At 41.3% G+C, this 72089-nt stretch overlaps 2 long non-coding RNA genes across 2 annotated transcripts; one reads left to right on the top strand and one right to left on the bottom strand.

Moving 5' to 3' along the window:
* Positions 1 to 33668: 33668 nt before the first annotated feature.
* Positions 33669 to 45261, bottom strand: LOC149870157 (uncharacterized). Its single transcript, XR_016440426.1, has 5 exons — positions 45160 to 45261; positions 44031 to 44134; positions 43577 to 43658; positions 34813 to 34880; positions 33669 to 33773 (listed from the first exon to the last, which is right to left on the bottom strand). It is a non-coding gene; the product is annotated as an uncharacterized LOC149870157 (long non-coding RNA).
* LOC149870156 (uncharacterized) lies at positions 33682 to 52280 on the top strand. Its single transcript, XR_016440427.1, has 3 exons — positions 33682 to 34022; positions 36048 to 36192; positions 51769 to 52280. It is a non-coding gene; the product is annotated as an uncharacterized LOC149870156 (long non-coding RNA).
* Positions 52281 to 72089: the final 19809 nt, after the last annotated feature.

Below are 72089 nucleotides of genomic sequence, written 5' to 3'. Positions count from 1 at the left end.
GGCCCCAGCCAGCCCTGTCAGCCTCTACACACGTGTTGCTGCAGAATAAAGAACTCCACAATAGGATAGTACTTGTATTTACAAGCACTAACCTGCTTCAGAGTTAATTAGTTTAATCCATTCTAATAGCACTGTACATGTAGATGCTGAGACATTTACTGCTGAGCTAATTAGGTAAATCCACAGTAAACATCTCCTGTAAACATGCTCTGTGTCTCTTAAAATGTGACTCTTTAGCACCTTTTTAGTGCCACAATCCCAGAATGAAATCCAGAATCCAATCTTAGGCCTGTACAGGGCATGGGAGGAAGTGGGCACCCAAGGATGGAATCCAAAATGCCACTGTAATACCAACATGCCCACAATGCAGCTGCCTAGAGCTACCAAACAGGGTGAACTTTAAATTCATCCCCTTGGGGATGCAAGCAGACATGTCCCGGGATCTACAGCCCTGAAACATCTCCTTTATGTAGGCAAACTATGCCTTTCTCTCTGAAGAAATGAGGACACATTTTGGAGGTCGTATCCTCTATTTGTTTAATAGTTAGAACACTTGGCCAGGAAGTGGGAGACCTAGTATCTAGGGCTTCTGCAGCCCAAAGGGATTCAGACCCACAATTCCCACCTCCCAGTAGAATGTCCTAGCCTCCAGTCTACAGATTATTTTAGACCATCTCGCCACTCCTGTTGAAGCTGTACTAGCAAAAAACGATTGGGCAAAAAAAAAAAAAACAGAGCAAAAGAGGGAGTATGATTCTGTAGTCTGGTGCTTAAGACACTCACCTGGATTTTAAATCCTTCATCAAGGGGTATTAAAATGTAAAATGTACCAATTTTGATGGGGACTGATTGGAACTGCTTCTTATATAAGAGCTGGGCATTCCATTACTCAGGCCAGGGGCAGTTTGAGGCATGTGCAGACATGTAACTCTAGGTACCTAGGAAATTCCAAGGCAAAACAAAAAGTAAAAAAAGAAATAGTTATATAGAGAGTTTGGGCATATTGAGAGTCAGAGTGCAGCTCTGATGAGATTTTCAGGATTGTAATCCAGCCTACAAAGGCAGGACATTGGTAGCAGGGTGCGGGTGCAACAGGGGCAATTGGTGGTACTTTCGTGGTAGGGCTAGAAACAGTAGCCTGCCTTTGAAGCCAGCTGTGCTAATTTGTCCCACTGCCCCTCAAGGGAGCGATCCTCAATGCACAAGCTAATTCAATTCCATCTCAGAGGAAAGGCAGCAAGAGGGCACAGCAGTCGCCCTGGCTCTCCAGGGATCTAGTAGACCTCCTGAGGCTAAAAAAGAAAGGCCTACAAAGGATGGAGGATGGGATTCACCTCCAAGGAGGATTATTCTGCACTGGTCCGGTCCTGCAGGGAGCAAACCAGGAAAGCCAAGGCTGCAACTGAACTCTAACTAGCTTCGAGCATCAAGTACAATAAAAAGTCCTTTTTCAGATATGTGGGGAGCCGGAGGAAAAGCAAGGACAACGTTGGACCTCTGCTGAACCAGATGGGGCAACTGACAACTGATGCCCAGGAAAAAGCCAACCTACTAAATGGGTACTTTACATCGGTCTTTCATCAGTCCCATGGGACACCCATGCCCACCGTGGGACAGGCAGGTATGGGTGAGGGAGATCCCCTGCCCTCCATCAATGCTGACCTCATAAAGGAACACCTTGAGAGGTTGGATACCTTCAAGTCAGCTGGCCCTGACAATCTACACCCCAGGGTACTCAAGGAGCTGGCAAGCATCATAGCCCAGCCTCTGGCATGGATCTTTGAGACCTTCTGGTGCTCTGGTGTCATGCCCAAAAACTAGAAGGCGGCCGATGTGGTGCCTATCTTCAAGAAAGGGAGGAAAGTGGATCTGGCTAACTATAGGCCCATCAGCCTGACCTCTATCTCGGAGAAGAACTTGGAAAAGTTTATTAAAGAGGCCATCCTTAATGGACTGGCCTACACCAACATCCTGAGGGATAGCCGGCACAGGTTTGTTGTAGGTAGGTCTTGCTTGACCAATCTCATTTCCTTCTATGACCAGGTGACCTATTACCTGGACAAGGGAGAAGAGATTGATGTCATACATCTTGACTTCAAAAAAGCCTTTGATCTGGTATCCCATGATCACCTCTTGGAAAAACTGGCCAGTTGTGGCCTTGGATGCACCATGATCTGCTGGCTGGGAAATTGGCTCTGTGGTCGGACCCAGAGGGTGGTAATTGATGGAAGTCAATCATCATGGTGTCCTGTGACCAGTGGGGTCCCCCAAGGCTCTGTTCTTGGACCCATATTGTTCAACATCTTCATTAATGATGTGGACATTGGAGTCAGGAGTGGACTGGTCAAGTTCACCGATGACACCAGACTTTGGAGCAAAGCATCCACACCTGAAGACAGGAGGGCAATCCAGGCTGACCTGGACAGGCTCAGCAAATGGGCAGATGAAAACCTGATGGTGTTTAACACCAAAAAATGCAAGGTTCTCCACCTTGGGAGGAAAAACCCGAGCATAGGCTCGGCAGTGCTACACTGGCTAGCACTATGGAAGAAAGAGACTTGGGGGTCATCATTGACCACAAGATGAACATGAGCCTGCAATGCGATGCCGTGGCTAGTAAAGCTACCAAAACATTGGCTTGCATCCATAGATGCTTCTCAAGCAAATCCCGGGACGTCATTCTCCCCTCGTACTCAGCCTTGGTGAGGCCGCAGCTGGAGTACTGCATCCAGTTTTGGGCTCCACAATTCAAAAAGGATGCGGAGAAGCTTGAGAGAGTCCAGAGGAGAGCCACGCGCCTGATCAGAGGTCAGGAAAGCAGACCTTACGACGACAGACTGAGAGCCATGGGGGTCTTTAGCTCAGAAAAGCGTAGGCTCAGGGGTGATCTGATGGCCACCTATAAGTTTATCAGGGGTGACCACCAGTATCTGGGGGAACGTTTGTTCACCAGAGCACCCTAAGGGATGATGAGGTCTAACAGTTATAAACTACTGCAAGTCTGTTTCAGGCTGGACATAAGGAAGAATTTCTTTACTGTCCGAGCCCCCAAGGTCTGGAACAGTCTGCCAGCGGAGGTTGTTCAAGCACCTACATTGAACACCTTCAAGAGTAAATTGGATGCTTATCTTGCTGGGATCCTATGACCCCAGCTGACTTCCTGCCCTTCGGGCGGGGGCTGGACTCAATGATCTTCCAAGGTCCCTTCCAGTCCTAAGAAATAAATGAATGAATAAATAAATAAAAGGTTGGTGACCCTATCTGCAGCAGAAGGGGATTCTAAGCTAAATACTCTCATTATGGAGAGAGCTCTCATCTCCCAAATTGATGTGGGGACATTCTTTAGCTCTCCTGTTGAAACCTGAAACCAAAGAAGGAAAAGTCAAGAAACCGGAAGAAGAGCATGCAAGAGACAGTCTGACTGTAGCCAGATGAGAATGTTCTGGAGAGTAGGAGATCTGGGTTTTGTCCCTGCTGTCAGAACTATTTACGTATTTCATATTTCACTGGTTAAAAAGCCTGCCAAGAAGGACAAGAACCTTAGGGTGCCTATACATGCAGTCAGTGGGAGCGGGTGCAGGACATTTTAATTACAGGGATTCCTGGAGAGCCACTCTGAATCCAAACAGAAGTGTAGCTCCCAGCTATAATGATTTTTGCAAAGCGTTCTGAGTTACAACATTACCCTGGACAGGATGCTTTAACTATAGCTCATTCAACAAGATTTCTTCCTGCCCCAGGTTCCCAGCGGAGTGGAGAGCTGCATGGGTCCAAGCCACAGCTCCTGTCCACAGCTGTCAGCAGTAGCAGCTGGGTGATGGCAGTTGGTGAGTGGAGCCTCCAGCTGTGTGGCCCCAGCTGAAAGCTAACACCGCAGTGGGAAAAGGGGGGTGCTTGTAGCAGGGGCCTCCATTCTGTCCCCTACAACTGCCTGACAGCTGCAGACAGGAGTCACAGCTTAGACTCACACACTTTCTGCTGCACCAGAAGCCAGGGGCATAGGGGGAAGAGTAGAGCCCCCCCACAACCATGCAGATCTGGTCTGGGCCCTCCCCAGACCCAAGCCAGGAAGCTGGCAGGAGCTGTGTGGTGGGGGCTCTGCTTCTCCCCCTGCCCCCAGTTCCTGGTCCACTGGACAGCCACATGGCCCCAACCCCAGCCCACCCAGACCCTGGGATAGCTGGGTGGGGGACAGAGATCATGTAGTGGGGGGCTCTGTTCCAGGTCCCCTCCCCACCCCAGCTGTGCCAACAGGTGGTGGAGTGGGGGCTGGACCTGTGCTGGCCAATTGAGGGTAGCCAGCTGCTTGCCTGGGCTTGGCCCTGGCCAGCACAGGCTGCCTCTGTACCTTGCTCCTCCCCCACCCCCCGCCCACCCAATCAAACAGCAAACATGAGCTCTTTTTGCTCCTGCACTGATCTAGGGCATTTAGAAAAAGTTAGTGTGAATCTGCTTTGGACTTTCTGAACAACTATACTTAGACTTAGGTGCAAGAATTGTGCTTTGCACAATATGAGATACCGATAGAAAGCAGTTCCTGATTCAGAAAGTAAACACCAGTTTATTTGTAATGTGATTTGTTATTTGTGAAGTTCTCAGATATGAAGATGAGGGGGACCCTGTTAATACCAATACTGAAGTATCTGGAATACCTTGCACATCCCAGAGGTCTGCCCTTGATGGTTCTGTGTAATTATCTCTTGGCTTATGGGAGCATGCATTGTCTTTCATAATCCTAGAGACTCTATCAGGGATATATATGTGGAATTTAGACAAAGGAGCTGATAAGGTGAATTAAACTTCAAACTGCCAAAGTGGTAAATTTCAAAGTCTTAGCACATTTTTACAAATTTTGGCAGACGGACATCATTAATGTTTCAAAAGATCTTTTGATCTCCCTTCATTGCTTTTTGGCAGTAGTTCTCTCCCTGTAGCTTTCCAACATAACATGTCTTATTACTGGGCAGAAGATGTGATTTCTTGTTGGATGGGAATCTTTTTTTCTCTAATGAGTTACAAAATAAAACAGAAAACAGTGTTGTAAACAAGACTTACAACATGGACACCATGTTAGTGCAACAATCAATCCTTTCCTGTAAACATCTAGCCCTCTTGAGAATTATCATATTTATAAACTTCTGCCTTGTTAACCGAGTACTTGGTACTCTATTGCTCTAAGTGCAAGTTAAATATTATACCTTTCTAGAGTCTTTCAGGCAGGAAGATCTAGGTTATGGCAATATGTTAGAGTCCTGTAGTCAGTAAATTAAATTAATTGATTTAATTTCTGAGGGCTTGGCATCTCACTCTATGTTGGTATTCCTTGCACTTGAGCACATATCTTACAGGAATCTCAATATTTAAATCTGATTTATCATTATAAAATATTTTTATTATTGTTGTGTTATTATTTTTTATTGTATTGTTATCAATTCTTTAAGTTGATTTTACCTACAAGTACTCTGCTCTGGAAAGGTGTGTCGCAAGACATCAGACTTAATTTAAGAAAAATAAAGGGGATATATATTCTCATTCATAAGTAGACCCTCCCATAGCCCTGTTAGAGATGTCGTCTGCTCTGGGCACTTGTATCCTGTAGCTTCTTGCCCCTTCTCCTGAAGTATCTGACATTTATTACTAAACATATTTTAGTAACAGTTTGTTATTTTCCCTGAAAAATAAATATTGTAGGCAACTAAAACAAGGGGGAAAGTCAGCATGTAAAATTCACAGTACAGTGTTGGCAATATGAAAGAAAAAAAAATGTAAATTTAACATTTTTAAAGTAAATGTTTCAATTATTAATTATAAAATGCAAGCAAAAGAAACCTTCATTGGCTAAAAAAAATCTAAAAGATGAAAATCACGTGAAAGATTTCATTTAACCTGAAATCAAAATCATTTTGCTTTTTCATGCGAGTGAGAGCCTAAAACCTGTTGGGATGACCTGGAATATTTTTTTTTTCATTATAATTATTTTGTTTGGCATTTGCACAGCTGCACTGATTACTGTCAGAGAAATGGTACTGGCTTAGATTATCTGACACGCTAAGGAAATTCCAAAAATACAGATTTCCAAACCCTCCAACTCCCAAATACTTCATAGTATTAACAATAACAACAGCACTTATTTAAATACCTCTTTTATTAGAGGCATTTGCATGCAGGAAGTTAAAATGTTAGGGATCTTACTTTCTGTAAAACATTCTGTCTCTTTATGTAATGGGCTAAAATTTGCATAGCCAGACAAGGAGCACCCTGCTTTCAGTTTAATGAAACAGGATACAATGATTGCAGATTAGTTCACTGATTATTCCCAAGACAGATCAGATTTGTTAAAGCAAAAATAAGGAGTAATCTATTCCCACATTAAGACTTGGCAGTTCCTTTGTAATTGAGACCTAAATATCTTAAAAATCAACTTGTGAGAAATAAGCCTTGGTATTACAGATGACTGGGTCAGCCTGCATGTTAAGTCAGTAGGCATTAAGGACCAAATCCTCCACCTTTTCCCCTTAAACTAATTCCTTTGCTTTCCATGGCATTATTCATGTAAGATTTACCCATGAGTAAAATTATGCAATTGGGACTTGTGTTATATAGTGGATCAGTGGGTCACGTTTCCAGCTGGTCTAAATTGATACAAATGGACCTACATCCATTTACTCCAGCATTTTTACAATGGATAGTTTTAGATTAACCTGATGAATATATAATGTAGGAAATATGAAAATGTGATTCTATTTAGATAAAAAGACTTCATGTTAACATATGGGTAACTACCAGCAGGTTGATCCTGCATGCACTGTTCGCTTGGAACCATCATTAGCATCAGTTGGAATTCCTTGTGCAGGGCACAGTCAGCCTTATCGGAGCACTTGAAAAATCAAGCTTTTAAGGCCAAATGCTGACAACCTGAAAGACTGCGTAATGATGTGCTAGATCAGTGACTGAAGAAATGACATAATGGTTCCTTTACTATATGAGTTCAATGAAGGAGCAGGAGATCATATACCACAGTATATCAAGTCAAGAAATATTTAAATACATTTTCGTTTATAGATCAATGGTCTGATAAACCATAATGGAGCTTGCTGAGCCATTATGATCTAATAGGGATAATGCAAGTTCTGTTCATCTATTAGAGTACAAGAGCTGCAGTGGAGCTGCAGTGGTCTACTGTGTCAAGGCCTATATAGAGCATTTTTAATTAACAGCTTCACTCGTTAGTCTAGATTAATTCAGAGGATCCATTAAGATCCAGTGAGTCAAAAAGGGTGTCATGTCATGAGCCCATAAAGCTTTAAGAAGTTACTACCCAGTCACGACGCCATATTATAGACTTAAGTGTCAGCAAAATTGCACCCATTAAGACAAAACTAGCTCTGAGTATTGGAAGTGCAAGAAAATACCTTACATCTTACAGCCATTATGTTTCCAGTAATATAATTAAACAGATAGGGCCTAAACTAAAAAATTTACTCCAAATCTTCTAAACAGACCATGTCTGTTAATTTTCACTGTATAATCACATTATAATGTTTTGTCAGCACTGACCTAGAAAGACTATTTGTAAGAATTAAGTATTGTAGGAGCCAATCTTCTTGTTAATCCCAGATCTAGCAAATTGTCACAATACAATTTTCAAATGCAATAGGAATGAAAAGAAAAATCTCCAAAGCATTTAGAAATCTTAAAATATTTTTAAAAATGGGATGGCTGTGAAAAGATTTATATTTCCTCTCTAAGAGCTTAATAGGAGACTAAGACTTATATATGTCTAAATACCTTCAATTGATTTGTTAACTACTATCAAGCTCCAGAAAATGCATCCTTTTATGCTGAGATTACTCATGTGAGTAAATCAGCTGTATTTGGTCCTTAAATGTACACAATAGCTTAAGCAGCAAACTTGCTCAAGGGTTACATATTTCTGTATAAGAAAGGTGTACCATATTTAGCAGTGAGACAGGGACTATGTACTGTATATGAATGCATAAGTACTTTTATGGAGTGTATCTCCTTCCTGAGTGTCTTCAGGGAACTTAAAACCACATTTCCCTATCTTATGGTTCTGGATATTTCACATAAAATGTAGCACATATAATAATTTTCTTAAAAGAAGGATCTACTCATGCATCTGAACTGATGTTCTTCTTGCAAGAAAAAGGCAGTACCTTGAAAAAAATTGGTTAAGAGCTCTCTACAGTAATGTATGATGTACATATAAAACAGAGAGCCTGAGAAGACAGTACATTTTCTCTTTCTATTGATGGGGGTTTTGTTTGTTTGTTTGTTTTGCTTTGCTTTTGTTTTTCTGTATTTTGGCACAAATAAGAAAAAAAATCACTTAGCATTCTGCAAAATAGATTTGCATATTAAATGAAATGAGCAAGCCCTGGATGCTCATCTGTCTTACAGAAAGAGACATTTTATTACTATGGCTCAGATTTTTGCCAAAGGTGAAAAATTAATTTATACATCACAGACAATGGCAAAGGAAGAAAGAGATAGAAGTCAAAATTGAAGCTTCACTGGCAGCAGTGTATTTTCATGACTTATTCTTTACCTAAGTGATCAACAGTACTCACTCACCGGACCACCTCCAAAGCCCAGTAAAGTATTTCCCTTGACTTCACGGACTTTGGATCAGGTCCATACTTAGTAGATTGGAAATCAGAGTGCATTTGAGCATTGAAAGAGTTTGTACACTGTTCCTGAAGAAAAAAAAAAAAGTACCTGGCAGGGAGTGAAAGTCACCTTGTTTCACTATGGCCTCTATTCATATTTATCTTCCTTCACGTAGAGAGGAGAGGGATGGGGGCAGTTGTTGTTAGTTATTAAATGCTGTACCAAGGCTTTCCATTACCTTATTCAGTGAAGCAGAGATAAAAATACATGTGTAAATGCAATAAGATATGTTATATATTAATACATTGCATTAAAATGGCATTCAAGTTAATATTACATGTATTTACATATATATTCTGGATATGCAGCATATATTTTGTAGTACATATAGATAATATTTTATAGAAGAAAGTGATGATTTAGGATGTATGGTAAGTCTTTACAGTCTTTTAACCCCAGTAAGAGATATTCTAATGATCCCAAGTCTCTGAATATGCTCAGTCTTCATATTATGGAGGGGAACCCTCTCCTGCTCACCACCAAAAACCCTGCAAAAAAACCCATCCCTACAGATACATTTCTCTCTTTTCCCCCAATAGAATACATGGAAATCCCCAATGGTCTCAGCAAATGGACACAAATGTATTTGGAGCAGTTTCAAAAGAGGAATGATTCAAAAGGGCAGCAGCTGTTACATTCTAATTACTACATGTGGACAAGCCTGGAATGATACAAATGTAGCAAAACTGCTCCAACCTTAACCTTGGCTGAAGCTATATTAAAGTTGAATCAGTTTTTCTACATTTGTATAGTTTAGAATGCAACATCTACTTCCCTTTTAAAGGGATCCCCCGTTTGAAAAGGCTCCAAATACATCGTGTCCAAATACCTAAGATACAATGTCCTATTTAGGACCAGTGTCACAGCTGAGAGCCAAGTGTATTATGGTTCCATAATTCTTTCATTTTGTATGCTTGATTTCACCTGCTCTTTTTACTTTCATTAATGGTATGTTTAACTAAAGATAAGTTTAACTGTAAGAACAATAGAACAAGCTGCCTTGTGGAGGCATTGTGGAATCTCCTGCAATCGTTGTTTTCAAGTAGAGGCTAGATGGGCACCTGTATGAAACAGATTAGGAGCAGGGCATCCTCAGAGTGCAGGGGCTTCAACACAAAGACACTTGAGATCTCTCCCAACAGTACAATTCAATAAATACAACCTCACCTGATATGCAAGCTAATTTAATAATATTTCTAAGATCTCCATTTATTTTTTATTTAAACTTGAAAAAAAAAATGTGAGTTTTAAGCCAAATGAAAACTATGATTAGCCATGAATAACTATAAAATATGACTAATAACAGGAAATAAATTAATGCATGGCAAACTAAGAATACATGAACAGAAGAAACTGATTAAAAAGCATTTAATCTATATTTTGATTTTTTGCTTCACAGGAAAGACACTTTTGAAGAACCTATGCAATATTCATCTACCTAAGATTTCAATCTCTTGACACCTTTGCATCTATGTAGTTTTCCTGAAATCTGTGCAATGCAGCAGGGGTACAGATATTTATATTTATGGATCCTGATACAGGATTGTGCTGAAAGGTTCTCAAAGGCCAATTGTTTTTCCATTGTTTTCAGTGGTTAAATCTGATTATAAGACCTCAGGCTTGTTAAAGTGCAAAATGTGCCAATTGCCCCTCTTGAAAACTTCGTTAGGAATTCAATGCGCTTGGCATGTCACAGAAAACACACACACTTCAGTTCTTCAAAAACTTAAATGAGTAACATAGGCTAGGTCTTCACCATAGGATTTACTACAATCTGCTAAAACATCTTAAAACCTCTGTGTGGGACCAGCTGCAAACCCAAGTGAATTACTTAATCTTTCTGTATATCAGCTCTAAAGGGATATTAATACTTTTCTTCTCCCATCCAATATTTATTTTTATATTCATACTGAAAATGTATTTTAGTAGGAACCCCCTCTCATCATGTGTTTGTAAAGACTGACTACAGTTACCTCTCAGTATTACTGGAATGTTAACAACAATGATTTTCAGTAGTGTAAACTAAGGCTAAAAACAGGAGTTGGGTTTAATTTGGGGCTGATTTGACTCCTGTTAAAACAGGCATTGGACATCATTGACACATACAGCTTGAATGGTAATTAACTCAAATTAGCCAAAGTATTAATGTGACTACTTCATGGGTACTTAACATGGGAGAATTGGGTTCTCCTGTAGGATCCCAGGAGAAATGGCTTTGTCCAGGGAGAAATCCAACATCTATTTTCAGCGTAAGACTAAACACAAAGTAAGTGATTTATACAAGTTTAACTTAAAGCAGAGTCTGGCTGTTTTTAATACCTCCTCCTGAAACACAGACCAAAATGGGCCACTGGAAAAAATGTTGCTAAAGTGGTGGGTGCATGCATTTATGACAGAGTAGAAAGTAGACAATATTAAGCTCAGCGATGACATCCTAACATCAGAGGACATCTATATGAGAGCATGGAGGAGGCTCCAATGCACTGGAATTACTGTGTTCCAGCAGTCTCCTGCATCTTGTATATCAACATGCGGTTATTTGACCCCAGCAGTCTTTCCTGCCCAGTTCTTACAAGGTCTTTTCTAACCCTAAACTTCCATGAATCTGTGTGAATCCCTGCACTTAAAAATGGTGGCAGGAGTTCTTGAACTAAAGCTCATTGAGTGAGATTTAGTTCAAGTGCCCCCACTGCCATTTTTATGTGTGGGGATGCTGATACAGGAGCCATGGCAGCACTTTAATTAGGGAAAGCTCTTGGAGCTGCTCTAATTAAAGCACCACCTCCCACACTGCTGGAGCACATGTAAAAATGCCCAGGAACAGTAGAAGGAAGCAAAGATCATAGGAAGGTAGGGATGGTAGGAAACTCACAAGGTCATCTAGTCCAGTCCCTTGCTCAAGGCACGATTATTTTCAACTAAAACATCATAGCCAGTGCCTGTCTAACCTGCTCTTGATAATTTCCAAGGATCAAAATTTCACAATTTCTCTATGTAGCCTGTTTCAATGCTTGGTCAACCTCAGTCAGAAAGTTTCTCCTAATCACCAACCCAAACTTTCTCTGTTGCGTCTTGAGGGCGTTGCTCCTAGTCCTGCTGCTCCATCCCTTCTAAAATTGTGCTTCATGTATTTGAAGACCTTTATCAAATCCCCCCAGTCTTCTCTTCTTCATACTAAATAACCCTACATCTTTCAGCCTTTCTTTATAAGCCTTGCTTCCCAAGCCACTAACCTTTTTTTATAACTCTGTGCTGGACTCTTTCCAGTCCTGCCACATCCTTCTCGAAGTGTGAGGCCCAGAACTGGACACAGTGTTCCCATGTTCCCACCAGTGCTGAACAGAGTGGAAAAATCACTTTCCTTTGTAAGTCACATGCTGTTGATACAATGCAGGATGCTGTTGGCCTTTTAAAAAAAATTTTGTAACACAAGCATGCTGTTGGCTCATATTTAGCTTATTGTCTATGTAACAGGGGGCTGATCTACTAATGCCCCACCCACCTGTTTCTGGGCCAACTGCCCACCTTTTCACCTGTCATGCCTTGATGATAATTAATTAAGATGTTAATTAGGTGGTCACCTGCCCAAGCAATGCCAGGGGGTGCTATCTGTGGCTCCATTCCAAACTAAGAGGTCTCCAAAAGATGATTATGATCAAGCAAAAATATGTGAATACCCACACTTACAATCCAAAGGTGTCTGCACCTCCATTCAAAAATGTTTAGGGGTCCACAAATGAAAAAAGTTTGAAAACCACTAGTCTAGTGTAACACCTAGGTCCTTCTCTGCAGTACTGTAGCCTAGCCAATCATTCCCCAATCTGTATTTGTGCATGAGAGATGAAGACTTTGCACTTGCCTTTGTTGAATCTCATTTGATTGATTATTGACCATTTTCTCCAGTCTATCCAGATTATTCTGTATCCTAACCCTGCCCTCCAATGTGTCTGTAACTCCATCCAACTGGTATCATCTGCAAATTTGCTAAGGGTGCAAACAATCCCATCATCCTTATTTTTATGGATATTTTATGTCCCTAATAGAAGATTCCAAAGCACTCAGCTCATTGATGAGGGGGTGAGACTCCAACAAACAGTCTGAGTGTTTCACACACAAAACTGCCTCACTACTAAAACTATGAGAGGCAAGAGAAATTTTCTTGAAGGGAGAAGAAAAAGCTAGAGGTTTATTCTACTCATCAAAGGGAAGGAAGAAGCAAATGAATCAGAAATCAAAGATTGAATATCATCAGTCTTGCTGACAAAGCAATCAGCAATCCCCTCACAGCAAGTTCAGGGGTTTGTTGAACAAAGCAAAGGGATTTAAAAGTCTTGAATAAAAATAGGGTCTTTCCATTTATAAACTTAGACACATAACTTTAGAACAACGTTTTGATTTAGCAGCTGTAAAGAATCACTGCATTAAAAATATATAGATCCCAATTTTGCGATGTACAATTATTAATGGCTTTCTCTAAAGCAGCTCCCAGCCCCCTCTGTAATTCTCTTAGGAGAGCATTAGATGAGGGCATTTTCACTTTAGCTGAAAATCAATGACACTTCAATGAAGCATGCATCTCCAAAATATTATGCAATTGAGAACCATGCCGTTCTGCAACCAAGTCAGGATTCCAACATATGACAAGTAGCAGTGCTGAGTTAGCAGCAGAGATTGAAAGAACCCAGACCAACAGCCTCAAAAACATAGGGTCCAATCCTACTCTATCTGAAGTCATAGAACTAATCCTTCAATTTCCTTATGCCATAAGCAGCTTGAAACATCAGACTGGAAAAAAAGTGATACCTGACAACAAGCAGCTAAACAGCATCATTTTCTAGTTCCTTTTTAAAGTGTATTTTGCAGGCTTATCAATTCTCCCTCATTATCCTAGCTACTGTATGTATAATACTGTATGTATAATAATGAAGTGGCAGAGTTTAGGTTTTGGATTAGTATTAGCAGTCAGGAGACCAGGATTTTATTATTGGCCCTACTACCACTGACTTACTTTCTGCTCACAGAGTCCCTTCATCATTCTTTGTCCCCCCCTACGATTCCCCCCCACCCTTGTCTGCCTCGTTTATTTGACTATAGCCTATTAGTTCTCTTATGTATCTGTACAGAGCACCTTCAGGCTCTGATCTTTGCTGGGGTCTACTGTGAGATAAATAATTAATAATAGTAAGCACATAACAATATTGAAGATGACAGGTCTGAAGAGGGAAGAAAAGCAAGAATGCAAATATTTGAATCAGTAGGCAAAGAACTCATTTCCATGAGAGGGCAGGGAAACAATGCAAAGTTTGCACTCCTGGAAATAGAAATTATAAAATTTGTGTTCTGTAATGTTAAGGACTCAAAATAACAACAGTAAATTGCCAAGAAAAATAAACAAACGAATGCAGCAGTGGAAACAAGAAAAATCCAGACTTTATTCTATTGAAACATATGAGCAAATGTGGTTATTCTTACTTCCCTACTCCTTGAATTTTGGCTGCAGTAATGGAGAAAGACAAGAAATCAGCTGAGACTGCTTTCAGGAAATGGCAAATTATCTGCTGGCTAAAGCCAAGTTTCTGTTAAATATCTCATGTTATCCTAGGTACCAGTCATATAAACTCTTATCAGCAAAACCTTTTCTTTTTTATAATAAGGAACATGTATTAAAAAGGCCAAAAAGGAATTTCTAATGAGAAAGGATGTGCCTGCTTTTTGGGAAATTAACTGCTCCAGTGAATTGCAAAGATAAAGCAGAGGAAATTATCCTCATAATTTGACTGTTGTGATTTGATTAGAGATGGGCTTGAGCTCTTCAATTCACAGCCAGATTCAAAACTCCCCTAGATTGGGGGCATTTGGACCTTGAGTTTTGATTTGGGCTCATCTCTTTGTAATCAGGCTAATGTGAAGACCAGATACAAGTTAAAACTCCAGGGATCTATTCATCTGCATCTATTTATTTGCCACAGGACATATGCAACTGCCACTGACTTAGTAGAAGTTACTCAAATTCTTACCCATCATGCTTGTGCCTGCCCACCCACCCCCTGCCCCCTTATCTTCTGCTCTGGCTGTGGTCCCTCTAGCCGTGATCTGGCCTGGCCAGGAGTTTCACAGTTTCTCCCTGGCTGGGCTGGGCTGGGCTGAGACACCACTGCTACTAACTGCCCAGTGCCCAAAACTGAGCTGCAGCAGAAGGTAAGGTGGGAGCCAAGAGGGGAGCAGGCATGGGGGACAGGAGGCTGACACAGATGGGGGCGGAAAAAGGTGTGGGGGCAGGTTGCAGGGGGAACAGGTTGTGAGAGAGGGAGTAGGGGGCAGGCCCAGGGGGCATCGGGTAGGGGGCAGGCTGCAGTGGGGAGCAAGGGGATAGGCGGCAGGGAGTTGGGGGCAGGCACAGGCATCGGTACAAGGATCAGGGGGCAGGCACAATCATGGAGTGGCAGGTGGCAGGGGGGCACATAGAGGGGGCAGGCATGGTTGGGATAGGTACAGGCAGGGGAGGAATGAGGGGTGGGGGGTAGGGGTCCAGCCCCTTACCCTCTGCCATTGCTTTCCATGTCACAGCAGTGGAGGGAAAGGGGTGTATTTCAGACAAAACTTTCACTAATTAGATGCTATACAAGGAAAATTATAACAAATTGTGCATAGAATCTAATTTTGGGTGTGTCATCTTAAATTCAAAGTTGTCTTGGATTTAGGTAAATACAATTATTAATTGTACCCTGGGGAGGGAGAATAAGGGAGGCTCATTACAAAGGACACTTAGTATGTGTTCTCTCTATGGGATGTTATGTGGTACAGGCAGTCCTCAACTTACAGTGTTTCGAGTTGCAATGTTTTGCACTTACAGCGTTTATAAATTGACACCCTGTTTCAACTTTACAATGCCAGTTTTGACTTACAAAGCTTGATCCAATGCAATCCCATGCCAGTGAACAACTTTGCTGTGTCACTCATGTCTCTGGGGAACATCTGTCCAAACTTCCTTGGACACTTACTGTAAGAAAGCAGACAAGACTCCAGAAAAACCTGCAGCCAAGACTCCTGAGAAGATTCCAGTCAAGAACCCCCCAAAAAGTCCAACCAAGAGCCTTTCAAAAAGTCCAGCAAAATCACCTCAAGGAAGTCCTTCCATATCAATATGATTGCTCTTTACAATATAAATACATTAATGTAGCTATATTACTCATGTATAATTGATCGAGTACAAAATTCTGGGGCATTTTTGGTGAAAATAGGGTGTCAGGCCTTGATTCAGGAACCAATCCCCCATTTATAACATTGTTTCTTATGAGAGAATTGGTTCTGAGTGACAACGTTATGACTTACAATCAGTTCCTGAAAACTGCATCTTATTGTAAGTCCGAGGAATGCCTCTATTAACATTAGAACATGTTCTAAGCAGTCGCATGGTAATGTTTGCTACAAACCCTACATACACAGCTGGCACTCCACCTCTGGAGGCCTGGTGAACAAGCCTCTTGGCATGCCATGCTAGAGCAACTTTTTTTCCATGTTTCTGACAGCAGCCAAAACAGCAGAACACAAAGGAAAGTGCAGATTAACTGAGGTGAGGTTAAGATGCAGTTCTTCCAATCTCTCCTTGACTGATCATTCCATCATTGACTGACATTGGATATCCAGGGGCTTCCTAGAGATGAAGTGGCAGAAACCAGCAAATTAAGCCAGCTTTCTAATGGCAGAAACATGAGGAGAGAATATAGCTGCCCTGACCTGACCATAGACACTCTGTGCTCCAGGCCCTAGTGACACACTACTTTGAGGGCCATGATGCTGTCATGGGTATCACACTGGCACACTTGAAGGAGGCACAGCACAACACCACACAAGCTGGGGTGCTGAGGGCCCAGTATCAGGTGCCGCCTCCTTGATGCTATGCACTACCAGTGAGCTCAGACTAGTGAAAGCAGCTTGTGTTTTGACTATGGGATGATGAATAGGAGTGAGAAAACTTTAGGATGTCCTGTGGCACATTCATGGGCCTGTGCACCAAGCTACCCCCCTGCTCCAGATCCAGGACATTGGGCTTTGGTGCCCCGTATTTTGAGAGATGCATGGTCCTGGTGATTTAGAAGTTGGTGAATACGGACAGCCTCTGTTCCATCACCATCTACTTCACCATGGGGTGGGAAATAATGAAAATGGCCATATTTGAGGAGCTGGGCCATGGTTCATCCACTTTTGGGACCTGGAAGAGGTCACTGCTAGTTTGAACAGACTGGCTTTCCCTAATGTGTGTGGCTACTAATAGCAACCACATACTCATACTGTGCCCTCCTTCACTATGCCTTGGATTACATACATCGTAAATGGTTTTTTCAGTTATAATCTATGGATTTGTGGACCACCATGAGTGCTTCTCTAACATCAGTGTTGGGTGTTGGACGGAGTACAACACGCACATGTATTTAGGAACTCCAGCTTCCCAGAGATGATGGCGTAGGGGGTATTTGCCTTTGGTGCTCCCAGCATTGATTTGGGTGGGCTAAGCATTCCTCCTTTGATCTTTGGGGAACCAGCCTAGCTGCTACTCCTCTGGCTCATGAAGCCATATGCTAGATGGCTGGACCCCAGGAAGGTGTTTTTCAATTTCCAGATGAGCAGCTGCCAGATTATGGCAGAGTACCTTTGGGTGCCTATAGATGCAATGGAGGTCCCTGGGGGTCTTCCTTGAACTGAGGAACATTCCCAACTTTGTGGCCACTATCTGTGTTCTCCATAACATATGTGAGAAGAGGGGGGAAGCCTTCTTGAGAACCAGGCTGGCTCTGGACAGACCCATGGTGAGGGAAACCTGTGGCACTTTTGATGGTGCCTGGGCTGAAGCAACACTCCCAGTCAAGCATCCTGGATAGAACAATCCATCCTGGAAGCACTGGATGATCACTTTTTGGGGACAATGTTTTGCCAGATGAGAGGGAATACAGGAGACCTGTGAGCGAGTGTGAACCCTTCATTTCCTGGATTATGCCTTTAATGGGCTTCTCCAAAACATCAGTAAAGATCTTTTATGCTACCTGTTGGGCTTAACCCACTCCTCTGTGGAATAGGAATGCTGGAAGACATGTAGGAGTTTGTGAGGGATGGCTGGAAGGGAGAAACTGAGGCATGGGGTCCTGCATTTGCAATCTGTGAGAGCTGGCTGGCTGGCTGGCTTGCTAATCTTTCCCTCCTCTCCCATGTGGGGCTGTCTGTCTGCCCCTTTCTCAAGACACTGCTTCTTTGGCTGATATCTCCCTGGCAAGAGTGTCCTGGCAACACAGAGTGGAGCTCATGGAGCTTGCACACAGTGACCCTACAAGACATGCCCTATTGCTTCTGTGAGCTCTTCTGTCAGCACTGGCTCTAGAGTCATGGAAGAGAATAGCCCATTATGATGCTCACTGGAAAAGGTAGCGATTTTATGGAACATACATGAGGCTTTGGAAACCTTCCTATGCTTGTGTTACAGCTTCATAGCTCTGCCAGACATAGCAATGAAAGCTAGGAATGATCACATCCTGAACTAGGATTGTCTCGCCCTCCCTACTGCAAGCTTTCCTCTGAAGATAATGTATCATCCTGTGCCCTGCCAGAATGCTCTGAGCCTGCTGTCACCAAGACCCTGAGTTGTGAGGGGGACCTGGAAGCCCCCAAAATGACAGCTTTCACTGTCACTCAAAATGGCTGCACCCAGTATCCCCGGGGTGACAGAGGTGGCTACCATGCGGGGATCTAAAGGATGGCAGTGTTCCCTAGTGCTGAACCTGTCTGTGCCTCTCCCTCACAGAGGAGCATGTGGGACTGCCACTAGCTGAACAGCAATACTTTTGGGAGGCAGGGATGCAGAGCAGTGTGGGGTACAGTCTGTTCTATACTTTTCTCTCTTCTGCTTTATTCCCTCTGCTCATGCTCAGATACACCTTAATAAAAGCTTTTGATTATATGTTTGTGTGTTGGTTTCCCCAAAAGTTGTATATCCTGAGGTGCTGGAGGAGCACAAATCAATTGTGTTTGCTCCATGGAGCAGGCTGATGGTAGCAGAACATGTATTAATATAATATGGATATACTCTTTGCCTGAAAAATCCTAAATTTGCTAAGACATGAGCACACTTAGCTGTTTTATTCTTTGAAAGTGTGAATACTTCCATTATAAGTGCTTTTAGCACTCACTAAATGTCTCATGTGAAATGGCTTTAAAAACAATGTTTTTCAAAACTAGGAGTGAGAGATGCAGAGAAAGCATGGCTATAAGCAAATCAACTTTGAGAGATTTATCACAAGCCCAAAGGGAGGTAATCCCAATATGGATCAAAGGGGGCAGGAGGGCGCAAAAGCCCCCATGGCTCACCAAAAGCATCCGGGAATATCTCCTAGCTAAAAGGGAGGCGCACACCCAATGGAAGGGGGGGCCATCACCAGGGAGGACTATACTGCAGTTACTCAGGGATGAAGGGGGGCAGTCAGGAAGTCCAAGGCGGAGATGGAACTGGGACTAGCTTCCCAGATCAAGGACAACAAGAAGTCCTTTTTTAAATACACAGGGGGCAAAAAGAAGAGTCTGGGTAATGTGGGGCCCCTGCAAGACACGCTAGGAATTTGGTCATCACACCAGATGACAAAGGTAACCTATTTAATGACTTCTATGCCTCTATTTTCCTGAGCAGGGACCAGAACAGCCCCCCTACTGGGCCCCCCTTAGGCCCCAGGCCAAGGGTTAGTGAGGATCTAGTCAGGGAACTTCTGGAGGGACTGGATGTATTCAAATCAGCTGGTCCAGACGATCTCCACCCCTGAGTGCTGAGGGAATTAGCTGAGGTCATTGCGGGACCCCTGGCATGGCTTTATGAGCACTCGTGGTGCTCTGATGTGGTGCCAGAGGACTGGAAGAGGGCCAATGTGGTTCCCATCTTCACGAAGGGGAGGAAGGAGGACCCAGGGAACTATAGGGCAGTTAGTCTTACCTCAATCCTGGGTAAGCTTTTTGAGAGTTATTCTGGCCCATGTCCACGAGGGGCCAGCAGGAGAGATTATGCTTAGGGGCAACCAACATGGGTTCATTAGCAGCAGATCCTATCAGACCAACCTGGTGGCCTTCTACAACCAGATCACCAAATCCTTAGATGCAGGGGTAGCAGTGGACATAGTCTTCCTGGACTTTTGGAAGGCCTTCGACACTGTCTCTCACCCCATTCTCATTAAGAAACTGGGGGACTGTGGTGTTGACACCTACACAGTCAAATGGGTCACCAACTGGCTGGAGGGCCGCACCCAGAGAGTCATGGTGGATGGGTCATTTTTGGCCTGGAGGGATGTGGGCAGTGGGGTTCCGCAGGGCTCGGTCCTTGGGCCCGCACTGTTCAACATCTTCATTAGTGACTTAGATGAGGGGGTAAAAAGCACCGTGTTCAAATTTGCTGATTACACTAAGATGTGGGGGGATGTGGGCACGCTAGAAGGAAGGAATAGGCTACAATCAGCCCTACACGGGTTACAGCGGTGGGTGGATGAGAATAGGATGGGATTCAACACTGACAAGTGCAAGGTGATGCACCTGAGGAGGAAGAACCAGCACCATACCTGCAGGCTGGGAAACTCCCTTCTCGTCAGTGCAGAGGCAGAAAAGGATCTTGGAGTCATCATTGATACCAAGATGAACATGGGCCGGCAGTGTGGGGATGCAGTCAGGAGGGCCAACCGTACCTTGTCATGCATCCACAGATGCATCTCAAGCAGGTCCAAGGAGGTGATCCTCCCCCTCTATGCAGCACTGGTCAGGCCACAGCTGGAGTACTGCGTCCAGTTCTGGGTGCTGCACTTCAGGAGGGATGTGGGCAACATGGAGAAGGTCCAGAGGAGGGCCACTCGCATGATTGGGGGCAGCAGGGCAGGCCCTACAAGGAGAGGCTACGGAACCTGAACCTGTTCAGTCTCCACAAGAGAAGGCTAAGGGAGGATCTAGTGGCCTGTTACAAACTAGTCAGAGGGGACCAGCAGGCATTGGGGGCGTCCCTGTTCCCCTGACCACTACCAGGAGTGACCAGGAATAACAGTCACAAGCTGGCAGAGGGTAGATTCAGGCTAGATATCAGGAGGCGCTACTTCACTGTCAGGGAGGCTAGGATCTGGAACCAACTTTCAAGTGAAGTTGTGCAGGCTCCTACCCTGGGGGTCTTTAAAAGGAGGTTAGATGTACACCTCACCAGGGTCGTTTGACCCCAGTACTCTTTCCTGCCTTGGCAGGGGGTTGGACTTGATGATCTGCTCAGGTCCCTTCCAACCCTACTAACTATGAAACTATGAAACTCTTGTAAACAGTGTGCCACATGATAGCAATCAAATGAGAAGTCCTCAGAGAGTTACAAGAGGTTAAAGGAGTGTGCCACAGTAGCAAAGTCAAAATTATGGGGATTAAATAATATATTTTGAGACCAGAAAGGACTACTATGATTTATTCTGACCTCCTGTATAACCTGCTATAGAAAATCATCCACTGGGTCCTGCGTCAAGCCTGTACTTGTGATTGAATTAAAGCCTATCTTTTAGATATGGCAGTCTAAACCATTAAAGATACTGGGGCCAAGAAGATATTAATTGCAAATAATCCACTGGCTGAGCAGAAAGTAGTAGCAAAGCAGATGAACTGATCAGGAAAGTGAGAGGGTGAGGTGGAGCAGGAGAAAGGAATAGACAGTAACCCCTACAGGGAATTTCAAGTTAATATATCTGATGTAAGAACAGTTTTATTTCACTCTATCAAAAAAAGCCACCCTGAGAGACATGGACTACAAACAGGACAGTAATCGACAGGTAAAAAAAACACCAGTCCAGCAGCACCAACAAATTAATGCTAACCTCCTGCCACCATCATCAAAACAGCTGCCCCAAGCCAGTTCCAAACAAACAACAGAAGGGAAAATTGCATCGCTAATTCTAGTTCCCACAAGTTCAAAAAGAGTGAATAAAGCACACTATAAACATAAATGTATTCCTGCTAATTAAGTAAAAACTAAAGCAAAAAACCAAAACAATTATCGAGCAAATAAAGGAAGCTAAAATCAGCCCAAACCCTATAAAATCTGGAGAGAAAAAGCAGCTAAAAACATGACTATACCAGACCTCAAAGCACAGCAGCCATCTGTGCCAGTCAGGATCTTGTAATAATGTGACTCTTAATAGCAAAATGGATAATAAAAGTAAAAATCTCATGAGCTGCCATGGTTATGTAGTTACGATAATAAATTTTTCTGTGGTCTGTGATCTTTGCTTATGGATCATTATAACTCCGCTTAACACTTGAAGGGAGACAAAATCTCTCCTTTTAAAAGTAACACCCCTGCATGTATACGTATCTCAGGCCAATTTCTGCTTTGTGAGTCCTGTTTTGAGGATTTTCTGGAAGAACTCTTCTCCCCTCCAGCTGTGGAGGCAAAACTTCCATAGTTGCTATTTGGAAAATTTGGATCAGTATAGCTACCAATCAAGGGGATAATGTAAAAAGGCAACAGAGGTAGAAGGCAGGGTAGAGTTGCACCTACTAAAATAAAAAGTGCAGCTTTTTTCCTTCTCTACTGAGGAAAAAGTAACGGATCATTTCTCCCTTCTTTGGATTCCCGGCTCCTCCAAAGCTCTGCCTTTTCTTGCTTGGTGAATTGAACATTCATGAGGTAGGGGGAATCTGGAAGAGAAACAGCAGGGGGAACAAGTGCCTGGCTGGAAAGTTTGTATGGTGTCGGCTATCCTGACAGAGGATGGGGCAGAAGCAGAAGAGAAAAAGCTGTCTCAGTCAGAAGTCTCTTCAAGTGCTCATACTTCAAAAGTGCTGAAAAACCGTAAGAGGTTTCAGAAGAGAGAAACAAAACTGTTTCATGATCTAAAATACACATCACGCAGTGAAAAGATTAAGGCACTCAATATATCTAGGTTACCAAAAAGAAAGTTAGAGGGGATCAAATTGCCTCTAAAACAAGGAGAAGCTGTCTGATACCTGAAGGCCTCATTAATCGAAAAAGGAAACGGTATAAGAGCAAATGGTTGGGAGTTAAGGTAGATACATTCAAACTGGAAATATATGTTTTTAACAATAAGGATAATTAATCAGTAGATCAAGTTACCTGAGAAAGCCAAAATCTTGGATAACTTTTAAAATATACACTTAATCTCAAAATGTGGGTTATTGGGTTTGAAGCAGGAAACACCTCAGGAAGTGCTATCATCTCGGTTAACTATGAATCAGATTAGATTATTATAAAGTTAGCTTTGGCCTTAAAGTCCAGGAATCAAAAATTTACCTCCTTTCCTCCCCAGTAGAAAGATCTACTCCCCATGCCCCCTCCCCGCATGTGGTCCCTCTTTGTTTTCTGTGAGGTAAAAAGAAATAAAAAAATCTTCACAAGAAAAATTGAGGGCCAGGACGGTTGGGCAGAATGGAGAAATGGAGGTATGAAAGAATGATTCAAATGGGGGAAGGTGGAAACAAAAATGAGTTATAAGGGACACATGTATATAGGAATAGGGGGCTGAAAGTCTTCATTTCAAATAGTGATTAAGAACAAAATCTTATATTCTGTCTTGGCAGGCTCTAATTTTGAAAACTACTCTGGCTGTTGGCATGCATTTATTCATTTTGATGAGTATGTTTGATGGGTATGTTCAGGGCACAGTAGGTTTGGTGCAATGATAACTCCTGGAGAATTCAATCAAGGGAGATGAAACAGTTTGCATCTATGGCAGAAATCTCAGATTTCTCCCTTCCACTGGCAGATTTATGAGATTCCTGCTAGTGGAAGGGAGCCTTAATTTGTGAGCAAAGCTCCAGCCAAGCCTCCCCGGAAATGTACAGATGTAGGCATCCCTTGTGCCCATACTAGGTCTGTTCTTGGTTAGAGGGATTTCCAATAAGGAGATGGTTGCAGACTTACTATATTGCCACAGTTCCTCTTTGGGGTGTATTTTCTGCCACCATGTAAACTTTGTCCCCTGTATGACACTGAAATGTGCACAATCAAGTCATCTAAAAGGCTTAGAGAAACATTTAGTCTCCTAAAAGAGGGCTGCCGTTCCAGCAATATTGCCCCCATATATTACTGAGGCTATCAAGGAAGTTCGGGGATATCAATTTCTAATTTTGTCTATTCAAATTAGACCGTTAGCAGTATTGTCAAACTCATCCACTGAGCAACCAGGAATCAGGCTCCCTCAAAATGAGAAGTTCTTATAAACACTAATGGCCAGATCTTTTTCTTGACTGCCTGATCTGTAAACCATTAGAAGTCACATTTTCAAGCTTTTCTCTGCAACCATAATGTTTAAAAAGTCTTTTTCCAAATCAAGGCGGAGATTTTCCTGTCATCACATGACTTGGGAAGCTAGGGTTTCCAGAGAAAGAGCAAACGGAAAAACTCTCAACATAAAATTACAACTTGGACAAAGCTAATTTGTGGTTTTCCGAATGTTTATGCTCAGAAAGAGCAAACGGAAAAACTCTCAACATAAAATTACAACTTGGACAAAGCTAATTTGTGGTTTTCCGAATGTTTATGCTCAGAGGTGCTATATACACTTATTAGAAGTTGGAAGAGGATCCCTTGCTTCAATTACATTGTTATCCTTCAGTCAGGCACACTTAGTCTGAACCAGATGCTGGGTAGACCCTCCCTGATATCAGTGGGACCTGCAAGCAGACATAAAGGCTAACCACCCAGATCTGGCTGCAGTGTCAGGGTTTATGTTTATAATCATTAGTGATTTTTTTGTGTGTAGATTCAAGTCAGGGGATGAAATTAGGGTTTATAACTTGGGAAGGTTGTTCATTTTGTGGGAGGCATGTTAAAGCAATCCTACAGAAAATTATGTTAAGGCAGTGAGTCCCTGTAATTTGTATACAAGCCCAAGTAAGAGCACTGAATCAAGAAAACTTAATTTTGACAGCCCTGATATATAGTCTATTTTGGTTAACCAAAAGGAACACATACATTTTCTACATTAGAGAAATTTCCATTATTTTTCTCTCAGCCATGAAAATCGATTTTGATGTGATTACACTCAGAGGCCGCTTGATGTGCTTCTGACAGTACAAAATGGATAGAAACGGTGGGTGGTGTTGAATTGAGGATACTGTGGTTAGCTGAACTCTGTCACAAACTGAAAATGGTAAGATTAAAGCACACACCATTAGTGTATTGTGCAGTAAAGTGAGCCTTAAGAAAAATGGTGATTACAATATTTTGATGTTGAAGATTGCGAATGATTCAGAAGGCTTTCATCATCTTCTGTTTACTGTAAACACTGCTATTTGTGGAAGTGGGAGTAGGTCGCCAACACTCATCAGATAAAAGTGGCTCTTAACAGTAAACAGTGAGCTATGTGTAAACATTGAGGGGCACGTGTAAACAGAGGAAGTCATGTAGTGATCAACACTGTATATACTAAAGACCAAATTTTCTTCGTATTTACTGGGCATGTCTACATGTGTCTCTGACTGTGCAGTACCCGCCGGTTTCAACCCTACTGCACAGTAGCACCATAGCATCTTGCATAGACTCACGCACAGTGGAGAAACTCTATTGACTTCAGTGTAACAACTTCGGTTTCCGAGAGTAGAATTTGCCCTTTATTTACATATGTCACCAAGTTAAATAATTTCTTATGAAATGTCTACTCTTAGCCCATCACAAAAAAGATTCTCTCCCATCCTGAGAATCTGCCTTGCTGAAAAACACTAACTTCTTCAACAACTTTTAAGTACTGCAATTATGAAGAAAATCAATTTTAGGTAAATCATACAAGTTTTGAAGGCTTGATTCAGTGCTAAGCTATAAGCCTGTGCTTTAAGTCCTGTTGACGTCAAAGTTTAGCACACTCTTAAGAGCTTTGCTGAATCTGTTTCTAATCTCTCTCGACCTGAGTTTCTTGTAAACAAAAGCAGGTAAAATTTAGATAATAAGAATACCTCTCAACTTTACAAAATGAGTAGAAATACATTAAAGTTTGGCAGGTGCTCATTTACTGTAGAAGTCAGAGAAATAATAATATCAACTAAAACAAATGTTATCTACTTTCTTTAATGTAGAGTCCTTTTTCTTTTTTCATTTTTGTCTTGACTCAGCTCCCAGTGAAGTCAATGGAAGCCTTTCTAGTGACCATAGTGGGATGTCGTTCAGGCTCATTGACATAACCACAATTCTAATAAATGTGGTGTGTTTCTTGACCATGCCACAAGGACAATAGGTCCTTGTAAACAAGACACCTGGCTTCTGGCCACATAAGTATGGGGTGGGGTGTTAGATCCCTAGCCTAATTGGCTACCTGGGCAGTGCTTTTTTTAAAATTAATTGGCTAAGAGAGAAAAACTGAAGGCCTGGAAAACCCTGATTGGAAAAGCTTGGGTGATTTCACCCCAGGTGTATAGAAACTTCTTAACTGGGACTCAGGGCTCTTTTTTCTGGGGCTGCTAAGATCTGAAAAGCTGAGAAACTGCTCCCTATGGTGGGCCAGGGGTGTCTCCCTCTCTGGAGAAGCAAGCTAAAGCTAAGTGAAGAGAAAGCCTCAGGTACAGGAAAAGAAAGTCTGTTTTAGGGCTTGAGACCCCTATTCTCTCCCTCTTCTTTCCCTTTTGTTTTTCTGGGTTTTGAGTGGGATAATACTGTGGGGGTAATAACCCCTAGAGCAGCAGTTCCCAGACTCTGAAAGATTGTGCGCCACCAATTTAAAACAATACAACCTTAAGTACCACCAGAAAATTTTATAGTTCAACCTTAAGTACCATCATCACATTTTTGTCATATAATTATGATAAATCTATAACCATGTACCACTGACATGTTGTCTGTATACCACTGGTGGTACCCATACCACAGTTTGGGAACTGCTAGACGGTGCTGACCAGGGTTGGAGCCTGGCAGTTTTGGTGGTGTGCTTTGTGCCAGGATGAGACCTGGCATGCTTTGAGTCAGGGCTGAGAGCCTTGCATGTTTTAGTTGCTGTTGCAACCTAGCTGTGAGGCCGAACTCCAGCTGTACATCTTGCTGGCAGTTTTGGCCAAAATTTAAAAACTAGCAAATGTGAGCGAGACCTTAAGGCCTTGGGGGGAAGGGGGAAATATTAACCCCTTGCAACAAACCGATCAGAAATGAAGTCCTGGTAGTTATTGGTCAGGATAGGCCTCCGCCTGCTTTGTTGTTTTAACAGATGCTTTGTCTTAGCCTAGTTTGTGTGGCTGAAGACCCTCCTCCCACCCACTGTATTCCAGGTCCTCAGTACAGACTCAGCCTGGGTCCCTTTTGTTGCTTGGCTGAGGCCTTATTGCGGGGTTGGCTTGGCCCTTCTTTCTCTTGCCGTTTTCTGCCCCAGGAGAGCAGGCTGGGGATTGGGACTAGGAATTTTGGGGGTGCAGTATGATGACTAAGCTGCAAGTGACCCACTTAAAGCCACCATACAAAAGTGAAGATCAGCTCCCTACAGCTTCCCAAGGAGCAGCAAGAACCTTGTGTACTACAGAAGGACCTACACTCATTCTCAGCTCTCTGAGATGCAGCGAAGCCCAAGGAGCAACTGATAGGACTCCCCTGCTGAGTAGCAGGTATAGGGGTGCAGGCCCTTGGCACTATCACTTGTGTAAGCCACCATGTCTCAAGACTGCCTGGGCATGGGTGAAGTCTCCCAAAACAGGTGCAAACTAGAGACTGCACTTTGTAGTTGGTAGTGTCTTAAATTGCTTTTCATGTTTTCCTTTGTTTTCTGTAATAAACCTGTCCTTTGTGTTTACAGTGCTTGTGAGGAAGGGGTTTTGCTTATGTGGAATGCCCCAGCCAAATCAGATCAACACTTGGGATCTCAATATCATGCTGTTAGGTAGGAGGGCGTGCACAAAAAGATACACAAACAAACTGCACATACGACAAACACTATGGGTCCACAGACCTACACATATATACACACACAAACATGCACTTCAGTGTGTATTAATACTAGGAGGCAAATGGGAGTAATTCTTAATATTTGTTAATTCTTAATAAAGTGCTTAAAAAGTAAAATGTATCTGTATAACAACCTAAAATATAAACTCAGCTGCATGCTGTTGAGATGCTATATTGCATCAGCAGCGGGTCTTGGAAAGGACAGGACCGAGCATGTCCTGCTCACTTTAGTTTGCTCCTTTGCTGTGCTCCAGAGCTGGAAGTTTGCCTATGATACTGTTCTGGGTTTGTCCCTACCACCTGCTCTCAAACCCTTTGTGTCTGGTGCAGTGGGTTTTAGGGATGAGTCTGGATGAACCTCATTAACAAACACATAGCTTCAGCTGATACCAATGTGTAGGGAGTTCTCAGTCCCAAGACAGTAGCAACTACCCCTTAGTGGCATAGCCTATCTGTAATGGTACTCACAGTACTCTCATTATCATTTAGGCTCATAATATGTGTGTGTATCAAGAGGAAAATAATCTCTTGATTATAGGGTTACATTTTAAAACTGGATTTGCAAATCCTAGTATTAGAGTAAATCTAGAAGTCATTACTATTTTTCCCCAGTCATCACTCAATCAGAAAGGGCAGATTTTGCTGTTCAGAATTCGTTTCATGATTAGTGTGACTTGCATGTCTATTTTTCCTTTTATGTAAATGTATCCCTTTAATATAAAGTTTTATTTGCATTACAATTTACACTGTTTGGTGCTAACTGACTGCTTAGGGGTTTTTTAGGTTTATTTTGTTTTGCTCTTTTGTTTGCTCTCTCTGTTTTGGAGACATAAATATGCTATCTTACTATGCAATGTTTCCCTTTGGCTTGGTAATAACTGTAATCCAGTGATTTCCCTTTTTTTTTTTTTTTTTTCCTGGAAAACTTCCTTGGGCTGTAAAGATGGGATGAACTAATTTGGGAACTATACATAATTCTGTGCCTTGTATTTTAGGCATTTTATTTTAGATTTTTTTTTAATGTCTTTATGCATCCTCCCTTTTGTTAATTTTTCATTTACATGAATACCTTCCTAATAGGGGTGTGCAAAATGGGCCATATTCAATTCAGATTTGGCCCAAATCAGGGACAATGGTTTGATTCATTGATTTAGATCACTACCCCAGATTTGATTCGGCTGAATCCGAATCTGAAAATTTGATGCTTATTCAGAGAATCAGTGAATTGGCCTTAGACATACCTTTAAATGTTTTTTCTACATACCTCGGGGTGTGATATTATTTCTCCTGCTGCCTCCTGACTGGTGAATGGGCTCCACCAATGAAAATGACAGGATCTCAAGACTGGAACTCAACCCAAGCTCTGAAAGGTGAGCCTGTTACATTATCAAGAATCCTTTGAATGTTAATCCTACCTCAGTTTTATGTTTATGTGTATTATAACTTAATAAATTGTATCTAGTTAAGAACTTTGGGCTTGAGTTAACTCTACAGAGGAAAGAGGGATCTGCTTGAAATTCTAGCACCCCCCTCACAGCACCCCCTCCTGCCTACCCATCCCATTCAATTGAGAATAGGGCACCCCCTTGAGTGTACCCAGGTTACAATAAACTGGAGAACTGAACTACAGAAAATAAAATGAAATTCAGCAAAACAAGTACAAAGTACATTAAGTAGGAAAGAGAAACCAAATGCAAAACTACAAAATGGAGAAGCCTGGATGGGCAGCAGGATAGCCAAAAAGAGCAAGAGAAGGGATCTGACTGGTGCCAAACTCAACGTAATTGAAAAATTAACAAAAGAGAGGAGACATAAAGACTATCTGCCTGACTTCATTTCCTCAGTGTTCTGCCACTGATCTAAACTGTTCTAACAGCTCATGAATGCTGAAATGGTGGGGTGGACGGAGTGCCCCACAGGAGCGCAGGGGGCTCCCCAGTGCGCTCAGCAGCGGACCTGGAAATGGACCAGAAGCACGTCCTCTGGAAGTGTTCTGAGGACCCCCTCCACACCTCAGCAACCATTGCCTCCTGGGTGTGGGGGCACACCCAGGGTCCCCCTGTGGTCCATCGCTGAGCCGGGAGGTAGCAGGGGGGCCCCCCAGCACACGCAATGGCAGACCCAGAAATGGACTGGAAGTATTTCAGTCAGAGCTCCCAGAATCACAGCATTAATGAGCTGTGCCTGGTACCTTGAGGTATGTGGAAAAAACATTTAAAGGTGTGTCTAAGGCCAATTCACTGATTCTCTGAATGAGCATCAAATTTTCAGATTCGGATTCAGCCGAATCAAATCTGGGGTAGTGATCTAAATCAATGAATCAAACCATTGTCCCTGATTTGGGCCAAATCTGAATTGAATATGGCCCATTTTGCACACCCCTATTAGGAAGGTATTCATGTAAATGAAAAATTAACAAAAGGGAGGATGCATAAAGACATTAAAAAAAAATCTAAAATAAAATGCCTAAAATACAAGGCACAGAATTATGTATAGTTCCCAAATTAGTTCATCCCATCTTTACAGCCCAAGGAAGTTTTCCAGGAGAAAAAAAAGGGAAGTCACTGGATTACAGTTATTACCAAGCCAAAGGGAAACATTGCATAGTAAGATAGCATATTTATGTCTCCAAAACAGAGAGAGCAAACAAAAGAGCAAAACAAAATAAACCTAAAAAACCCCTAAGCAGTCAGTTAGCACCAAACAGTGTAAATTGTAATGCAAATAAAACTTTATATTAAAGGGATACATTTACATAAAAGGAAAAATAGACATGCAAGTCACACTAATCATGAAACGAATTCTGAACAGCAAAATCTGCCCTTTCTGATTGAGTGATGACTGGGGAAAAATAGTAATGACTTCTAGATTTACTCTAATACTAGGATTTGCAAATCCAGTTTTAAAATGTAACCCTATAATCAAGAGATTATTTTCCTCTTGATACACACACATATTATGAGCCTAAATGATAATGAGAGTACTGTGAGTACCATTACAGACAGTAGCAACTACCCCTTAGTGGCATACCCTGTCTTGGGACTGAGAACTCCCTACACATTGGTATCAGCTGAAGCTATGTGTTTGTTAATGAGGTTCATCCAGACTCATCCCTAAAACCCACTGCACCAGACACAAAGGGTTTGAGAGCAGGTGGTAGGGACAAACCCAGAACAGTATCATAGGCAAACTTCCAGCTCTGGAGCACAGCAAAGGAGCAAACTAAAGTGAGCAGGACATGCTCGGTCCTGTCCTTTCCAAGACCCGCTGCTGATGCAATATAGCATCTCAACAGCATGCAGCTGAGTTTATATTTTAGGTTGTTATACAGATACATTTTACTTTTTAAGCACTTTATTAAGAATTAACAAATATTAAGAATTACTCCCATTTGCCTCCTAGTATTAATACACACAGCCACTGAAGTGCATGTTTGTGTGTGTGTATATGTGTAGGTCTGTGGACCCATAGTGTCTGTCGTATGTGCAGTTTGTTTGTGTATCTTTTTGTGCACGCCCTCCTGCATAACAGCATGATATTGAGATCCCAAGCGTTTTGATCTGAAGTGTGTCAAGTCAACAACTGTGCATCTGGGGACACATATTGACACTCTCACTGTATAGGGGACTCAGAAGGCAATACTCCCATTCTGTTTTCCACTGGCCTGCCTTAGCTGGAATTCTCTCATATAGCCTTACGCTCTAAATCTGTGCTCTAGTTACTACAGTAATGCAAATAAATAATAATGAGATTTAAGCATCCTTATCTCTGATATTCTGCACATTCTTGCTTCAATTTACATTTCCTTTCTCATTTTCTCTCTATATATCCTCTTTTTCCTTGCCATCTTGTTACTACTTTCACTATTGCTGTCTCCTTTATTCACTTATTCCTTTGTTGTGTTTTATTCATCTCCCCTCCTGCTCCTTCAGTTTCCTTTCTAAAACTTACTTCTCTTAGCAACCTTTCTTACCTTCTTTCTCCTAGCATTAATCCCCACACCATTTATCTAGTATCTCCTGACACAGGCGGGGTTTGATATAGTATAAAGTCATCAAAGGTGCCCTAGACCCCCCTGACATAGGGATATCTAGAATGGTGAGAGAACATGAGTGCTGGAGGTTTAATTCAAAGTGGCACTGTCATATTTCTTGGGACAAAATATCTCTAGCAGGCCAAAAAGAAGAGGGAGCATAAAGTTGAGGGGCAGCTCTTCTTCCCTCTTCTAGTTCTGTTCTGAATGCAGGTCAGCTAGATGCACTAATCTAGTTCTTTGATCACAACACCAGTGAGATGAGGAAAATGAGGTAGAAACAGTATTTGACCAGTATTTTCGAAGGGGGTCCAAGAGAATTGATGGACAACTTCCAGGGAGCTGGGAATCTAATTCCCTCAGAATCCTTTGAAAATCTCAGTCCACCTTAGTCCAGGTTATGCAGGAACAGAATTCAGACTACAGAACAGAATTCCAGTGCTGTGCCTTATCCACCAGCTGATCTTTCCTTGTCCTTGAAGACGTACTCATTTTAAAACATGCCCTACTTCATGGTGTAAAGCACTGTACATACTTATTTATGAGGGTGTCTTATTTCATCCACATTTTTTCATTATATAATATTAGCTATTTCATAATAGATAATTTCATTAACTAACATTATGGGCATATCTTGAAGTCCTTATTCAACGTTAAAAGTAGGTTTGCCTGAGTAAAAACAAAAAAAAGTGTATCTCTTTGGCGGAATAATATCTTGACTGGTATTCTGACCTTGTTATGTCTAAGATATACAACACTGAAACAGCATCTAGGAGGAGATTTGGTGAGGACACAACTGAAAGCAGATGGCATATATAACAGAGATCATTGAAAAGCAAAAGCCCTGCTGAGAGGGATATGTGACATTCTGAAGAAAATATGCCTTTTGACACATTGTATTATAATTTTAAAAATTTAAGATCTCTTTTATGAGTAGGAGAAACAGGTCCTGCTGATGTTCAAGAATGGTAAAAGGCCATGCATGAGCCATGTGACTAAACTGCATCAGAAATGTGCATTGTCATATATCTTTTACTACATATCACTGGAGGCAAAAATAAGGGAAGATGCATATTTCCTTTCTATCTACCCTGCTCTCCCTCTCTCGAGCTTGGGGCAAAGGTGACCTCAATCTCACTAGAGACCCAGACAGACATAAGCATGAGCTTATCTCTCTTCACCTCTTTAGAGGGATTGACTGGCACTACCGATGCCTGGTGGGGCCCTACTTGGCCTGCATCCCAAGTGATTGCCCTAACTGCTTACCTGTAGAAAAGGCTCTGTCTGGTGGAGCACTATACTGACATGAGTATTCACCAAAAAGAAAATTGCATAGAGCAGCAGGAGGAGCTGATGTCTGGCCAGGCAGTTGATGGTTCTTCATCTTCCTGCCATTAGGTGGAATTGCAGCAGCACCATACAGGCACATGGGTACTCTAAGCAGGACTCTGCTATCTCCGCCACCTCTTTCAAGGGAACCATTATTAACTATTATTTTAATAATACATTCATATTACTTATGTACAAACAAGAAAGAGAAGCATGGCCTAGCCTTTTACAGTCCTAATTTTAATTTGTACTTTAGGCAAAGTCTGGCTTGTGTCTTTTCTGTCTAGAAATGGGAATTCATGTAGTAATGTGGAACGGCATTTTAATCTTGATTTGATAATTATGGCTGGAACCTATGTAAACTAGCATATTTAAGTGATATACAGTATGTGATGCTGTTATTTGTAAGGCATAAATTATATTTATGGATACAGTTCTATAAGCATAAAAAATGCAAAGAGCATTTATAAAATGTTAGTTACTCAAATGTAAATATTAAACCATGATATCTGCATGAACCTAATCAGCCCAAGCGTTCTGTCAAAGCTCACATGACAGGCTCGCTCATCCCTGACAGCCTAATTGACACTATTAATCTTACAAGAAGAACAACTTTCACAATAATGTACAGTACATACAGATGCAAAGAATTTATATACACAGTTTTCTTTTTACTGAGATGTTTCAGAAATAGTGTTTAGCTTGTATAACAACATTTTTCATACTCTTAAATTTTATGCAGAGCCAGAAGCAATGCATGCTGTGCATCCACCCTCTGAGGTGAAGGAAACAGAGGTCCTGTGAAAAAAAGTCACATAATCAAAGACGGTGCCATAATGCATATGCACAAGGAGATTGAATTTTAGGTTGAAGAAACAACATGAAGCTGACATTTCTTAACTTTTGTGTGCTTGACTTTGCAACCTTAACCTTAATCACTGAAGTGCGATTCTACTCCACCTTGCTCGATCCCCCGAAAGACTGCTAATACAAAAGGTGGATGGGTCATCCTCCTCGCTGCTTTTTATGACTCAGTTTTAAGGAAAGGTAAGTTAATGGTTGTTACAAAAGTATATGTATTAATTGATTTTCAGCTACTTGAGCAGAGTGGTATAGAATTACACTTAGGTGCCCAAGTCCATTTACACGCTGAGTAGGTGGAATAGAATCTGGAGCTAAGATCTAATAGTCCAAAGAGAAAGTTCTATATTGCTGTTCAGAGGACTTTTAAACCTCTTTTCCTAAGAATTATTGCTTTGACACTATATTTAACCTATTCTGCTCTCACACTTGCGGTATTCCCATATCTCTTTGTTCTTCTCTACCCTAAGTTCAGAGCTATCATCCATTCCTTAGCTGTTGTCCAGATAAAACTGATGTTAAATACATTGTACTTAATTATCAGAAAAACACAGATTGTCATATTCATCTTTATTATAATCTATAGATAAATAAATCACAGCCAAAGCTTTGAGTCATGCAGAATAAATGAAGGTGTTTTTAATTTTATGTGAAAGTGCGACAACTATAAACTGATCTGAGATGAGGCACTCCTATTATTTTTATTACCTATATCAATTGCTGTATATTAATTCTTGTACTTCTGTGGTACTCAGTAATATTCTTAATATTATGTATATACAGTAGGAAGATAAATGTTTATTGCATTAGTCAGGTTGTCTCCCTCCCCCTGCCCATACGCACATGATGCCGGTGGCATATGCATTTTTTTTTCCACTGCTGATTTTGCCTTCATTTTGTTGAAAAGCCTTTTTCTTTTGAAATTAAAACTTTTTAAAGTGAAAAACTTGTAAATATTAGAAATGCCTCCTCTTACCATAAGTGTCGCCTCATTTCTGCTTCGCATTTCCTCTACATTTGTTGCATGTTGCGCAAGTTGCTTTGCTACATAAAGGATGATATAATATTAGTAACGGCTATGCCTGGATCTCAAGTGGTGATAGAACCACTAATGAATTGAACCTATGAAAATAGGCAGGTATTCCCCTAATGGGGAAACAGAGAGATATAGAGACGTCATTAGTATAAGTTGAACTACCTATGGTCACCAGGGTCTGATTGGGTCAAACTGTATGGCAGAACTGAAAGAAAATACAGAGTTCTTGTTTCTCCATTAATGTGTTTTAACTAGTACATTATACTTCCTTCTTAATTTAACTTTGGGGCATATACTGTTATTCTCCCTAGTAGATGTTTGAGGATCCCAATGCATAAGAAACATTTTCCTCTGTAAAGGTAGAAAGGGGCTTGTTTAGTGACCTGAAATAAGCATGGATCTCTATCCATGTGGAGGTGTGCAGGACTGGATCTATAGGAGTAACAGGAGGAAGCTACAAAAAGTGAGAAACTAGAAGAGATTTTGAGGTGACAGAGGTGGAGAGAAATTATGGCTCTGCCTTAACAGATCTTCAGTAGTTTCAGAAGAATTTGTCTCTGACTTCAAAGCAAGGAAGACATCCCAAAAACATCCCAAAAGTGGCTTGCTAGGCCACTTCTTTTTTAGGGTCTGTTAATACACTGTTTTAAAAGACAGCTCAAAGAGAATTTTCTGGGGTAAAATAAAATGTCTGCTTTTCTCCCTTCCCTCTTTCTTTCTCTCTCTGACACTCGCACACAAATGTGAATTGATTTCACACTGGCTAGAAGAGATCCACTGTTAACCGCAGAACCTTTCACTCAACTTAATGAATCTGTTCTCTCTTTAAAAAAGTACTCAGCTGACTGGTAACCTGCTAAAAATTGAACTTTTTTGTAAAATGAAAAAAGAATCAAAACAAACAGTCTTGATAAATAAATTAAAATTCTAACTAAAAAGCTAATTATAAGGGTATTTGTTTTGTTTGAGGTAAGGCACATCTATTATCATAAAGATAATTAACTCAGTCTGACAGATCTAATAAAAGGACAAGTTTAGCATTGGCTTAGCCAGAAGCCCAAGGCAAGCAATTTTTATAATTACTAGTTATTGTAACTGGGCTCAGAGAAAATGGTCTGTGATATTTAAACAGTAACGTTAATTTGCATTTAGACCTATTTTTTTTTCTTTCCCAGGCAAGATATATTTTAACTGGAATAAGTAAAAGAAACTCGAATAACTAAATACAAAAAATACAATGAAAAAAAAATCAGAATGGCTCTCTCTTCCCCAGAAAATCCTGAAGTGTTTTTATGCCAGGGTAATTAATATCCTTACAAGGTAAGTGCTTTGGTAATCACAAAACAATTAAACAGCTTAACACAATTTTAACATGCAGAAAATGTAGAATTTTCAGCTTGAGCTGATGTGTCTAAACAGCATGTTTTTAGGGCAATTGTATTTACTAATCCACAGATCTGTTATGACTACCTTTACTGTGCATGCCCTCAACCAGGCTCCTGCTGTTAGACAGATGCAGAAAGAGTTAGAGCTGAGGGGGAGGTGGGGAAGAGGTATTCCAACTTCTGTAAGGAAGTGGTGCCCATTCACAAAGAGAAAAGGAATAAAAATAATGTTTAGGAATATATGCATAAGCAGTAAATTGCTCGTGCTGTCATGTTGTGGTAGCCCTGTAACTAGTGCTTACCTCAACATTTCACAGCACATTCTCTGCAAGAAAAACAAATCAACATTTTAAAAGGAGAAGGTTATTTTTAACTGCTTCTGTAATGAAGATTTTAGAAATAAGTAATAACCAGTCAGAAAACACATTAGTGATATACTATGAAAAAGTATGCCATGTCAAGTACTTGGCATTCAAGTATGAATTTTATTATTTAGCACATACAGATAATGCTAACCCGTTGCATTTTGCTAATTCAGGACCAAATCATGGGGAACCCTGTATAGACACGTATAGCCAAGTCCCAAACTGGCTTAAAGCTTTGGGCCAGATCCTCAGCTCCTCTAATTAGACCCATCTCCACAGAAGAAAGTGAGCATAGGCAGGGGAGGAGGAAAGGCAGATCTGTGTCCACCACGTATCTAATGGTCTAAAACACTATGTGCTCATAGGACTAGGATCAGTACACCTTATTGCAGTACACCTTATAGCATCAGCCCAGCCATACAGTCACTTCTGCTTTTTGGGTGGTAGACATAAGTCTAGTATTGCCTTTTCATGTGGAGCTAAATCTTTTTGCTTCAGTTCCCAAGATTTGGCCCATAACCTGCTGGGGTTCTGCCTACATTACTTGTAATGCACTAGGTCTGGGGTTGGCAACCTGCAGCGCATGTGCCAAAGTGGCATAGGAAGCCTCTTTGTTTGGCACAGGGCAGATCAGGAAAGGGGTATGCAGTGCAGTGGCAGACAGGGTGGGGAATAGAAAGCAAAGAAGCAGTTTGGGCAAAGAGGACAGGACAGAAAGCAGAGCTGCAAATCAGACAGAGGAAGGAGATTGGAGTGGCTTTTGGGAAAGGTGCAGGGCTTAATTTGTGGCATGCCTGCCAAAAAGATCAGCCCTCTCTGTACTAGGTATCACTGTATTGGTTTGCTTTTGGGGAGATTGTATCAGGCTACATTTTGGCAGCTGACCATCTCTGCCATGCTCTATTATATATCAGTATACGTAGAGGGAGATATTGCTTAAACTCAGTATCTACCACTGTGTTCTCTGCCCAGAAGTTTTATATTCATGTCAGCTGCCTGACATTCTTATGCAGTCTTCTAAATGGCTTTGATGTGTTTTTTGAATGCTTCAGTCAAGATTTTTTTAAAAAAGGAGAGGCTAATGTTAGAATCTTAAGTTTCTATTTAAACAGTTAGGGTGGCTTGCACTTTATCCTCCACTGTGGTTATTGGTTTTAACTTAGATTTTGTTGTTAAAGTTGGCTCCCTTCCCTTTAAAATGTTTTTTTTTCAATAAACAAAAGATAAAAGAAGGAGTGAGTTCTGGCCTCTGAATAATATTTTCAATATTTTTTTCTGATTCAATTTCTCTCACATTTCATTTGGTGTTTCATAGTTTAAAGGCATCTTAACTAAGGCTCCAGGCCTGAAAAAAGAACATACATAACTTTTTAAGCACATACATTATGGCACTGAATGAAAGGGGCCACTGCCCTACCCACTTGTTTAAGAGTGTAAGTGCCTTGCTGGGTATTAGGGCACCTACACACTTACCCAACCCCCGCTCTGATACGTGCTAATTAGAACGCATTGGAGCAGATGCGATTAATTGAGTCTGCTGGAGCATGCTAACCAGAATGTTGCAGCAGCCTTGGCCTCGTGTATTCAGCATCTGCACACTTCAAAAAAAATCAGTGGGGATGTTTTAATTAAAGCTTGTTAAAGAGCCCCTGCTACCATTTTCTAGTATAGGACACTGAATACACAAGACACTGTGGGTGCTTTAATTAAAACAGCTGCTGAGAGTTGCCCATATTAAAGGAGCACCCTCCCTCCCCCAATTGTGAATGGAGCACATTCAAAGATGCCAATCCTAGGAGGTACTAAGAGTCCAATCCTGCGAGGTACTAAAAACTTTCAGTTCTCACTGACTGCTAATGTGGAAATTGCAAATGGCCAGCAACAATTAGGATCATACCTTAAGAATAGCAGCAAAGCACTGAGCCTGGCTATTTTGGAAGCCAAAAGGGAGTTGGGGGACCTGGTTTTTTCAGTTTGTTTCTGGGAGAGGTTGTGAATGCCTTCAACTTGTATTGACTTCACCTCATTAGATTTCAAGAAAGGTATGTAAGATTATCACTGAGAGACAGAAACAGTTCCTTTTCATTAGGTGTACCTTTGAATCATATTATGTTAGTGTTTCAGTCTAATGAGGTTTAGAAGTGCTGGGGAAGGAAGACAGGCCCCACTCCAAGAATGCTAATGTCGGCTGGGGAGAAGTCCTGCATCCTGCTCTACTCTGAGTTGTTTCACTAATGTAAAGTCACCAGCAGGACTTCTGGATGTGCCTTGTTACCTGCTGAGCTCTGTAGACTTTAAGTACTTCTCAAGGGCCCTAAGAATCCTATTTGTTACATGACTATCAGGTTTTCTATACATGGGCCCTATAAACAATTTGCTCTAGATTATTTTCCAATAATCTGGAGAACATAGGAAGAATTTTACATTACATTTTGAAATTTTTAAATGGGTCATTTTTTGTACCTAAATAGTTTGATGGTGACCCCTTACGTATATGTCAGTTGTCATATGTTATTAATCACCTTGGCACACACAAAATCTAAAGTCTCTTTGCTGAGAAGAGCATGTTTATGAGCCAATCCCAGGATTATTCTTATGGGATTCTCCCCTCCCCCTTACTCTTCCAAAGAAAAAGGGCTTTCAAATACATGTATACTAATCTGTAGGAGGCTCCAGAACTCATTGATTTGTGGGCAACAACTTGGGTTGAAAAACTGAAAGAACAAACAATTAATTAAATAGCCTTGAAGTCATTTTTCAAAATAGCAATCTAGCCAGTGATGGGCAAATGTAAAAAGGTTTAGGGGCTGGTTCAGTTTAGATAAATACTTCATAGACTTATCGTCTGAGGATTATATAGAAAATATAAGCAGTTCTGAATTAATAATTAACTGTCCAGTATAAGGGATGAGAAATTGCTTTGTAACATAAATTCTGTGGTGCAAGAGAGGGCTTAGTTTTGATTTAGGAATTCCAACGTTAGAACAGAATGCCACAGATTTTGATTTTTGGGTGTCTTCTCTTTCAGGAGTTACTTCAGATGAGAACCAGCCTCTGAATGATGACTCAGAGTAATGGTACTCATACTAAATAAATATGTAATAACCATGAATGCATGTTCAATTATTATCTTTTATTGTTTCCAAAATAGTTAAATATTGTAAAACTACTATGGGCAGTCTCAACTCTTAGTTCTTGTCTATTTTACCCATAGCCCTTTTTTGTATCTTTGTCCATGTTGCCCTAAGCATGAAATGCTATCATTGCCTCAAAAATCATGCTTAAGATAATTTTTCCTGAGATATTTACAAGAAGGGATAAGCTGAGGGACAATCTTGTGCATAAGCACAGACATAAGTGTATGTTCAGATATTTATATCTATTTTTTACACAACAATTTTATATATATATATATAGATTGTATCCTTTTCCCTAGCTTTTAACTATTGCTGGTCTTAGATCCAAGGTTCTTGGGAGAGAGGAGAAAGCTGCAAGGACTTGTTGGTGATATATCTTTTACTGAACCAACTGCATCATTGGGATAGATTTAGACAAGCTTTCAAATGCAATGCATTCTTCATCAGATCTGGCAGAAAGTAGAATGTTTTCTTTTATTTGTACCAGCTAGGAAAATGGACCTTGATGCCTCTGGAAGCTATGGTAACACTAATAATAATAATAGTGTGTTATTACATGAATAAATAAATGCATCAAACAACTATCATAATTTAGAGAGTAGCATTTAAAAAAGTATATATACATGCTTCTCTAGTATAGCCTCTGCTGCAGCTTGGCAACATTTTAGCTGCAACATTAACAGATCTTTGTCTGATCTAACAGCCAGATGGTCAGCAGTTGTGAACTACTTACTGAACTGCTCTTGAAGTTACACCAAGATATTTGTATAAGTCAATACTACAGGGTCACAAGAATAAGGTCAGAAGTGATTTGGCTTGTGTATAAGGGGGTGTGCCTTGGCTCAACCAACCATGCAAGGTTGCTAAGCTACAAACAGAGCAGGTAGTGCAAATAATTCATAACAAGTCATTTATTCATTGAAATTACCTCTTCTTGTATTTGCAAATTGTCCATGGACAGACTCTGATTTTCCTGAATGTATTTGTTGTTCAAAGTTATTCGCTGACACAAGCAGCAGAAGCTAGGCTAGCAACACATGGGGAAAGCAATTCTGTTGGGGCCTATTCCATCCTCTCCACACCTAGAACTAAATTATAGTAGCTCTTCAGAGTTGTGAAGTGTTGCGGCGCACAGGGGTGCATGTGCACCTGCTAAGAGAGCTGGTGCACCCCCTATTAGCCAGTGTTCCTGGGTGGGAGGGGGCAGGTGAGAGTGCTGGCACCCTCCTGAGAACACCAGTTGGAGTGTGGGGGCTCTCTCGGAAGTGCCAGCACTCTCCTGGGAGTGCCAGTGGCATGCCTGGAAGTGCCAGCGGCACGCCACTGGCACTTGTGGGTCAGTGGGATCGGCTGTGGGGAGAAGCCCCCCCAGGTCGATGACTGGCCACTGGGGGGAGCAACACCAGGCGCCCTTGGCTCCTTATTTGGGCCTCCAGTCATGTGGGTTGCTAAAGGAAGGGAAGTATCTCCCAGAGAAAGGCCCCAAAATGCTAAGAAGTGGAGAGAAAAAAAGAACTAAACAACTTCAGGGATGGTTGTAGCCTACTAACCTCAGTGGAAAACTGCCTACATTGGATGGATTTGGACAGTTTGTTAATGGGATATTTGTTCTATTGTTCTCTTCCTGGGCTATGGACAGACATTCAAAAAGCCTGAGGCTGAAATGATTCAATATTTGCAGGTTAGTCTAACCTGCAAAGCTTGAACCAATTTGGAGGTAGATAAATATTCCCTTTTCATTCCAGAAATGCAGGCACATGCCTGCAGCGGCTCAGGCTAGAAACTAGGGGGTGCTAGAACAGCCCTCCCTTCCCTTCCACTGTGCTGAGCTATGGGGGGGAGGTGGCCAGGCCCTGGCAGGATGCTCTAACTAGGGATGGGTTTCCCTCTCCCCCAGCAGCCCAGAAGGGAGTTGATAGCACAGTGTTTATCACCCCTAAATTGGTGTTTATTTGCCCATTAACAAAAGTATGTCTCATTAGTTCAAGCTCTTCTTAAACAACTTTTCCCATGGAAGGAATAGAGGGACACTACCAGCTGCCTGTTGATGAGCTCCAAAAAGCCCTAAGCCGACATTGTCCTGTCTGCCTTTGTCGTATCAACCACAGTATGGACTGTAGCCAGCATGTGGTATGCTTTCTAATGCTGAGAGGTGTCTGTATAAGGCAGAAGGGAGGGAGGAATACCTGCTTCAGCAGGGAGTGGTGAGGAGGAGGGAGGTAGCAGGAGGAAGCCAGGCAGACCCTGCTGTATGTCTAGTCTTTGCCAGAGCTGCAGCCAGGAAGCAAAGGGGAAGGTCCAACCCAGGTCTCTGGAGCAGAGAGCACCACCCTATCCAGCCTAGAGGGCATGCTGGGATGCTAGAAGACTCTGATTTAACTTAAACCAGGAAGGGGTCTGGGACTGACATTGCCAGGCACGGCTGTTGAACTCAGACTGGTGGGGTGGTGAAGCATCCCACGGGAGTGGGGGAAGGGTGTGTGTTTACAGTTGGGCCAGGAGTGGGGGGTTTGCAGCCTCCCTACTACTAGCCAGAGTGCATGACTGGCTGCAAACCCCCCTCCCACACCAGCCTGGCTGCAAACTCTCCTTCTCCTGCCCTGTTTCCATTGGATGCTTCACCACCCCACAAGTCTAAGTTCACCAGCTACGCATGGACATTTCATAAACCGGTTTGACTCAAATTAGTTAAACTTGGTTGAATATAGTATTAGACTTATCTCAAAATGGTTTCAGCCATTTTTAAATTGGTTTATGTGCACTGAACATCTGTTCCATTACAGGTTTAAACCAGTTCCTGATCACTCAAATTGGTTTATGTGCAATGTCTGAACCTAGCCTTGATGGCTTCTTTCCAGTTCCCAGAATTCTCTGGCTCACCATTCTTCTTCTCTTCTCTTTTACCCTTCGTCCTATTTCCCCCTATTTCCCTAGTAATTAATTCTCTTTCTGACAAAACCTTATCTTCAAACTTGATCAAGACAAGACCCACATTTTCTCACATACATTGCACATTTTACCCTCAAAATCAGCCCCCTGCCTCCTCAGTTAGGGTATATGCTTTAAGCCAGGAAGGTGTTTTTGTCATGGGAAGAGAAGCAAATCTGGAGACATTGTATATGCCATGCAAATGTTGGCATTGGTGGCTTGATGGCTGCCAAGATGGCAGAGTCCTGTGTTAAGTCTCTTACGGCCATAACTTGTACCTGGAGTGTTCTAATTAGAACCTCAGCATCACATGTGTTCAGCATCCCCCTATCTCAAAATGGTGGCAGGGGCTTTGTCCAAGAACCTCTCTAATTAAAACACTTCCCTCCCCACAGGCCCCAACCCTGGAACATGTGTAAAGATACCCTATGTTTCTAGGAGGACTTACAAGTCTCACAGTTGGCCAAAACTCTGAAAATTTTCCCCCATACAAAGTACGGGGGAAAAACAATGTATTTTCTTTGAGGATATATTGTACACAAGAAAATATAGTTTGTTTGTTTTTAATAAACAAAACACATGTTTTGTTTGTATATACTTTTTGTTTTCTTTTTTTTTAATAAGACGCCTTCCCTCAACCACTTAAGAAAACATTTGGATATTCAGGAAAGTTCAAAATCTTTTATAACCTCATTGTTGAGTTGCCTTGTCCCCTCCCTTCAGTTTCTACCCATTATCATTTTGTATCAAAGTATCACTAAAATGCCTCAAACTGATACTGAGGACATCTTTGCCCTGGGATTTATAATCTAGACCAATAATGTTATTTTTCCTAATTTTTTTCTTTTCATTATGGCAAACTTTTATGTACTTGCAGCTTGATATTTACCGGTAGACTCTATCAGCGGTCTAGAGGCTGATTGTGAATTGCTTCAATGGGACATCTTTTTCCTCACTGGTTGCTCTTGGCCCTGGGAAACATATCATTGGTAATATTTAGGTTTAAAAAACTCACTTTCCATTAATCTTTTGAAACTTTCATTTATTTTTGAAAAGTGAAAATATTTAAAACTTCCACTCATGCCTTGGGATTTTATTTTACTGAAATTATTTTCTGTCCAGCAAACATTGCTGACATTAAATTATTTAGCCCACATAACTGTCCAATGGGAAAATGGAAGGAATGTAAACACAAGAAAATTTTGATTACAAATTGAAAGGAATATTCATAGGAAGCTATTACGGTATTCTGTCAATTTTGTACAAATTTCACTTTCTAGTCCTTCAGCTAACGTGCTAAAGTTCAGACAGCTACAGAATATCAACTGCTATTCTGTACTTACCTTCTTCTCTTAGAGCTGTATAGTGGATTCATGGGTGAAAATGTCTTTCAAAGATGCAGTGTACTCTGGCTTATACATCTGTTGCCTTATACATCTGAAAATTCCTGTAGAAAATTTTAAAAGGGCAGTTAAGATTTCAGCCTGAGAAAGTACAATTACTCTAAGTGGTTCAGTTTCTAAGCTTTGCTAGTTGACAGTGGGCAAGCCTACAAGAGGCGCTACATTGCCATAGCGACGAGCTATGGCAACGTAGTGTCAATAGGCACGAACTGTACAGTGATGCCACTGGTACTGCGCAGTAGTTTGTTGCTACTGCACAGTAGGGTCAGAAACAACCTGTGTAGCATCAGGACTGCGCAAGTACTAAAGCAAGTATTAAATAACTGTGCAGTAACAACTGCACTGTCAGGTGCATGTGTAGATGCACCTAGCATAAAGGCCTTTAATTTCTTGTTCTTTTATACAAGTTCAAGAGCATAAGTTACATGTCCTCTCAGCTGATTGTTAGGTAATATCTTCCCTAGATCTATAGAAATAATAATGCCCCAGATGAATCAGTTGCTTCCTGTGCAGCAGGCGAAAATGACTTCATGAAATCTGTTCAATGGATTCTTCAGTCCACATTGAAGAAAACACATGCCCTTATCCTCTGACCATGACTCCAGATTTGATTCTATTTGGGAGAATCCAAAGCAGTAATATCCCATAGCATTTCAGAAGAGAACGGTACTTGCCTTTAGCAACTCTTTAGTTCCCAAGCTTTTAGATTGCCTGTAATAATTACCATTCTCGACAACAGAGTCTGACTTTTCCCTTAATTACATCTCAACAGTTTCCTTTTCTTTTGGTTCTGCTTGCACATCAGCTGGAAAAAAAATTCTCCTTAATATCTCTGACCACTGCACAATTTTTCAGATTTCTAGACATGCTTTTAGATTTGACACTGAGATTGCTTTGTGGGATGCTTTCCTTTTTTCCTGGCAACACTTCAGCATTGTTGGGAATCTGAAAAAGTGCACAAGAGCAACAGGATATGGATTCTATGCTCCAGGGTGTGTTCAGGGCTAACTGAAGCCAGCATACAGTGGCTGTCTCCCTTTGCTAGTTTGTGCATCTGAAACAGACTTACATGCATCCTCATGCCAGATACAAATGTTCTCTGAAGGCAGAGCTGCTGGAATGAGAAATGCCTCTCTTGCTCCTCAACTTATCTTATCAGCTTCCTCTCCTGATCCCAGGATGCAAGGGAATTGCTAGCATAAACCTTAAGTACTCCCACAAGCTACTGAGTCATCTTAAATACAGAAATTATTAAGCTCCTTAATTTAGTCATTTTATTTCTTAAGCCCGAATCACTCTCCAGAAAGTAAAGGAGAAAAGTCAAACATTTATTAAAACAGTCACTTATCTAACTGAGTACAGCCTCTCTTTAAATAACTTTTCCATGATGTTTGCCCACTTTCCAGTCTCTTTACCTTGGAGAAATTCTCTTAGAATGAGGAGCCTCAGGAACCACAAAATGCAAAAACATGCAAATAGAGGAAAGCCTGATTTCCCAATTACATATATATTACAGAGAGAGAGAAAATGGCCCCAAGATAGTTTCACCTTGGATAACTTCATTGTCCTCACCTTGGATCAAAGATTATAACAATTTACATTACTATAGCTGGCTGGACAGAACAGAACACTTGGAAAAACTTGGAGTAGTATCAGAGGATACACATTTTCTTCCATACTTATTTTTTTGTTTTGTCTTATGACTACTGTAAAAATATTGTGGTGGCATTGGTGTCTGAGAGGTGCAGAGAGAATTTTGATTTGAGATCAATGACAGGAACCAATCATGAGAACAGACAATCATTCTTTATTTATATACACATACACACTGTATACGTGTGTGTGTGTGTGTGTATTGGTGTCTGAGAGGTGGAGGAAGAGGTGGACAGACTATCATTCATATATATATCTGTATAGAGAGAGACGTACATACACCCCCCACATATATATATCTATGTGCGTGTCTAATATATATATAGATATAGATATAGATATAGATATATAAAAAATGACTGTCTGTTCTCATGTTTGGTTCCTATCATTCTATCTCGAATCAAAATTTTCTCTCCACCTCTCAGACACCAATGCCACCATAATATTTTATTTATATGTATGAGAGAGCGAGAACGAGAATGTTTTAAGAAACGACAGTATCACCCCTTAGTATAAGATTTTTCCTTTAGTTCATTTTAGCACATATTTTGTCACAAATTATCAGTCAGGAGACTCTGTGTAGATTCTATAGCACTTGGGCCTGATATGTACATTTTGTTGTTTGTTATATTTTCTTTGACCTTTGCTGATTTCAACTTCTTTCTTGGCCACTTTCACTTCTTCATTTAACTCCTTCCTACTTGGACCTGATCAGGGTTTTATACCACCTGATTTGCATTTTATATGATTGGGGGTGGGACTAAGATCTTGTAATTTGATTACTATCCCATTCTTTGGTACGCCCATCCTGCCACGCCAGCTGGGGTCTGAAAGGGAGGCCTTGGGTATTGATGGCTGACATCTGATTGGGTGGTCATTGGTAGGGCTTTCCTCTGCTCCAAACCCTTATCTTTTACAGGACTTGCTTTATGACTTTCAGATTATGGAAAGTTGGCTTTGTTTAAGCAGGCTTTTAGCTGCATACTAGTTTATTGCTGTTTTGTGTTTTCCTTATGGTCCGTTGTGTCCCTTAGGCCAAGTACATTGTCTGAAGGGCATAGCAACATACAGATTCCTTTGGAGAGTTCCAAGGCCATTTCTGAACCTAATTATCCAATGAAGGATTCTCAGTGAGGCATGGCAGAGGGTAGGGCAGAGTGGCACCTGCGAGAGACTCTAACACACTCTAAGGTCCCACTCTGCCCTACCCTGTGTCTGGCCTCAGACTAACATGACTTACCACCTCTGTTCCCATGGAGGTAGGTGACTATACTCCATTGCAACTGTGCAGAATATCTCCTTCTTAGGTACTTTTACACTTTTGCAAAGTTCTACTTGCCCTTGGTGAACTGCTAGTTTGGAGGAGTAAATAAAATCTCTTAAGCTTCTTCATTACCAGCATTCTGAAAAGCTGTCACAGATTTTGTACCAAGCTCACTAATTTTACAAGGCTGGAAATATGTAAGAAAAAGTAATAGATAAATGAAAGTCAATATAAAATTATAACCAAGCTAAAAAGAGAATAGATTCTCTTCTCTTCCATGCAGTTTTATCCCACGCAGACAGTAATAGAGGCCTGATATACATTTACTAAAATCAAGAGAAAGAACCCCAGTGAACTGCAGCACATAGAGTTACATTAATGTTGAGAACTTCTGAAAATCCCACCCTAGAGTATTAATGAGATTTTTAAAAGTTTGGGACATGGACCAATCATCTATAGAGTTTCTGTGATCTACCAAGCACATTGGCATGAAGTCAAAAAATGTAGCTAGTGAATAACAAAACATTTATTGTGATGTTGCCCCTTAACTGCTATGGGTGATTTTCCAGCTACCACCTGTGTACTTCCTTATGTGTTCTGTGTATGAGTACATTTGGACTCAGGTTCACATTTTCAAGCTGATGTTGTTTTCCCTTTTGGATTGGAATGACTGTTGTTTTTGGTATCTGACACACACATTCATCTTTCCTTGCGCTACAGATAGACGCACAATACTTCCCAGTTTGTGATTTTCTGTGCTTGCTTCACATGGTCCTGAAGGCAAAATAGAGCATAGATACCATGGCTATATGAATGAATGCTGGTGCATAAAACTGATAAATGTAAGGAATATATTCCCTTACAGGATCAGAAGCAAGAGCTACTGCTCTGCCCAAAGGAGAGACACATGACGTAGGCAGAAACTGAACTGTGTGGCTTGACTTGAGGGGTTTCCCAGAAGACTGGCAGAACAAACTGGGAGGCAGGAGCAGTGTATGTAACTGGATGTGCAAGAATATTTCAGCAGAAGTAAACAAAAGAAACAAAACAAAAAAAGGAATGAACCCCAGACACAGTCAGAGAAACTCTGGTAATATGACCCTAAGAAAATGCTAAGTCAAAGAAAACTTTTGGGTAAAGTAATGACTGAAGGAGCATTAGAAGAGTGAACAAATTTGCTACTTCCTTTACTTTTTTATTTGTAGTATCTCCAGGGCAACAGGACTTTGTACATTCACTGTAAATAAATAAAATAACATCAAAGAAGCTCCCACCTCCATTTTCAATGTCTCCTCTTGCTGACAGGACAAGATACCCTGCTAGAATCAATTTACTCACTATTTGGGTGAAAAACTAGTAACATCACACACTTTGTGAACGCTCTGAAGTTTTGTTTAAGAAAAAAAACAAAAAACAAAGCCACAACTCTCGCAGTAATTAAATAAAAACCCCTCAGTTTCCATGTGCTATATATAAAACATTTTACTTCTCTTGGTTCCAAAGAAAGTTTGGGAAGAAAGCTAGCTATTACAGAAACAAACATCTCCATGTCAACGTTTGAACACCTAGTATATCACATCCAGGGCACAGGTTTTCAATGATGGGAGCAAGATTGCCATTAGAAGCCTGGTCCAGAATCAAACCCAAAAACATACCAAGCCTCAGGACTCACAAATCCAAACTGGAAACCAGAGTAGGCAGAAACTCAGGACAAGGCATAAGACATTAGGGCTAGGGACAGTCATTACACATAAACTGGCTTAAGTGATCAGAAATTGGTTTAAATCCCTCAGCAGGGCCAGGCTGGGCTGTGGGGGTGGGGCCACCTGTGGGGGCTGCAGCTCAGTGACAGCCGCTCCCCATGGCCAGGCTGGGCCAGACAGCCCTGCACAGAGCCCTCCCTTCCTACCCTGTGGTGGCAGGGGCAGGAGAGAAATAGGAAGGGGAAGAGTCCCCGTCCAGCACCAAACAGAGCCCCCATCCCCATCCCAAAGCATGGGGGAGGAGCAGGGGGAGAGAGCCCGCCCTTCTGACCTGTGCCATTGCAGGTGGGGGGGTGCAAAGGAGAAAGTGGAAGAGGGTCAGAGCATTCATCCCCACCACCTGGCCATGGGTGAGACGGAGGAGGGGGAAGAGTCCCTCTCAGGGGCCAGGCAGCGCTCTGTCTGGATTGCTCCTGGCAGTAAGGGAGCTGTGGGGTGGGCAAAGCTCTCCCCTTCTCCTACTCATTCTCCATCCCCCATCCACATGGGTCTGGTCACACTCCCTCTTCCCCCACCCTCCAAACACCACAGGCCAAGGCTGGGGTTTAAACACCTCTCTCAGCTCATCTTCCCTGTGAAAGGGAAGAGAGGGTTGCTCTAGCACCCTTGGGCTTCTGGCCTGAGCCATTGCAGGCATGTGCCTGCATTTCTGAAATGAAAAGGGAATGTCTACTCACTTGCAAACTGGTTCAATCTTTGCAGGTTAGACTACCCTGCAAAGATTGAATCAATTCAGACTCCAGCTTTTTGAATGTCTGTCCCTCATCTAGAATCTAAAAAACACAATTCAAAGGCAAAATCAGGCAAGAAGCTACAGAAACAGTGGACGTGTCTACATGAGATGCTATGTCGCTGTAGCAATGACCAAGCAAAAGTACTAAAGCAAGTACTAACTGACCATGCAGTACTAACTGTGCACATGTAGATGTGCCTACTGAATACATTTTCACTAAGCAGCTTACAGATCACTCCTGGAATGGACCATCAGCCCTTTTCAGCCAGTCATCCTAAATGCATGTGAAGATGAATTTGCATATGCTAAGAACTACTTTGTGCTTTCAGTTATGACTTGTTGTTTTTTTAAAATTCAGAATTCAGTATCTAGTTAATTGTTCCATGTTCCTAATACTTAAGGGGGCATTTCTGGTTCAGTGTACAGGGATTTAGCTTTGTGAATCCTATTTAAATTTAATGGAGGTCATGCAGTTAGGTTGTCATACCTCACACTGAATATTTGCCCCCAAATGTCCTTAGCACATGCGTCCTCCCTGTTGGGCTCCAGAGCCTCATGTGGAACATGCTGTCCTGAATTTTGATCTGGTTGAGTTGTGCACAGCAGTTGCGTTCTACTGCACCTTGCACTATGCCATCTGAAAACCTTTTCACTGCCGTGTTGCTGCTTTTAATTGTCACACTAACAGGTGTCTGCCAATAAAAAACAGAAAGATGCAATATCACAGCTAATGCAGTACTAACAGACTAAATGTCCTGTTTTAATATGGGACAGGTAACAGGGAAAAGATGAATAAAAGACATTCCTTCTCCTTTTGTTTGTGTGCACATGCACATATACATACATGCATGCAAAACACAATGAGAAAGGAAAGATCGGACAGTGCATTTTCCCCTAAACACCCATGTGAAGCTAAAAAGAAACATAGTCCTTATCCAAGATTCATTTTTAGCTAAATATAATACATACAAAAGTAAAATACACTATGTAAATCTGACACAAACTTGTTCCAGTTGAAAAAACACAACTGTATGAGAAGTTTATTTCTAAAGGATAAGAAGTTCATTTCAAAATCAGGCAGGGAAAGACTTGCCTTTCCTGGAAGATGAGGGTCCTTTGCATCAGATTCAAAGTCCCAAATACTTACAGTTTTGATACTGCTAATAAGGGACCAGTGTGTTGACCTTATCATTTATGTACTTTTTATTTCTACATGTATATTCTGATTATCAGAAATGAGATTAATTGCACAAATAGTATTTACACTCTGCTTTAAAATAGGCTACACAATATACATTGCATATGTGTAGTTCTGCTATCCAGAATTAAACAGCTATCCTATTATCTCAACAATTTTATTCTGGAAAGGAACAGGAAATCCTAGTATTGTGGTTAAGAATCATCTTCACAGTGGACCCTGAGCTCCTCAGAGGACTTCATTTTCTGATATTTTGAAATCAAAATATTACTGTCCAAAGAATATTAAATGTTTCAAAAGAAACAATTTTGCTGAAAAAGTATGTAGATAGCACTCATAGCATTACCACAGCACTCAAAATATTACTGCAGCCAACATCTTTTCATTGACCAAATATATTTTCCTTCCCAACAAAAAAATGTTAATACTCAAACATTTTAACTGACGCCAATAGATTCCCCCGACCCTAAAATGCATGCCTAAATATTCATATCATTTTTGCTTAAGCAAATATTTTTTCCCCACAGTCAGGCAACATTAAACCTAACCAACATTTATTCAGATCAATACATTTTAATTGAAACTAATGGCAGATAGCTTAAACCAACAGATTTTTCACTGAACTAAGTACATTAAATCAATACATTTCTAAAAATTGCTATATCTTGTATAAAAGGTATTTTTATTGTTAGCTAAATTCATTTTTATTGAAACATGCATGGATACTAACAGTAATCAAAATACTGATACTGAGACACTATGTGATGACATTAATACATTTAGAAAATTATAGGCAGAGGCATACAAATAAGCTGCTTCAAAATAACAAAAGGCTAATGTGTAGAAAAGGTTAAGGGAGCCAGATGATGGCTCTTCAGTAAGCTTATTGTTAACCTCAGGTAGATCACTTAAGGCCAGAGCTCTAAATACACTGGGGCCTATTTTCCAGGATTTCAATGGGAGTTAGTTACTTAAATACTTTTAAAAACCTGTCCCTTAGTCTTTCTATGTCTCCATTTCTCAATTGTGAAACGGGTATACTAGTCTTTGTTTCTCTTGTTTTCTAGGGCTATAATCTACACTGTATCCCAAACATGATCAAGAAGGAATGCCTCTGGGTGAGCCCCACGCACCTTCTCAGCATGGAAGTGAGGCCATAAAGCCACTCTGTAGGTGTCCCACTCTAGTTAGTCTTGAGATTACTATCTGCTGTGTTTGAGGGGAGCCACAGGGATGTTCTGGGAGAGGCTTCGTTGTTTCAATTTTGGGTTTGGTGCATGCCTATGATGAGATCATCCTTCCCTAGACACACTGGAGACATGGTGAAAGCTTCCCTATAGATTTGGGGACAAGAATTGTATAGCACACACAGTGCCAGCGGGCTCCAGCTGAGTTGGGGCTTCCCGGCAGTACAGTAAAGCTAGTGATACTAGCACTTGCTCACAAAGTTCCGCTTGTATTTTAGGAGGCAAATGGATGCCTGAATGATTATTCAATAGTACTTGCATATAAAGTACTTTAATATTGTCAATAGGATGTATTGAAGAACATAGGAACACTTGTATTGGAGCACAAAGACAACTGGGTGGGATGGGGGCTGGCACGTGGTCATCTGTTTAAGTATTCAATTACAATCACAACATAATTAGGCTGCTAATTGCATGTCCAAATTTAGTTGATGAATTTGTAAGTGTAATTATGATTTATTGGAATGCACTGGGTTTGCAGTGCTAGGCTCTCCATTTCCTTCTAACGGAGGGATAGATTTTATTTTTCATCTCTCTTGCATTAAAGTCCTTAACATTAAAAAAAGATGACCACAAACCCTCTTCCCACCACCTGCCAAGGGTAATTGCACCCCTGTGTCTTACAAATAGCCACAGCCTGAATCCCAGCCACTTTTAAAGCTTTCAAATAAGGCCTTAACCTTGCAAGCTGATCTGTGGGGGAGAACTCCTGTCCCAGCATGGAGCTGCATGGACCTCAGTAGAAATATAGGCAAGTATAAGGACGCACCTACATGGACTGAATTGCAGGATTGAAGCCTGGCTGTGCAATAGCTCTGTACTCACTGTCGCTGCTGTAAATGACAAGATGTGTCTTTTTGTGAACTCAGCCTTTCATTAAGAAAGGTACCTTCCAGTGAAAGAAAAGCAAGGATCACCTGGAATTGTCTTCAGTATTTTATACTTTAAACCCCTGGTCTTTTCCCACAACAATAAAGTGAATCGAAGGCACAGATCCTATAACAGCTCTTAAAGCAGAGTAGCACCTTATCTGCAGCTTATTGGGGAATTTTCTCTCCCTTTGCCTCCATTTAGTTCCCCAATACCCAGATGAGATATCTGGGTTGAGCACAGAGGAGAGGATTTGTCCCTTAATAAGAAGCTCAGCGGATGCATTAGACAATATAAAAGCTTTGTTTTTATTTGATAAACCTTCTCAAAGGAAGCTTTTTCAACATCTGAAGTGGTTGCCAGGATTCCCTTTCCCATGAGAAGCTCATGTGGCAGCCACATGACATATGGGCAGGATTTTATGAATCCCGCAAAGAGAAATCTCATAGGGCTGGAAAGTCCGTCACACTTTCAAAGAGATGCCACAGTACTTATAAGACGGCCTTCACCAAGGGAGAATTCATACTGAAGCAAGCAGCCTTTAGATTCTGTGAGGGTTTAATTTAATTAAAATGAGAGATGCTCCTGAATAAAACTTCAGAGCTAGGTACTGCTCACCCTGAACTTTGGGGAAAATCAGAATGTGATGATTTTTGGCTGTTCCCTTTATTCAATCATGAGGCAGAGTGAGCACTTCTATCTGAGCACTTGAAAAATTGGGGAAGCTCAGCCCAGTCTCTAATGAAGATATATAATATCATAGTATGATACACATACAGAGCTGTAACATATACCCAAATGTGACACAATATTTCCTGTGTTGTAAATGCAGGTTCAATATGTTTTATTAAACACAGGATTTCTGGAATGCTTCTCCATAGCCCCTGAGACTGCACCCCTCTGGTGCTGGGGCTCTACACAATAAGGCCTCCTCATCCCCTACTAGCCTCTTTCTGGTCCAATGGTTCAAACAATAACACCCCTGGGTAAGCCCCTGGGCTACAACGTAGCATTAACAATAAAGGCAGCACTCTGTCCCTTTAAGAGAGCCTACTCCCCACCTTAGAATACCAGACCCTTTTATCTCTGGGCGCCTTGTGAGCCCCTAGAGTCTTATTGCATTTGGAGGTAGCAAGGCAGGCAGCCAGTTGCACTGGGCTGGTCTCTTGTGCAGGAGCTCCTTCTCCCGGCAGTTGCCAAAGACAGAGTGACCCCTGGCCAGCCTTAGTCCTGAGGTTGTATGTGCCCTGGGCTCTGACTCCTTCTGGTCAGTTGACTGCCTGCAGGTGCCGGCTAATTACCTTGCTAACCTGTTACTCAGGCAACCTGCAGCTGTGGGGCTCTGTGTAGCCTGCCAGGCTCCTTTGCTCAGCTGTTTCTGCTCTTAAAGGCACAGGTACCCCTTGGTGCCGTGCGACAGCCTACTTCTTGATTTCTATTATATGCTTCTTGACTCTTTTCCTTTCCAAACCATAGAGTCATACATAGTCTTTTCAGTCTCTTCTGGTACAGCACCTGTAAAAGAGATAAAGCGTTGTTTTGAGAAATAAATTCAAAATGTCTATTTCTTTCTTGACTTGCTAAGTACTGTGCAGAATCTCACTAGGCTAGGTTAGGCATCCTACTTTGAAAAGCTAATGGAAGCAGTAATATTACATCCTAAAATCCTTAGTAGTGCCAGAGACATAGCAGGGCAGTTCTGTGCCCTGCACTACAAAAGAGCACAGGGCAGCTCTGGCTGCTGCACTGCCATCAGTGGCAGTGGGCAGTGTTGCAAGCTGCCAGCTGTGGCAGTGGCTATTTTTTGTTGTGCGTTGTCCACCCACAAAAGGAGGCAACTTGGGGTGCTGTCCCAATTATCTACCCTCCTCCTGAGTTAAGTTACTGATTAGTGTTTTGTGTCTCTGTTTTGGATGTTGAAGGAGACAGAAAGGCAGAGGGCAAGAGGGCAATTTCTTTACATTTATCATAAAAAAATTACATCCTTCTTTTTGGAGGGCTTATATAGAAAAGCCTAGTAATATTATATTGACTTATATTAATGTTATTAATAATGCTTACCACTGTGTAGGCACCCTGACTTGTTGAACTCTCTGCGTTCTGTCTCCACTATATATATTTTGTATATATTCCTTCACTCAACCTCACGGCCCCATGAATGCATTGTGCATAGACTACCTGTAGCATGTTTACACAGCAATGCTATAGAAAATTTCTTCAGTATAAGAACATATAGAAAATGCAGACATGCATGTTCAGGCACAGACCCATCACAACTTTTTTTAGCCAAAGTCCAAAATCTAATTACAGAGCTGTGCTCATTCCAACCAAGTCCAGAGAAGATGTCTAAAATAAGGTTTACTTCACAGAAGAAAAAAAAGGAGAAACTGCCACCAGCACTCTCAAGGGTACCTGATTCTGCAGACTTTTATTTGAATATGACTTGGTTCCTCTGACCTACAAGCCACACAGTGTTCTGCAGACAGGAGAAGGTGAGTCTCCTCCTATCCGCAGACTCTGCAATCTAAAGGAGAATGGTAGGAACAAGAAGTTTGTGAGCTCTGCTTTAACATCTGTTGATCTACTATTTATATTAGTGAGCACCTCAGAACCTTTATTATCATCAGGACCTCGTACTGTACTTTAGAAGGCAGTCAAATAATATTACCCATATAACAAACAAGTTAATTGAGATATAGCGCACTGTGTTCTGCTTACATGTTCTGTGAGAAATCAATCAATTCCCCATGACTAGCTCAGCATCGCTACTTTTCAAATCCCTACACGCATGGCTGAAAACTGTGGTTCTTCCAACCAAAACAAGAAAAAAGAATACATACATCATACCGGCTAATTTTCTAACCAAAAGGACCAGTTAAAAAATCCCAAAAGCAAACAATTACACCGTAAAATATTCTCTCTCTCTCTTTTTCGCTCTCTCTCACACACACACAATTTTTCAGGTACTTATTAAATACAGTAGTTAATTATAGCTACATCATAGCTATATAAAAAGGATGTTTGTACAGAGCCTTGAAGATATTTAAGTTGTTCATTGATTATTGCAATTATTACTAATAGTTTGGAAGCCCTTTGATTGAGCTAACTTTTTGTGAAAGTACATTGAGGCAGCCTTCAAAATACAGACTCACCACCTTGCATATTACCCATGTTTCGCTCAGGGGTTGGTCCTAAACAAGGGTTGAAGACAGAAAGTTATTGCTAGCACAAACCATCAGCGTTTTTTAATTACACTATTATGTGGTGTAAGGTAGGCCTGTGAGATGACCTGCAGGAGGAAGTCAGCATTTTTTGAGTGAGCACCAGCGTATTTTTACATTTGCTTCCTTCAGCCTTCTACACGCTTTCAAATGGATCAAGTTCCCTTTCTTTGGATCTTTAGCTTTTGTCCATTAGTACATCCCCAAAGACTATTTTATCAAACAAAGCAAAACACTTTAAAGAAGATTTTAGTTCTTTCGAGAGTTATAGCCAATGCTTTGTGTATGTATAGTGATTATTTACTGAGTTAGCACTCCCCAAAGGAAAATCTGGGTAGATACCAGAAAAATGCTTTAGATAATTGCTACTTGGTTTGATCTCCTGGTATTCTGTGGTATTTTATTCAGTCTTAATGGCATCACCTGAGAATCTCTGGGTACAAAAACATTTTAAACTGTGGTCCCTAATAAATTGTAAAGGACTGATTTTAAAATCCCAGTAGTAACAAGCTAGGCTGAAAGTATTTTGATGTCCAGGTCTCTCTCCTAGATCCTATAAGAGCAAATGGATATATGATTCCTACAGCCATAAGAAATATTGGACAAAGAGATTGTGATCACTGCAAACCTAACTCTGTACAACAGTGAACAAGTGTTTCCATTTATTCCCTTCTTCAGTTACTATATGTTAATGGCTAATAGATTGCTTGGTTTATAATGCTTATCAGTATATTCTTGCTTTACATGCTCATATTATTGCTAATAATTAGTTCTCTCTCCAGATGTTATTACTTTTAGGAATCCAAACAAGATATCCTCAGTTAGTTTCCTTTGACATTGCTGTCTGAAGGATAATTTTGGAAAGAGTATTTGTGGGTACTGCCCACTTCATTAATTTGAGTTTATATGAAGCAATAACACTCCTAAACAATAACACTCCTAACCCCCGCCCCCCAAGTCTGGTGTGCTAGTACCTTGATATAACTCTTTTTGAATAACCCCTGTATAATAAAATATTAAGTTATAAGCTCAAAACTTTAAAATTTCATCCACTTTCCTCTGCTCATTTTGCCAATGACATCCTTTCCCAGGAAGACACTGTCAGCACCTAAAAGATTTGGGAGACAGCCTGAAAGCATTTACAGATCCTTTCAAGCCCAGATAATCAGGAAAATCCTGCTATTCTGTTGAGGTGTTGCAAATAAGAAAAACACTGGGAAAGCATATTAGAGTCATGGAATATTTCAACACACAACTGACGTTAGCAGTAATTTTTCATTGCTTAACATTCTGGGGGCCTCTTTCTGGACCAGTGATGACCACACACTTTGTATATCTCAGTGCCTCAGTTCTGTTCCCTGTTTGTTATTTCCCCTGTCATTTCAATTTTACTCTTCACATACCATATACTGAGAAGAAATAAAAAGTAGACAGACAACTGTTTAAAATACCCTTTACTGTTTAAATTCATCGTTCTAATTAGAGGGGAGTTATTATAAAAGAATTTCTAAAAATAACTATGTATGTTGTACAACATGCAAGTCAGCAACCCAATTTTGCTCTTGTTTATCCACATGCAATCCCACAATAAGTTTCAATGCGTAGAAACAAAATTTGGACCGTCCCATATATTCTCATTAGACAGTGTCAAAATATTAGCTTTTAGCAATCAATAATGTACACGTGGATCATAAGAAATATCCTCTATATTTAGCCATCACACCTTTTACCCTCTCTTTATCTTGTCCTCTACTCCCAGATGCCAGCTGCAAGCACAATATTTGTTCATGTGAAGATCTACCTATGTGTGTTAGCAGGGAGTCTCTCACTGTAGATAGGATCTGGCAAAGAAAGAGCACCACATTATTTTTCCACAAAGACAACTGTCACACCATTTCCCAAGTGGCCAATCACACTGTAGGGGACAGCTTCATCTGTATTGTACCTGCTTAACATACTTCATTAACTCTGTCAATTACCAGCTACTTCAGCACCTTTTGTGGTCACGTTGCACAATTTATTCTTTCCATATCCCAATCAGCACCATTTTAAGAACTTCTTCATAGTATGAGCGACTGGACAGGAACCTTAAATATGTATATGAGGGGCAATTAAACTTGAATTTCTAGGTGGTTTATGACCTGATTTTCAGTGGTGTTCAGATACCATTGTTACCACTGAATTTAATATATATGGTAGGTGCTGAACCCTTTTGAAAACCAGGTGTATGCCTTAACATATTACTAGACTTTTCTTTGACAAGGTATTTCTCAAGAAGTTTTCACACCCAAAGTTTGTTTTATTGTATATTTTAGCCTGCTTTAAAGATAAGGCTGACCCCTCCTGATAAAGCATGCCTTGCATTAATCTCTTGCTTCAATTTATAGAGCTACTGAGGCAAGAGTATTCTATTCTATTCTATTCCTCACCTTCACTCTTGTAAATTATCACAGGCTAAAACCACCACTTTTGAATTCAGAAAGGGGATTTGCACATACTTGTGAGTGATCCCCCTACATAAATGCTGAGACTGAGAAAGTATATACCCCAAAGCCAGATTTAAAATGTGTCAGTAAACTTGTATATGTAAGCCACATACAGTCATTAGGGGCCAAACCAAAAAAGGATTTACGTGCCTAAACTAGGGTTTAGGTGGATTTTAGGAACTTTTGTTCAAACTTGAAATCCAAAATTGCAGTAGCTGCCTAACCCTGGAAATGCCTAAAACATGAGGTATCTCCTTGTTTTACCTGAATTTTTCCCAGGTGCCTGCAGTTCTGCTTCTGCACATGCTCAGAACAGTTCCAGACTGATCAGTTATGTATTGATCTCCTGACTAATTCCCACTGGGATCCAAAATGTGGATGAAGCAGTCTTCTGATGAATGCACTCTGGTTGGTGGGATCAGGCTGTCCAAAATGCAGCTGTAGCTTATTTATTTTTAAGAATGCAGGTGGAGGAAGAGAAGGTGCCCACCTTTATATAATAGCTAGGCACTTACTGAAATCACAGTGGAAGCGGTCTATGTGGCAGCTCCTTTAATTTTTCAGGTTCCCCCATGCATCTCCCCCATGATCTGCTCGTAGCTCTGCTGCTTGCTGCTGGCCAGCTGGGAGGCAAGAATGATGCCATATTTAAAACCATGGTTTTCACCTCCCTACTGATCAGGAGCAATTAGTGAAAGGGACGAGGGGAGGGAAGGGATACAAAGGGGAATCTGCAAGATTAAAGGAGCCATTGTTCAGCCCACTTCTGCTACAAATTTGCTAGGTCCCTAATAATAGCTAAGCAAGCTAAAGCACTCACGCAGGAAGAATATGACCCGGACTGAATGCCTTCTTCAGCTTGAAGAGATTCAAGCCCACATACCCCAGCACCCAGGAGAGTATCCTGAACAGTAAAGGATAAGTTATGAGTGGGGAGAGGTGTAACTATCACGTTTGGCTCCCTGGGAAAAACTTCCCTGGGGAGGAGGTGCTGAGGGTCAGAGAGCAGGTGGAAGGGGAGAGAGAAGGAGAGTCTTATCTGTCCCAGTGACCCAAAGATTCCCCTCTGCTCCTACCATGTCCTCACATCCAGCAGCTATGTCTGGGCAGTGTGAAGCTGCTCCTGCCATGTCTCAGCACCTGGCACTTACAGCAGGGTAGCACAGGACTTTTCCTAATGCAAAGACTTCAGGGCAAGGGTAAGCCAGAATGGTACCCCCTCTACGTGAGTGCCCCTCTTGCTGTGCTTCTGGCTGAGAGGACAGGGGGTGCCTTCCACCACTCATGTTGAAGCTGTACCACTGTGCAGAAAGGAATGTAAGATTAAGGGGGTTGGGGGAGAGCAAATAGGAAGCGTGAGTTGAAGAGTACACGAAAATTTAGAGTACGCACTTAGGAAGCGAGAAGTGTGTGTTCCACTTCCTGCTTCCAGGACTATTTATGTATTTTGTACTATACACTCTGCTTGGCACTGGTTAGGCCTCATCTGGAGTACTGTGTACAATTCTGGGCTCCACATTTTAAAAAGGATGCAGAGAAGTTAGAGAGTGCTCAGGGGAGGGCAACAAAGATGATCAAGGGCTTGGAAAGCAAGTCATATGAGGAAAGGCTGAAGGTGCTAGGCATGTTCAGCTTGCAGAAGAGGGGATATGATAGTATTCTTCACATACTTGAAGGGCTACCATAAAGAAAAGAATAATTGCCTTTTCTGTCTTGCTGCAGAGAGGAAGACACAAACCAATGGCTTGTAGTTGAGGCAAAGTAAGTTTAGCTTGGATAGCTGGAAAAATATCCAAATATATCCTCCTTAAGGGCATTGGATGCTGGCTATGGCCAAAACTGGGACTTTGATTGGAGTATGCCAATACTCCTGCTGAAACCAAAGCCAGAGGTTCCTGGATAGAAGGTCTTTCCCCTGTGCTCAGGGTTAAACAGATCCCCATATTTGGGGTCAGGAAGGAATTTTACCCCATAGCCAAATTAGTATGGACTATGGGTTTTTTTTTTCCTTCCTCTGTAGTGGGGGGCAGGGGTGGCCTCTACCCAGGATCTCTTGAGCATATATTGACAACATTTCATAGAAGCAGGACATTGGCTGTCATGATTCCCCTGCTTTACCTATGGTAGGTTAGGGTGTTAGGTCTGTGTTGTGTCAGTCGATGGTAGTCTTACAGTTTAGATTATGGATGGTATAGGATGGTTTGGGTAGACATGCTCCTGCCTCAAGCAGGGGGTTGGACTGGATGACCTCTGGAGGTCCTTTCCAGCCCCACTTCTCTATGAATCTATGAAACAGTCCTTGGATAAGAACCAGTAATAGGCCTGTAAACAGGGATCAGAACTCAGCTCCTAGGATAGTCCCTTCCCAACAGAGTGCCCTGGTCACTAAGGTACTCAGTTGCACTCCTTGTTTTTTCTCCTGATATCCCTATCCCTGAATACTGGCACAACTTTAACTATGGAGTGGGTATGTACCCCCTGACTTTGTCTATACCCTGGTGTATAGGACATTCTCATGGGAGATTGCAGATATGACTTGAGCCCATTATGGCTGAAGAAGGCATTAAAACCAGGTTTCCCAACTTCCTGAGTGAGTTCTATAGCAACTAGGTGGCTGCAGGTATATAAAACTGGGTGGCAGCATAACCACCACCATCTTTATTTTAAAAGGAAAATAATGGGTCCTGCTGAGTTCTTTGAAAGAACAGCAGTAGATGCCTACCTTCAGGAAAACACCCTGGGGTCTGTACCCTGAGTGGGTGGAAGCAGCTGCCTGCCATCCTGATTTAGGTCCCTTGGTTCTAGGGAAGGCAAGATTTCAGACAATTGTGCACTTAATATTTTTCTTTGCAGCACCTAACTTGCTGGCATGTAAGTCTTTTATATTTCACCTTCTGATTTGCTTATGGAAATCCAAGGTTTTGGGCATCCAAAAATATATATGTGCAAAAAGATTGTAGCAATTCAGAGGACGCCTTTGAAACTAAGAAAATCTGTATTTTCATAAAAAAATTCAAATGTTGTCAATACCAACCTAATGCCTGTTACGTGAGAAACACATGATTAGACAAAACTTAACACACTGGAGCATCAAACCTTCTTAAAGACAATAGCTGAACCAATAAAATGGGTTAAAATTTAAATATCTCCAGATTATTTGGTGTTTTCCTGGTCAATTGCCAAAGGAGGCAAGAGGTATTTAATGTCTAGTGCCACTGTTCCAGTTAGATTAGAAGGGGGATCCTTCAAGCAGGATAGAGGTGATCCATATTCCAACAGTAGAATCTTCTGTACAGTATTCCTTTTTTAAGTGCTTCACGTGATGTTCTCCCAATTCCCTACTCCGCTTTTTCTGTGGTGGCTATATGTGTTTTCCATCCAAATTAGTGGAATTTGTTGGATTTGAGGGCTGCAGAGCCTGCTGCTGGTATTGATCTAATTTTCGATAAATTCAAGCAAGTGACATTACCTGTAATCTTTGCTATGCTATGGAATGATGCAATACAATATGAAGTTTCAGTACTTCAGTTAGCTTTTAAAATACCATAAGCTCATATTGAGAAACAGCTGATACTGTCTTATGCCACATTTGTACCCCTACTATGATTTAGTACACCCTTAGGGGCAATACTGTATTTCCTAGTACAGTTGGAATTTCTATACAGCCTGGATACATGTATAAAGTGTCACCATTTCAGTGTTCATCACCGAATTTCCAATCTTTCAATGCCCTCCTACCTATGTTCTTACATATTTTAGTTCTGTATGGACTGAGATTCTTCTGTTCATTAGTAGGACAATCATCTAAAGAGAAATATCTAATTGGAATAAAAATAAAACCTAGCAATCCTATGATGTGCTCATAACTTCAATATCTGAATTAATCCAGAGGTGATTTGGGAATTCCAATATACAGTGAGGTCTATCTTCATTCCTGAAATAGCTGTTTGTTCATAGTCAGGTGTAGTATGGTTTGGGTTTTTTTTTAAATAAAAATGAACATTGTGCAAACATAGGCTGACTCCTTTTTAATCTGTCAGCACATTCTTTACATCTGTGCATAAACATTATTATCACAAACTCAGTGTGTTACCACAAAAATTATCAGAGTCCTCAAAATGTACTCTCTGCAGCTTCAGTAGGATAAACTTTAATGCATTAATGTGAAGACAAGCAAGCTTTAGGAGGAAAAAATAGGCTTTTCATTTTCACAGAAGATTAGCCAAGGTTTCCTTCACTATCATATGTACATACAGGGTAAATATTTTGTATTTAGTACAATATTGTCTTATGACATATACTTGGCCTTGATAAAATTTTCCAGTGTATTCATATAAAATATTAACTGCTGATGAAAAAACAGTCAGACTAGAAGGAGACAGGGCTATGGCAAGTTATCAGAGATTTTTAAGATTACCTTGTGAGAACTGAACCTCTAAGTACCTTAGCTGCAGAGATGAGTGCCTGTTTGTAGAAAAAAATTACAATAATATTTTTCATGTTTATAGGGATGACCTTTTATGTTATAGTATACAATGCTTTGAAGCACAGTTATTTTTAATTGCTTTATGTGCCTACTGAGGCCATTCTGTGTTTTGCTGTTATACACAGTATCAGTGCACATATGTTTAGTCAATGAATCTTTTGGTGACTTGGTATTTATATGAAGGTCTGAAAAGGAATGGAGGAAATGTTGTGCTTTCTGGGATTCTTTTTTTTTTTACCATCAGTATTGCTGTATACCTAATGAGGTGACAGAAAGAATTAAAAATGACAGATTGTTTTGGCTGCAATGGGGCCATCTGAGATATAGTTTCCTATAATACAGCTCAATAAACCCAGCTTGTGTGAATCCCTCTGTGTATGATTCATTGCTGTAGCAAGGGTACTCATGGAGGCTTCAACGAGAGATGGTCTTGAGCTGGGCAGCAGGGAACTAGAACTGTTGTTAAAAGGCAGTGCTGAGGACTGCCTGCCAGCAGTGCTACAGGACTTTGCAGAGGTTGGACAGGCTACAAAACAGTACATATTATTGCCTAAAACACCTAATTAGAAGTTGCCTGGATAAGCTAACACAATTATACATTTCTGGCCAAACACCCTGAAAAAAATGGGAGCTTCTAATCCAGACTGCTTGCAGCAATGTGCCTATCCCTTCTGTGGTCAGTCTCTCAAGACCTAAAATCAATGGGTTATGCTGGTGTAAAATGAGTGTCAGTCAGATTAGAATTAGATTCTAGGTCTGCAGTAATAAATGTCTTAACATCCATGTGCCATTTTGCTGCCAAATGTCTGGTGGAACAATAAAAGCTATCAGAAGTGATTCTTCAGGACAGAATGGTTAACTACAGGTGTTAGATGATAGCCAGTCTAATTAAGAAAAAAGATCTGTCATTTCATAGTCAGTGCAGAATAAATTCCAGATATCTGTGCTTAATCTTTCAATGTACCTTTATCTCTAGAGCCACTGAGGGTGACCACAGAGTACTCTGAACCCAATTATGTGCTTTCTGATTATCATATTTTTATTTCTCAAGACACAGGGCTAATATGAAAGATCAAAAAATGTTTGAACCAGAGTAATTTCAAATGTCAAGAACTAGTTTTCCTTACAACAAGCTCCCAGGTCTTGACAATGTAAGCTGTTCACTGTTTGGTTTGATTCCTCTTGGGGAGGGGAAATGAGGGACTAGGGGATTTAAAGTGACTTTGTACTGTGGAATCAACATATGCTATTGAGAGCTGCAGTTGACACTGGCTTTGTGAGCTTTTTTTTTTTTTGGAGAGAAATTTGCAGAGGCATTGCAGCCTGTCGCCACCCATGAATTTCTTTTTAAACCTGCAGACCATAAGATTTTAAACAGGTAAAGGTCTGCAGGAAGGAAGAAGGGTATCAAGGGAAGTTAAGAATCTAATAAAATTCATATAATAAATTTATTTCAGGGAAGAAAGCCTTTCTGCTGACAATATTACTTTAAAAGCCTCCTCCAAAGTCCTAGCACATTATTTTAGAAATTGCTGAGAACCCACAGCCTTCACTGGGTGCTCAGCCTCTCTGAAAATCAGAGGCCCCCCTCCACCATGCACCTGATAGATGCAATCCAGTGACTGAGGGTTTTAAAACTCGTTCCATATTTACAAGGATTCAGACATGCATAATAGCACCACTAGGGGAGCCACTTGCTTCTCTAATGTAAATGGTTTGCTCAGTGAACATGAACAAATATAAATCAGGACAAAAAATGGATATCACAGTTGCAAGGGAAAGGTCTCATTTTCCTTCTACTGGCTAATCAATGAAATAGCTTGACAGACTGCATGCTCCATTCTCCCAATCACAGAAAAGTACTGCTATAGGAGTCATCAGCAAAAGGAAGGAGCTAATTAAAAGGGGGAAAAAAGGCTCTTTACTGAAGCACTTCTGTCCCCATATGAAAGCATCAGAACCTTGGCCAGTAAAAAATAAAAAGTGAAAGTAACTTTTCAGGATGTGGTTCACTCCCCTCCCCCGGAAGCTGGTAGTTATTTTGATTATAGCCAACCCAGCAAATCATTAACACACTAGTTTTGCAAAGTAAGAGAGAAGATGGAAAAATACTGCAAGTAATCATGCAAAGTAAAATTCTGAGGAGAGCTTCAAGAGAACAAAACAAAACTGTTTTCACTGAGATCAATCATGTTCGTTTTCTCTGGGTTTTTTTTAGTCCTAATTATCAGTGCCAAGCAGGAATCACAGATTAGACACAACTGAAGCTATTTTTAAGTTTAGCTTATTGAAACCTGTTCTTTTCAATGAATTTGCTCAGGGAAAGGGGAAAAAAAAACCCTTAGCATTTAGATTCTCTGGTATGCTGTTCAGAGTATCCCTGAAAAGGAAGAGGCAGATGGGGGTAATTTCTCCTGGGACTGAGACTACTGCCAAGAGTGCAGAGGCACACATGCACACAGTAAATCAAGCAAACATTTGGAGATGGGCTGAGGACACAATATCTTCAGTTTGCAAGACTTTGCTATTTGGGGTCTGTGCTAAAACCCACCCTTGCGTTGGATTCCATGCTTTGGACATACCCAAGTTTCAGGGAGGGCTGATTTAAGCCCCTAATACTCATTGGTTTTCAATCCCTTAAATTTCTTTGGAAAGGGCAACTTTGTACTGTATCATTTTGACCAAATGTCTGTCATCAGTTGCACTTGCACTACAAGAGGTTATGGAGCTATATAGATACACTGTACTTTCCCATGGTGACGTCTTGTAACATGTCAGTAAAACTAAAAGCTTAGCTTTTGGTTTTCCAGGCAATTGTTTTATATACAAAATGTACACATTTTCAAACCTATGCAAGATGCTAGTTTATGCTTGGATAGCAAACTCAGCCTCCAAAAAGCTGGTACATTATTAATGAGATAGTGGAAAAGCTCTAGAATCAGCTTTCATCTAAATAAAGGTGATGATGTTTATCTGTACCCTTTTTGTTCATTGTTGTCTTGAGTGCACAGTGCTTCCTGTTGGTATGTATGCTATTGATTTGCTGACTAATCTTTTTATCTGATCATTATAGATTGTAAGTCTCAGTCTATAACCTTTATGCATACAGCTATTGTGGTTAAAGAAAACCAGATGCAAAATAATTAACACCGTTATATTGATATTTCCCTCCTAGCAAATAGTTTAAGCAAGAGTTGCATTTGACAAGTGGAAGCAGTATTTTTAGAGAAAAGTCTAAATAGAAGATGAATATACAATCTTTAGTTCCTTAATATAAATTACTCAAGAAGAAATAGTATGTTGCCTTGGGGAAATCAACAGCTTCTACAATTGGATTGCTTCTGTCACTGCATGGACACAGTCTTGTTTGATGTCCTCCTACCATTTGTCTTGTATGGAGTCTTTTATCTAAATCCAAAGCAATGCAGTCATCACTGCTGCAATTCAATAATGGCTCCACAGGAGCTGTCATCCACAGTTTGCTATTCATCTTGTAAAGCCTTTGAGTTTTCAAAGTACCAACTAAGGTTGGTATTTCAATGCTGTGGACAGATCACTTAAGGCTCTTTTGTATTTTCAAAACAGGTCTAAATTGAGGATGAGCAGATACTAAAATACCCACCTTATTGTGTCTGGGTGCCAAAAGATACCATGAAAATGTCAGAAGGTAACTGGATAATCAGATCCACCTTCCAGCTAAAAAGAGTGTGGCTTCATAGGTTTGAATCGCATTTAGTATTGTAATAGGCATTGCGTGGGGGAAATGGATTCCACTTAAACAAAGGAAAGAAAGACAAAGGAATTACAGTGGGAATCAGGAAAAAATGGAAGTAGCCACTGGCAGTACCAGAAGGTGATGAATTATCATATGATAAAAAGTTGGAGTCTAGAATAAAGAGAAGCCTTTATGCATAGTTCTTCACTTGATGTCTTTCCCAGAACACTCAACATCAATAATTATTTTCCAGAAAGTTCTATCTGTTTGGATGCTAAATACTGAATCAGCAGAAAGTTGCTTGCATGGGTACATAGACATTACATTTAGATCAAACTAACTAGCATTAGGTAGATCTAAATGTCCATCTGTACAGATGTTCAGGGGTTTTAAATTGGGCCAAAAATGGTGGTGAGTAAATGAACCAACTTAGTCTGGCAATGGGTTAACCCAATCCAGAGAATGCCTCTGTGTGTTTGGAGCGCATACCTGGGGCTGAAAAAGCCCAACTATTCATCCCAGCTCCAGACCTGTTCTCTTCCTACCCTCCCCCAAGCCTTGTCAGTGCTTTTTTAGTCTCTTGCCACCCTCACAACTAGACCACTGGTGATGTGTCATTGTTGACAGTGGAGAGCACAACTCTGCAGCACCACTTCTGCTGGGTGCTGGCTCCAGCCAGGGTCCAGCCCTGCACCCTGCCATTGGTGCAGAAATCTTGGGGGGAGGCACATGGCCCCCATGCCCTCTCTACATACAATGCCCTGGACTAACAATGCCCCCAGTGGACCCATCAACCACTTGGCAGATCCACCATGCCCCCTTCCCCGACTTGATCCTGCCAAATCCTTTCTAGACCCACCAGATTGTCCTGATCCTGCCTACTCCTTCCCTGACCCTGAGTTACTTACACAGAGTTCCCTGTGCAGGTCCAAGCACCAGGAAATATGCTGTATATGCTGCTCCTGCTTTATGCTCATGTGGCTTAAAATAAGCCATGAGATCATAGAGCAGGTATGGCCACCATTTGTATACACCCCATAAGTATAGCAAATTTGTCCTATAGGACAACTATATAAGCCAGATCCAGATCTCATTTCAACACAGGGAAGATATACAGGGATATACAGGAAGGGTCTGAAGCAGTCTCTGTGGCTAATTGGCAATCCCATCTGCAGCACAAGATCCATGCACACCTGAAGCTTGTTATAAAGGCCTTAGCACAGGGGTAGGTAATTATTTCAGCTGGAGGGCTGTTTAATGAGTTTTGGTGACCTGTCAAGACCTGAAAATATAGCTCTGCCCCACCCTTTGGCAGGTGCCCTGTTCCTTGGTCACTATCTTGGGACCAGAAGTCCCAACTCCTGACCTTTTCCACTGAAAGTCCCTCTCCTCACCCTGGATGTACTTTTTTGGGGTAGCAGGGGTGGGGGTTGGGGATTTGCTATCTTGGAACCAGAGAAAAAACAAATCATATATTAAAAAATCAAACAACAACTATAACATATTTTAATTTTATTTAAAAAAATATTTTGTCCTGATTTATGTGTGTGAGAGGCAATTGCATACTACTGTAGCTCAAAATGAAGTCTTACTTTTGTATATTGTGTGTGGGGCTTACGGGGGTATGTGGGGTGTATGTGGTTGGGGTGTGTGTGTGTGGAGGGGGTATGGATATGGTGGGGGTGGGGTGTGTGGTGGGGTTGAGGAGTGGGTGTATTTGTGTGGGTGTGGGATGTGTGTGCAGGGTGTAAGTATGGGATGTGTGTAGGGTGGTATAGGTTGTGTGGGGGCATGGTGGGGTGTGAGGTGTGTGGGAAGGTGTTGGGTGTGTATGTGGATATGGTGGGGGGTTTTGTAAGAGGTGTGGGTATGAGAGTGTGTATAGGGGGCTGCAGTGTGGGATGTGTGTAGGGGGTGGAGTGTGTGGTGTGTGGGATGGTGTTGGGTGTGTGTAGTTGGAGTGTGAGTGGATTGGATGTATGTGTGAGGGCTTCCTCCCCTTGCTCTTTGTGGGGTGGCTGAGCCCAGCCCCTCTGCACATATGGGTGGGCATGTGGGGGAAATCAGTGCTGCCTGCCTGACTTGCAGAGTGCTACAAAGGGGCAGAAAAGCAGCTGCTGCCAGTGGGCAGCAAGGGAAGCCCCTAGGAGAATGGAAGGGGGAAAGCTGAGGCTGGTCCCATTGTCTCTCTTGGCCTCTTGTACCTGCCCACCAGGGCTGCAGCCAAGCCTGCACTGGCTCCTGCTGCTGCTGCTCCCACCCCACCTGCCTGTTCTGTGCTTGCCTGGCAGGGGTTTGTGAACAGCTGAGGCCCTTCACACCCCCGCCTCCCCCATCCATTCACTCCCCCATGTAGCCATGCATAAGCAGGACCAAAGGGAGCTACAGGTAGAGCCCGCCTCCCACCACGCTCCCCTCCACACCACAGTTTCACCTCCCTACCTGCGCTGGCTCCTTGGATTCACTCAAGGGCCAGTGGGCATTGTCCAGTATGCTTTGCTGAGTGTCTCCACTTGGCACTCTAGTTATTAACCTTTGACCAGCACTCCCATCCCTGGTTTTTTATTATCTGTCTCTAGCAATTTGTTGTCACCTTTTCTGTAGCCTCCCCATCTGAGGGAGGCTAATAAATTACCTGGTGGGCCTAGACCCATGTCTTTCAAGGCGATAAATAGGCCCCTCCTTACCTGCTGCCTGGACCACTGAAGCAGGGACAGGAGGAGTCATCGCTGGAGGCTGGGGGAGCCCAACAGTTACCTGGGCACTTGCAACAGTGGCAGCAGCAGCTGTGCCTGGGAGCTGTACTTGCTGGGTAGGGCTGGGGCACTCTAGCAGGGGAGGTTGGGAGCACAGTACATGCTGCCCCAAGCAGGAGCTGGCAGCACTCAGCCCCATGTGGAGTGCAGCAGGGGCAGCCACTGGCAAGGCTGGTTACAATTAATTGGTGGGTGCCCACCTGCAGGCCAGGTCCAATCAGCTGGCAGGTCAGATCTGGCCCACAGTCCAGATTTTGCCCACCTCTGCCTTAGAAACATGTAGACCTTGTGCTAATTTTTTATACGGAGGTGAATCTTGCATAGTAATGTAACTACCAGGATCTACACCCTTGGTGGCAGTAGGGGCTGGGCCAGACCAGCTACAACAGAGGTAATGTCCCTGTAACCCCATCTAAGTACAACAGTTCCCTGGTTGTCCACGCTTCATTATGCTGCTGATGCTTCCCTTCCAAACTAAAGCCAAGGAGCCACATAATTATCAGGATAGAGTGTTAGTATCTTAATACAATGGACATATACTACCCCTTCTTTGTCTTCTGTACCCTGCTGCTCCCTTTTGTTGAACTGAACAGCAAGAGTTTCATTGCGCATGGGCCATTTCACTGACTCCGGTGACAAGATTTCCCCTTATTGACTGAAAAGATACTTTCTAAGATACTCAAACATTCCTTCTAAGTCTTTTCATTTATTTAAATCTTAGTCCTGTGTTATTAAATGCTAGTCTTGTGAATCAAACTTAGCACAACCTCATTTTAACCTTGACACTGCCCTTTCTCTTATTTTAACTATATACAATAAAAAAGGAATACAAACATGTATTTTTCTAAGTGGCTCAGAATATTTTAAAATACAAGAGTCAGCTAAGTATAAGAAAGTTAAATATAGATATAAAATTTTTCAGACTCAGTGATATAAAATAGAATCTAAATCGAGCAGTTTCCAGTAGCACTGGGAGACCTCACCCCACAGCTAATAATGTAACAGGTGTAGCTCACCAACAACTCTGAAGTTACAAAAGAATTATATCCACAAAGGAGAGTTCTCTGGCCTACTTTATTAAATACTTTAGAGAACTATGTCAGTAGTACCAGTACATCTGAACAATGTAACTTAGTAAAATCTCTTTTCTTTTTTTCCTGCTTACATTTTATATCCATTTTGTTTTCAAAATATTTATAAATAAACAAAATGAAACAATAATCATTTAAAATATGGTCACTCATAGGAAAAAAGACACTCTATCATTTATAGTTCAATATAGTTTGTATAATGGTAATATTTATTCATGGTGCACATTTGCCACGATGATTACTAATGAATGGGTTTCCAAACAGTTTGGAATAGAGCTGAGCAAACACTGAAAGTCTAATCTATTAAATTAAAGAGACATTCTCATCAGTTAGTAAAATTAGGCATTCATTTATATATAAATGAGACGTATTAGAATATTACAAGAAATCTTATATCGTTGACACCTATTAGTAGCAACACATTGGTGGCTTGGTGCTACATTGCTCTGAAGTCACTGTTTCAAAGACTGTCATCTGAGTATATGGTACAGAAAATGTGAGCTCCAAGTGCAGGGGTCAGGTAGGACAGTGGTTGCATCTGTATATCAACTCCTTATTTGGTCTGTTCACATACATGTTATGGTGGTTCAGTTTTTCCTAATGATACATATTTGGGAGTCTTTACATGTGCTTCAGGGAAGGGTGCTCTAATTAAAGCACCCACAGTGTCTTGTGTATTCAGCATCCCACGCTTCAAAATGGTAGTGAGGACACCTTAACTAAAGCTCGTCCAATGAGCTTTAGTAGAAGTGCCCCTGCCACCATTTTGAAGTGCAGAGACACTGATACACAAGATGCCGAGGCTGCTAGAGCATGCTAATTAGCACGCTCCAGCAGACTCAATTAAGCAAATCTGCTTTGACACACTGTAATTACAGCATATTGGAGCAGGCACCCTGCACGTCTATGGGCATCCTTTATGTCACTGAAATATATTGGAATTTTTATCCTAATTACTTTGTGTCAGAAAGTATGGAATAAGCTGAGAGTATGGAATGACTTCAGTAGGAGCCATTCAATTTAAAAAATCAGGCCATATATTTTAATTTATGGGGCTCGACCCTAACTTTAAGGCTTCCATTTCAGCAAAATATGTCTAGAAAATATGGTAAAACAATTTTCTTCAGTGTGGAATTGGCCCTTTGCAAATTCTGACTACATTTCAGATGAGATGTGCACATAACTAAAAAATTTAGAAGTCTTATATCTGTGAATAAAAGGACAAAATTGACACAATTCAGAGGATTCAGACAAATACTAAAATAGTTATTTAAAATGGTATACAATGATTCATGTTTAGTAGAGTAAACTTCAGTCCAGTTTAATAGATATTTAATACCTAATAATGGTAGGATGACTAAACTGCCACAACAAAAATATCTAATTAACCTGAAAGACAGAAGTAACTCATTTTCAGCATATGGAGAATTGCTAACATGATAAAGGACTATACCATTAAAAATATATGAAACAGATGAAATTTCCATGAAATTATTGGCACTCCAATTAAAAAGGC

Source organism: Crocodylus siamensis, chromosome 2, assembly GCF_052110815.1.
Source record: "Crocodylus siamensis isolate JL-2025a chromosome 2, ASM5211081v1, whole genome shotgun sequence".
In the NCBI taxonomy this organism is placed as follows: Eukaryota; Metazoa; Chordata; order Crocodylia; family Crocodylidae; genus Crocodylus; species Crocodylus siamensis.
This window is presented reverse-complemented; position numbering and strand designations above follow the sequence as displayed.